The following is a 70,334-nucleotide window of genomic DNA, read 5'->3' as shown; positions in this document are numbered from 1 at the left end:
GTATGGGGTGAAGGTCCTGGGCTGGGGATTAGGGTGCAGGAGGGGTGCAGGCTTTGGAATGGAGTTTGGGTGCAGGCTCTGGGCTGGGGCTGGGGGTGTAGGAAGGGGTGAGGGGTGCAGGCTCTGGGAGGGAGTTTGGGTGCTGGGTGCAGGCTCCGGGCTGGGGCAGGACGTGGGTGTGTAGGAGGGGATGAGGGGTGCAGGCTTTGGGATGGAGTTTGGGTGCAGGCGCTGGGCTGGGGGTGGGGGCGTAGGAAGGGGGAGGTGGTGCACGCTCTGGGAGGGAGTTTGGGGATAGGAGGGAGTGCAGGGTGAGGGCTGTGGGGCGGAGGATGAGGGGTTCATGCTGTGGGGGGGCTCAGGGCTAGGGCAGAGGGGTGGGGTGAGGGCTGTGGGGCTGAGGATGAGGGGTTCATGCTGTGGGGGGGCTCAGGGCTGGGGCAGAGGATTAGGGTGCGGGGGGATGAGGTTTCTGGCTGGGGCTGGGGGATGAAGGGTTCATGATGCAGGAGGGGGCTCAGGGCTGGGGCAGAGGTTTGGGGTGTGGGGTGACGGCTGTGGGGCTCATGATGTGGGGGTCTCAGGGCTGGGGCTGAGGATTAGGGTGTGGGGGGATGAGGGCTCTGGCTGGGGATAAGGATTAGGGTGCGGGGGGGTGAGGGCTGTGGCTGGGGATGAGGGTTTGGGGCGTTGCAGAGGCTCAGCGCTAGGGCGGAAGGGCAGGGTAAGGGCAGCCTGCCTTGCCATTAATGAATGGCAGGCGCTAGGACCCTGCGGCAGCAGACAGCAGTTCTGCCAGGAGCCAATCTCCAGCAGCAGGAGCAGGCAGGGGAGAGGCGCGCGCTGCGTTTTGTCAGGCAGGAACAGGGCCGCCCAGAGGGGGGGGCAAAGGGGGCAATTTGCCCCGGGCCCCGGGCTCCGCAGGGGCCCCCAAGAGAACAGCGGAGGCTCCCGCCTCTGCCCCTCTCCTGGAGCCTCAGCGCATCAAGCACCGAGTCTCCGCTGGGGCCCCTGAGCCCCGCCCCGCGCAGAGCCGCGTGGTGAGGGGGCGGGGCTGCAAGCTCCAGGCTGAGCTCAGCTGTCTCCGCTCGGCGTGGAGCTCCCAGCCCCGCCCCCTCACCACGCGGCTCGGAGCGCGGCGGGGCTCAGGGGCCGCCAGAGACACGCTGCAACTGTTCCGGCGAGGCGCTGAGACTCCGGGTGAGGAGGGAGCTGGGGGTAAGAGGCTGGGGCTGGGGGGAAGCGGGACCCGCCGCCAAAGCACAGCCCGGTCTTCGGCGGCGGGGGGCCCTTCCGTTCCGGGACCCGCCACCGAAGTGCCCCGAAGACCCATGGCGGGGACCCCCCTGCCACCGCCGAATTACCGCCGAAGACCAGGCTGCACTTCAGCGGCGGGTCCCACTTCGGCGGTAATTCGGCGGTGGGGGGGCTCCCGCCGCGGGTCTTCGGGGCACTTCGGCGGCGGGTCCCGGAACGGAAGGGCCCCCCGCTGCCGAAGACCCCGGGCCCCCGGAATCCTCTGGGCGGCCCTGGGCAGGAACGCGGTGCGGTGGAGGGGAACACACGCAGGGGGAGGGGTGGCAGGCGGGGGCTGGGACCTGCTCCAGGCAGGGCCGGGGAAGAGACCCAGCTCCAAATATTGCTGGAGCAGGGCACCCGGCCCTGAATATTCCTGGAGCCCGAGCACCGCAAATGTATATAACCTGCCGCCCATGGGTGTGGGAGCTCTGGTAGGGGGGAAGGGGAGAGTCGAGAGCTGGGGCAGCACAGGGTGTGTGTGGGGGAGAGCCCACGGCTGGGGTGGCAGGGAGGTGAGGGTCAGGGTGTAGAGCCCAGGGCTGGGGCAGCAGGGGGGTGCGAGTGGTGGGAGGCCCAGAGCTGGGGAGGCAGGGGGTGCAGGTGTGGGGAGGGGAGAGCCCAGGGCTCAGGCAGCAAGGAGATGCGGGGGGCAGACAAAATTTTTTTCGCTTGGGGAGGCAAAAAACCTAGAGCCGGCGCTGCCTCCACCTACCGTGAGGTAGGTAGGAGCCAGGGGTGGCTCTAGGAATTTCGCCACCCCAAGCATGGCAGCACTCCGCGGGGGGCGCTCTGGCGGTCGCCGGTCCCACGGCTCTGGTGGACCTCCTGCAGACGTGCCTGCGGAGGGTCCGCTGGTCCCATGGCTCCGGTGGAGCATCCGCAGGCACGCCTGCGGGAGGTCCACCGGAGCCGCCTGCCGCCCTCCCACCAACCAGTGGAGCGCCCCCTGCGGCATGCCGCCTCAAGCATGTGCTTGGCGTGTTGGGGCCTGGAGCCGGCCCTGGTAGGAGCGGATCATTATTATCCCTACTTGAAAGAGGGAGAAGCTAAGGCTGAGAAAGGAGAATTGACATGTCTTAGGTCACACAGCCAGTCAGTGGAAGAGTTGGGAGTAGGACACAAGAGCCCTGATTTTCAAACTAACCATCAGATCTTGAATTTCAGACACTGAATGACCTGAATAAAGTGCTCTCAGATGAGCTCCAGACCAACAACAGTGCACAGTAATTATTCAGCAAGTATTTGAGGAGAACTGCAATGTTAGAGAGAATCATGAACTGCTCAGAGACCATTAATGCAGTGAAGCAGCAAAATTCATCAAACATAGAACTGGTTATGATTTATTTCCTTGGTCTTAAAAGAGAACAACAAGGACCCGAGTCTCCTCCCTGTCAATAACCCCCTGCTCAGCCAATCAGGGTAGAGACTGAGGACGGAAGGTTGAGGGTTCTCACCAGAGAGCCCAAAGGATGGCCCAGGTCACCGGTGGAGATCACTGCCCGAGCACTATTTCAGCCCCACATTTTTGGGTGGACCTCCCAGAGTGGGAGCTGCAGAGCACTCCCCCACAACACACACACACACACACCCCGCTCCTGGTGTTGGGAGGGGAGCAGGAGAAAGGACAAAAGAAGCAAGAGATGAAGAGAAAGGAGGGAGGGATGGATGGAGGAAAAGGTGAAACAAAAAGGACAAACCCTAATGTCCCCACTGATTCTATGGGACAAAATCCCAAGTGTGAAATAAAATTCTGCCTCCTTAAGCTCGTGTTTTCCATGCCTAGAATTCAACTGTCACCTGATGGATCAGACTGAACAGGTTTCAAACCTCGAGGAGGCTCTTACCTTCTAAACAGGGACGGCTGTTTTCTAGTAAAATCACTAAAAGGGAAGGAGAAAACTCGAAAGAGGTTCCTCCTGGAGCTCACATCTGTGAACCCGAATACTCTCTCAGTCCTCAAAGAGAGACCTGGAGAAGGAGACTTGCTGAAGCAAAGCCACAGGGGTCTCTGAGGTTTCCCTGGCCCCTCGCCCCTCTCCTGCCTGGCTGATGTCAGCATCTCTCTGTGAGGTCACCACCTCCCCACCACCTTTGACCAATAGTCTGAGGTCCTGCAAAAGGCCTTTGTGATGTCACTGCCACACCCCTCCCTTGCTGTGCTAATGTCCTGCCCCTGCCCAGGCACTTTGGAGGTTTGAGCTACTCCTTGTGGATCACCCCACTCAAGGAGCGTTCGTTCTAGGCAGCAAGCCGGCTAGACAGGAAAACATCAGACGCTGCTCCCAATGCTACACTCAGTTTTTCAGTAATTAGTCAACTTTATGGCCAGAAGAGACCATTAGAGCATCTAATCTGACCACTTGAGGATCATTTGAGCTGCAGTCAAGCACTCTACCACTGAGCTATACCCCCACAATGACCTGAGTAGGGAATCGTGATCTCCAGGACTTTGAAGGACAAACCCTGCTTCATCGAGCTCCTTTGCCATTCCCAGACCACAGGTGGTTTTAAAAATGGGGTTTGATTAAACTTCTTAAATGTGGTAAACACCACAGCTTGCACACCCACCAATATAGCTTCTCCCACTGACATAGCTGCCACCTCTTGGGAAGTGGATTAACTGCACCCACAGGAAAACTCTCTCCCATCAGCATAGAGCAGTGGTTCTCAAACTGTGTCAGGACCCCAAAGTGGGACGTGACCCTGTTTTAATGGGGTCGCCAGGGCTGGCATTAGACTTGTTGGGGCCTGGGGCTGAAGCCAAATGTCTGAGCCCCACCACCCAGGGCTGAATCCCTCAAGCTCTGGTTTTGCCCTCCCCTAACTGGGGCAGGGCTCAGGCTTTGTCTCCCCTGCCTCTGCTCAGTGTGGAGGGGCTTGGTCCCTCTTTCCAGGGCCATGTAGTAAGGTTTTTTTTGGCAGAAGGGGGTTGTAGTGAAAGGAAGTTTGAGAAACCCTGGCATAGAGCCTCTGAATATGTCTAGACTTGGCTCCCCGTGGCAGATCAGACACTGAAAGTGCAGCCATGGAGACACCACACACCAGCCTTGCCTAGCAGGCAAGAATCAAACCTCCACAGAAAGACGCCTGTTGCTTTTTAACCCATCTCCCTAAGCCACCACCATTTAAAGGGGCTTTTCTACACTATGGTTCTGTTCTCACTGAAGGGTCCTTTCCAGTTGTTTGCTCAGACCAGCATTAGGGGAAATGGTGCCCTGGGCAAAGCTTGTACTTTGGCACTTCCCCATTGCCCCTGGACGATCCCCACTCCCCCTTTACCGCTAGCTCCTGCACTCCCAACCCTTGCACCTCCTTCACCCCTAACTCCTGCCCCCTCCTGTGCCCCCTTTGCCCTCAACTCCCTGTGCCACCAGCCATTGCCCCTCTCCTGCAGCCCCTTCACATGGCTCCAGTGCTGGGGGCCCCGCACTTGTTCTCCCTTTCCCTGGGCTTTGGCATCACTAGCCCCTGCTTAGCGAGTAGGGTTCAGTGGTTCCCAAAATGTGGGGCATGACTCCTAGCGGGACACAGAGGAACATTCATGGGGGCACCTCAGGGCCTGAGCCAGCCCCCATGGAGGGAGCAGCACTCAGCCCCACTCTTTCCCAGCTCTTCCCCAACCCCACCCTCAGACTGGGGCTCTGGCTCCCAGCTCGGCCTCGACCCCCTAACCCCTGTCTGCACCCCTCTCCCCAGCAAGCAACAGACCCACTCACAGCCTCGGTTCTTGACCGCGGCTTCCGAGGGGCCACAGCCATGGCTAAGAGGGCACAGTGTGAAATGTTTGGGGACCACTGGTTTAGGGTGATGTTCTCAATCACTTCTATGAAGTCCAATAAAAGCTATTCCTCACCCACCTACTCCTCCATCAGGACCGACTAGGTATGTTCTGCTGCCCTTCACTCATGCAGGAAGGATAATAACATTTCATTCCATTCAATCGTAAAGTGATTTGTAACCCACCACCAGCCAAAACTGCTCATTTTGGGAAAGTGGCCCCATCATGCTGCATAGCTAGGCAGAGTAGGTCTGTCTGTGCAAACACCGTCTGTTCCTGAAGTCTTTCCCCCAGCTCCTCACTAGATGTGAGGGGGGAGCTCATTCAGCCCCTGCTTCTGCTTAGCATTTAAAAACTCCTTATTGTCCCTAGCTCTGCTGGCCTTAGATTTCTCCTTCTGTCTGTTTCTTGAGAGTTTAGAGGAGGTGGCCGAGTGGTTAAGGTGATGGACTGCTAATCCATTGTGCTCTGCACGCATGGGTTCAAATCCCATTCTCATTGGATGCATTTAATTGTCATTCCTCCTTTGTTGATAACCATCTCTCCCTTTGGTACAATGACAGATCAATGTTGCTTCTTGCAAACAAAAACCTTTTCAGAAACTCAGAACTCTCTTGCTTTAAATAAAATGTCTAAATCCCAGATTTCTTAAAAAAAGAAATTCTCTAGTGCTGTATTTCTTAGTTTTTATCTCAAAAGGGAACATCCTCATCTTCTCCCCCAAACACCCTGGGACCTGCCCAAATTATTAAAATACCCTCAACCCGAGCAAGGCCAGAGCAGTGAACCAGAGCTAGTGTCTAGGCCAAGCTGCTCTGAAGGAGGCAACTCCAACATTTTCTCCCTGCTTCCCTTGGCAAGGTCTGACCGAGAAAACAAAATTCCCCAAACTGAAAATTTTCTGCTGAAAAACCAATACTAGTCTGGTTGGGGACTTTGGTTTGCAAGTATTATTGTTATTATTCTCTTCTGATTTCTGAATCAGTTCAGTTCAGTCTTTGTCCTCCAGGTGTGTTTCCACCTGCTGAGTTGTGGGGGAGAGAATCCAAGTCATGATGTCTCTTCCCCTCTTTCATAGTTTCTTCCAACTTGCTAGGAAGCTTCTTTGTTACCATGTGAGTCAAGCAGTGTCCATTGTCGCTGTGCTATCTCGGAGAAGTCTGCATTGTACACGGTTCCTGGGATATTCCTTGGGAGTGTGGATCCCTTCAATGGGCAAGCAGTGAGTCTGGCTGCTCCACTATTACACCTGAAAGGCTGGTGGGGGGCATTTCCCAACCTCATAACATATCTCACTAACACACACAGAGCAAAACTTCATAACTTCCCAACCAATGCGAGCACACACAATCCAACACGATATTAATGTTCAACAGATCAAGACTTTTGAAATGATACCACACAAGGCAGACTTTGTACAAACCATGTCATCATTATATGAGAGTGGTGAATATGGGGCTTCCAGGTGCTGCTTTGAGCACAGCCTGCTACACCTGCTCTTCCATTGCAGTGGAGACGTACCCTTAGAGTCCATCTCTCCTGGGATAAAGATGGCAGCATGGCTGGCCTGGGTCATCTGACTTGGGCTCCTGAAGCTAAAGCTGAAGGGCTAAAAACTGTGGTGCAGATATTTGTGTTCACACTGAAGCCTGGGTTCAGAAACCCTCACCCCTCGTGGGGCCTCAGAGGTTGGGCTCTGTTATATCCTTGGGGAGCCGGTGTAGGAAACAATCACTTGAGGCCAGAGAGCAGGCAGCTAACCAAAACCTCCATTTTATTTACATATCTACAGAGAGCTTCTCAGCCGGTTGAAACCGGTTGAGCTAACCCATAATAATCTAACTCAGTTGCCATAGCAACAAAACCATGACAACCAAATACACAACATATTCCTCCCCCCCTAATAAGAACATCCCCTAAATAAAACACACACTAGACTAGAGAAGGAGGGTAGACTGCCTCCATTCCCGGCTAAACCCTGGGGATTATTTTGCCCCATAACCGTGGGTTCGCCCTAGCTAAAGATCCAGCCGATGAGGAGGCCTTCTGTCTCTAGGTGGATTACGGCGAACGACTGGTGTTATTGCACCCGAAAGCACTAGGGGCTCAGGGTCCGCAGCACGAACAGGTGAGGAGGTGGTATCAGCTCGTGCTGGGCAAAGGGGTATCTCAGCCGCCGGCAGTAATGGAGGAGAACAGTCAGAAACAGGTGACTCGTGATTCGATCCCTCACCAGAAGAGGTGAAGTCAGACCCCTCAACTGCAGATGGGTCCTGAGGACTGGCATGACCTGGCAACAGCTGATCTACATGTCGCCGCCAGGTAAGATTCTCTGCAGTCCGGACTGTGTAGGAAACAGGTCCTGTTTGAATGATGACTGTGGCCGGAACCCATTTAGCTCTGGAAGTATAATTCCGAGCCAAAACTGGCTGTCCCGGGCTAAAGGTTCGGTCTTTTGCTCTGGGTGCCCGTCTGATGACTTGATATTGTTGCTGATGTTGCACAATTTGTCGGGGTTCAGAAGGTTTCAGCAGATCAAAGCAAGTGCGCAGCTGTCGTCCCATCATTAGAAAGGCCGGAGATGTGTGGGTCGTAGCATGAGGTGTGTTTCTGTAGGAAAGTAAAAAGGTATCCAGACGCTTTTGAATGGAGTGTTGTCCCCTTGCTGATTTCAAAGCGTTTTTCATTGTCTGCACAAATCTTTCAGCTAATCCGTTGGTGGACGGATGATATGGTGCTGACGTGATGTGGTGTATCCCATTTGCTTTCATATGTGTGTGCTGAAAGTAACAATGCCCAACGTTGCATACGACTAGCAGCTAATGGGGGAATGCCTGTGTAAGGTCCAAAAATTGATGTCAGAGGTCGATGGTCTGTGAGAAGAGTAAATTTTCGCCCAAACAGGTACTGATGAAACTTCCGAATTCCAAAAACAATTCCTAATGCCTCACGTTCGATTTGGGCGTAGTTAGTTTCTGCTTTGCTTAGAGTGCGTGAAGCAAAAGCAATAGGTCTCTCTTCTCCTGAAGGCATAATATGTGACACGACTGCTCCCACTCCATAAGGGGAGGCATCGCAGGCCAATTGCAGTGGTAAGGATGGATCAAAGTGCGTTAGAACTTCAGAATTTAGCAATGCATCCTTAGCTTTGTTAAACGCAACATCACAGGCTTCAGTCCACTTCCAGGCCTTGTTCTGCCCAAGAAGCTCATGAAGTGGTTTTAGCAGTGTGGCTAACTGTGAGATGAACTTTCCATAATAGTTCAGGAGTCCTAGAAACGAGCGCAGCTGGCTTACATTTCGAGGTGGGGGAGCCTCCACAATAGCTTTAACTTTTGCAGGGGCCTTATGAAGACCTGCAGAATCAATGATGTGACCCAAATATTCAACAGAGGGCTTGAAGAATTCACACTTGTCTTTGCGAACTCGTAGGCCATACTCTTCCAGTCTTTGTAGGGTAGCCTCTAAATTCTTTAAGTGATCCTCTTCATTTCTTCCAGTGACCAGGATATCATCCAGATAGCACTGAACTCCTGACAAGCCACACAAGATCTGGTCCATAGCCCTCTGGAACAGGGCGGGAGCAGATGTTATTCCGAAGGGTAGACGACAGTATCGATAAAGCCCCTTATGGGTCACAATAGTCAACAGCTCTTGGGACTTTTCATCGACGTGCATCTGTAAATATGCTTGACTCAGATCAATCTTACTGAACGTTTGTCCCCCAGCCAGGCCCGCGAAGAGGTCATCGATGCGGGGAAGCGGGTATTGCTCTGCACACAACACTGGGTTGACAGTGACTTTAAAATCACCGCAAATCCGGAGAGAGCCATCTTTCTTCACGATTGGAACGATAGGAGTGGCCCATGAGCTATGGGTAACTGGTATTAGGACTCCATTGGTGACCAGGCGCTCCAGGTCTGCTTCAACTTTTGGCCTGATGGCATATGGCACAGTTCGGGCTTTCAGATATTTTGGTGGACTGCCAGGTTTAATGTTCAATGTCACAGTGATTCCCTTCATACTTCCCAAATCATCTCCAAAAACAGCAGCATGTTTCCTTAGTATAGGGGTTAGACTGGTTTCTTCCTTAGTCAACCGGTGCACTTCTGCCCAGTTCAGTTGAATCTTCCCAAGCCAAGACCTACCCATTAAAGCTGGGTAGTTACCTCTCACCACAAACAGTGGCAATTTAGCCACCTGTCCATTGAGCTCCACCTTAACATCAATAGTGCCCAGCATAGGCACAGCTTCTCCCGTATACGTCTTCAGAACAGTTTTTGTTGCCTTAAGCGGAAGATGCTGTAGCTTTTCTTTATACACAGTCTCAGAGATCAGTGAGATGGCTGCACCGGTGTCCAGTTCCATGCGTATACGTTTGCCATCCAATAACGGGGTTACCCAGTATTCATGTGAGCCCATTGCCAAAGACAAAACATGCAGTGGCACTTCCTCTTGCGATGAGGTGTCACCTTGATCATCCTGGGTCTGCTCTAGGGTATGCAGGGTTCCTCTTTTTGTTGGCCAGACCACAGGCCTCTTTTTCTTTTGTTTACAGGCACACTCAATGTGTCCCTTTTTGCCACAGTGTCGACACACCAGGTCCTTACACCAGCATTCTGATGCCTGGTGACCCGGCTTACCACAGCGGTAACATTCTTGAATCTGCACAGTTTTGTGGGTCGGTTCTTGTGACACTTTTTGCACCCTAGGGGGTGCACCGATGTATTGTGCCTCCCTTGTAGCCAGTTCCATGGAGACAGCAATATCAACAGCCTTCTGTAAGGTAAGCTGAGCCTCTGTCAGTAGGCGCTTCCGTATAGCTTCACTGTACAGGCCACACACTAACCTGTCACGCAGGGCATCATGTAACATTTCTTTAAATTCACAGTGTTCTGCTAGCTTTTTTAAAATGGCTACAAATTGTACAACTGTTTCATCTTCTTTTTGGTCTCTTTTGTGGAACCTATATCTTTCAGCAATTACCAGTGGTTTTGGGGAGAAATGAGACCCCAGGATTTCCACAATGTCACTGTAAGATTTAGTTGCTGGCTTAACAGGGTGTAGTAAGCTGTGTAGCAGGGAGTAGGTTTTAGCCCCTACAACACTTAAGAATATTGGCACCTTCTTCGCTTCTGTAATGTCATTTGCAATAAAAAAAAGCTCAAAACGCTCAGTATACACATGCCACTGCTCTGTATTCTCATCAAAAGGCTCTAGGGGCCTGGTCAGAGTAGCCATGATTTTTAGTTTCACTTTCACAGTCAGTGCAAAGAAACAGCTTTTTTTCTTTGTTTGGTCTTTACCTTGACTTCTACTTCCTTCTGTTACTGGAGCAGCACCGGAGTCTCACCCTCGTCGCCAGTGTTATATCCTTGGGGCAGCCGGTGTAGGAAACAATCACTTGAGGCCAGAGAGCAGGCAGCTAACCAAAACCTCCATTTTATTTACATATCTACAGAGAGCTTCTCAGCCGGTTGAAACCGGTTGAGCTAACCCATAATAATCTAACTCAGTTGCCATAGCAACAAAACCATGACAACCAAATACACAACAGGCTCAAGCCCATTTGTCTGCATTGTAATTTTATAGAGGTTGGGAGGGAGTTTAGCAAGTGGAAATGGTAAAACCGCATTGAGGGGACTGGAACACTGACCTGTCAGCTCTTAACACCCAAACTTTCAGTAACTCTATTATCAGTGCCTGCGAGTGTAATTTAAACCGTAGATCCATCTAGCTCTGAATCTTGTCTTCTGACAGTAGCCAATACCAGGTGCCCCAAAAGCCACTCCGTAAGGCACCACTGGGAGTTGAACCCAGAATCTCCTATTTACAAAACAGGGGCTTTAACCAGCTAAACCACGGTACCTGCTGTTACTTAAAGCAGCGTGTTTGCTCACACCTGACTCTCTGCCAATCCCCACTGGGCCCTGACAAGCTTTGCTCGTGTTTGGATTCTGTAAAGCAGAGGAGCAGGTGACGTTTTGCTCCCAAGGTGTGTGTGCGATTCTTTGGACAGGTCTACACAACAAAATTAGGTTGGTGTAATTACATTTCTTAGGCTGGCAATGCAGTTCTATCAACCTAATCCCAATATAGATAGCACCTCAGCTGTCAGAACTTTCTGGAGCTATGAAAGGGGAGGGGCTCAGCCTCTGTAGCAGAAATGCAGGGCAGGTGAGTTCATGGCAGGCATGGTGGGATACTGGTGGAGGCCAGTTATGGTGATATAATGAACAGCAGCATTTAAACTGACAATTTGTCACTTTAAGTTTGCTGCACAAAGCTCTAAGCCTGTCGTCTAGGTGGTTTTATTTTGTCACCAAAACAGAGCAGTTTTGTCGCCAGACGTGGTATTGCAGTGTGTGCACCAGCCACAAGCTGCTGACTGAGGGAGTGTTGTGTGTTTTTCACACACCTGAGCAATATAATGATGCTGAAATAACTTTGTAGTGCAGACCTGGCCAAAGATTCACACACACACACACACACACACACAGCTTGCAAGGAAAACCTCACCTGCTCCTCTGCTTTGCAGAATCCAAACACAAGCAAAGCTTTTCAGGCCTCAGTGGGGATGGCAGGGAATCAGGTGTGGGCAGAGACTATGTTTTATCCACAGGCAGGCACCATGGTTTAGCTGGCTTAAAGCACCTGTCTTGTAAACAGGAGATCCTGGATTCAACTCCCAGTGGTGCCTTGTTGAGTAACTTTTAGGGCACCTGGTATTGGCTACTGTAAGAGGACAAAACACAGAGGTAGGTAGACCTGTGGTCTAGCCCAGTGTGGCTTTTCTTAGGGTTTAAATTACACTCACAGGCACTGATAATAGAGTTACTGAAAGTTTGGGAGTGAAGAGCTGATAGATCAGTGTTCCAAGCCCATCACAGATGACCCCCTCCCTCTGGGACAGGGGCAGGTCTGGGCTCTCACGTCAAAGGGCTCATTGTGGCTGCCAGAACCTGTGAGCAGCTCATTTAGTTTGCACCGAGGGTTGAGTCCTGCTTTGTGCACCGTGTGTGAGAATGAAAATCCTAAACCGCCCTTTGAAATAACAAAAGCAGCAGGACGTGTAATTGTCCCTGCCCCAAAGCAGACAGACCAATGGAGAAATGCCGTTGAGTCCAGGGTAATACTCCACTGCCATTTTACCTTGTTTGCTTGCTAAACTCCCTCCCAACCTTGAGGGCTCCCAGAGCCCGGTATTGAGCTTGAGCCGAGATGTCTACGGTGCAAATTTACCACCCCACGGCCCTAGCCTGGGAGCCTGCACTGGCACGGGACAGCCATGGGTGTTTCATTGCAGTGTGGACATAGCCTAGCATTATGTCTACACTGCCATTAACACACCCAAGTCACTATTCTCAAACCCTGGGTCAGTTGATTCAGGCTTGTGGGGCTGGTGCTGCAGGGTTATAAAATTACAGTGTAGACACTTGGGCTTGAGACCAACCTCCGATACCCCACGAGGGGTGAGGGTCTCCGAGCCTGGGCTCCAGTCTGAGCCCCAGGAGCCCAAATCAGATCATGCAGGCCAGCCGGGCCACAGGGATTTTCTCACAGTATAGATGCCCTCTCAGGGTATGTCTACACTGCAATGTAAGCCCAGGGTTAGCAGAAGTCATGTCAGCAGCCCCAACACATAAACGTAAACCACGAGGGAAAGTCCCACCCCCAAATAAGCTGGGCAGTGTCCTTCTCCCTACAGTTCGTAAGTCCGGCAACCAAAAGTCCTTTAACATGAGCCATCCTCTCTCTGCACCCCACTCACAGCTATTGTCCTTAGTCAGTGTAAGCCCAGAGGTGTCTCTGTCCAGTTCACCTGCCAGCCTGGGTGGAAAAGGGGGAAATAAGAAGGCACCGTACTCACTATGCTGTTTAGGGACTCACTCATCCCACCATAGCCACCCTGTCCTAACATTGGCCTAACACCTAAATTTTAGTATTGACAGCCAGACCCTGGCCCACTTGGCTTTGGAACTGGTGTCCCCTGCCTAGCAAGTGCTATTGAATTGAGGGTGAGTCCTTCAGTCGGGGTCTGCCAAGCACAGTTGTGCTGCCCTCGATTAACACAACAAGGATAACAACCCTTTATTTCTCCTGCCCCTATAACATGGAGACTGGGAATCCAGCACCAGCCAAAAGTGATCATTTCAGCAAGCAACCCAACCTATTTCCAACACACTGTAAAATCCACATGAAGACTCATACACGAAACCTTACAAGAAAATCTTCCTGAGGGGGTCTGAAGCACCTGCTGCTGGAGGGAAGGAGGGAGCTGTGGGTTGGGATTGAGGAGCAGCGTGAGGAGGAGGGGGCTGTGGGTTGGGATTGAGGGGTACTGGGAATAGGAGGGGGCTGTGGGTTGGGACAGAGGAGAAGGGTGAAGAGGAGCAGGCTCTGGTTGGGAGTGAGGAGCAGTGAGCACAGGAGGGACTGAGGGTTGGGTCTGAGGGGCACTGGGAAAAGAGGGGACATGGGTTTAGGCTGAAGAGCATCTTCATTTGGGGATCCAGCAGGACGGGGAAGGCAGCAGGTGATTCTAATTCCTTAGGGATATTCTGTGTGTGTGTGTGTGTGCGTGCGCGCGTGCGTGCGTGCAGGGGAGGAACATGCTCTATGCCCAGAGGCCTTTATTCCTCCAGTCTGCAAGGACAGAGGGGCTGTCAGGAAGTTGCCCCTTCAAACCCACACACAAAAAGGCCCTTCTGAGGAAAGGGAAAATCCTGCAGAGAAAAAGTAACATCAAAGAGGACATGAGAAAGATAGTTTAAGATCTTCATGAGTAGTTTATCACCTGACCACAGATTTGAACTGTGGATCCTCAGATTAAAAGTCTGATGCTTTACCCACTAAGCTAGTCAGGCTCATGAAACACAGGAGTAAGTTGGTGCAGAGGAGAAACTAGTCAAGAAAACAAGAGCAAGAAACACTAGGGGAAACCTGCTGCTCTCTCTGGCCCAGTCAACACTATAAGTTTATATGAAAACATCTGTTAGTCTATAAGGTGCCACAAGACTCTTTGCTGCTTCTACCAACTGAGCTAGCCAGGCTCACATAGGAAAAGTGCAAGTTGGTGCAGAGGTGAAGCTAGTCAAGAAAATTCTTGGGTGAGTTCCCAAAGCCTGAAGGGTCAAAAATATTGTCACGGGTGGTTCAGGGTATATGTTCACCCCCCCAAAAGCAAACGGAAAAAAATTGTTTCTCGCCTTTCTTCAATATCACCGTATGTCTACTGGATGCTGCTGGCAGACGCGGTGCAGCAGTGCTACACAGCAGCATCCCCTTTCTTTCCCTTCCTGAGGGCAGATGGTATGGGAGGACTGATATCTGTCATCGTCGTCCTGTGAGTGCTCCTGGTTGGCCTTAGTGAGGTCGGCCAGGGGTGCCTGGGCAAAAATGGGAATGACTCCCAGGTCATTCTCTTCTTTAAGCTTTGTCTAATGGAGATTCAGTCCTGCCTGGAATATCATAGCAGCTGGAGGCTGCCTGCCCCTCCCACTTTGAGCTCTACTTGCAGAGGCAATAAAGTCAGTGTTGTTTCAAATTCATGTACTATTTATTACTTCATCACACAAATGGGGGGATAACTGCCACAGTAGCCCAGGAGAGATGGGGGAGGAGGGAAGCAATGGGTGGTGTTGTTGCAGGGGCACCCCCTAGAATGACATGCAGCTCAGCATTTCTGCCAGATGTCTGGGGCTCTGACCTGGAGCAGCCATTTGCTTCTCTAGTTCTTTAGTAGGCTTGCCTGATAGTTTAGCCAGGACTGCCTCTCCATTAGACAAAACTTAAAGAAGAGAATGATCTAGGAAAGCATTCCTATTTTTGTCCATACGCCCCCAGTCAATCTCACTACAGGTAGCCGAGAGCACGCATGACAGCAGCAAATGGTACAGTATAATTTGCAACTATCATTGTCAATTAGCAAAGCAGCAGACATTACAGTATGGCTAACAACCATCTTTGCTAACTTGCAAAAGGCAAGGGGATGCTGCTGTGTAGCACTGCAGTACCGCGTCTGTCAGCACCATCCAGTAGACATACAGTGACGGTGAAAAAAAGGCTGAACTGGCTCCATGGTTGCCATGCTATGGCGTCTGCCCGGGCAATCCAGGGAAAAGGGCGTGAAATTATTATCTCCCGTTGATTTCATGGAGGGAGGATTGACTGACGACATTTACTCAGAATCGCCCACGACACTGGTTTTGCCCCATCATGCACTGGTATCTCAACCCAGAATTCCAATGGGTGGGGGAGACTGCAGGAACTATGGGATAGCTATGGGATAGCTACCCACAGTGCAACGCTCTGAAAATCGATACTAGTCTCAGTACATGGGCGCACACCGCCAAATTAATGTGCTTAGTGTGGCTGCGTTCACTTGACTTTATATAATCTGTTTCCAAAAACCGGTTTCTGTAAAATCGGAATAATCCCGTAGTGTAGACATACCCTGAGACAGCTTTAGAACCCTCTACCCACTATACAGCCAAGAGACAGCAACTCTCAGATCCTGTGTGGATTGTCTGATGGGCTTGGGGCCAAGAGCAAACTGCGTACCCCCTGCCAGAGCAGAAGTAAAAATAGGGGCTTCCCAAAAAATGGGAAGGGAAGAAGAGAGAAGCGGAGAAGCAAGTGGAAAAGGAAGAGAACATGCAGACACAGAACCCTACCTAAATTCTGAAATAGATTACAAGAAAAAAAAAGACAGAGAGCAGCATAAAGAAAATTTAAAAAACTTTCAGTAAGAACTGATTTAGAAACCTTTAAAACACCAGTTTTTACACTACCTTTACTTTTCTTCCAAATTCTACCAAAAGAAATTAAGACTTGCCACTAAACAAAAGCTTTAAACAAGCTCAGATAACACAAAAGAAAACCAAAACATTTATTTTTAAATTTGTTTTATAAGAACTAATCACTCAGTCTGTATTCTCTTTTTCTCAGCTTCCCAAAAGGAAAGCAAGAACAATCATCAATAGCAGACAGCAGGTGCATTAAAGCAACACTGTCTACTCACTTCATGCTCAGAAAAGAACACTTTAACTCTTCAGCGTGGTTAGCAAGGTCAGACACTTTCAACCACAATTCTCTAGTTACAAACTATAGAAATGATCCCTGAAAGTATAGTCTTATAAAGCTGTGCTCGGCTACACACCCAGGCTAATGTGCGCAAGCTTTCTTCCCATGGTGAATGTTTTCATACAAGGGGTTTCACCCCCAGCGAATTAAAGAACAAAAATCTAAAACCAGGTTCCCATTTCATTAAAGCACAATTGAGACAGCTTTAGAAGACAGGGGCGGCTCTAGGCACCAGCTAAACAAGCAGGTGCCTAGGACGGCAAAATTTAGGGGGCGGCGAAATGATGGGCGTGTATGTGCCCGCTTACCGGAAGAGCGGCGGGAGCTCTTCCCCGGCTGCAGAGGACAGGCCGCTCCTCGGCTTGTCCCCGCGGGTGCACACCAAGAAGCGGCCCCTCCTCTGCAGCCAGGGAAGGGCCGCGCTACCAGCTCCGCCTGGGGTGGGGTGGGGTGGGGTGGGGAGGGGAGGGGAGGGGAGGGGGTTGCTTACCGCGAAAAGGCGGGAGCCGGTAGTGCAGCCCTGCCCGGGCTGCAGAGGAGGGGCCGCTTCTCCTCCGCTTGTCCCCGCCGGTGCACTCGGAGAAGCGGCCCCTCCTCTGCAGCCCGGGCAGGGCTGCGCTACCGGCTCTTGCCTTTCCAAGGTAAGCAACCCCCCTCCCCCCGGTGGAGCTGGTAGCGCGGCCCTGCCCCGGCTGCAGAGGAGGGGCCGCTTCTCGGAGTGCACCGGCGGGGACAAGCGGAGGAGAAGCGGCCCCTCCTCTGCAGCCCCCGGGCAGGGCTGCGCTACCGGCTCCCGCCTTTCCAAGGTAAGCAACCCCCCCCTCCCCCCAGGCGGAGCTGGTAGCGCGGCCCTGCCCCAGCTGCAGAGGAGGGGCCGCTCCGGGCAGCGGCCACCCCCCACCCTCCAGACGAACCGGTAGCCAGCGGCGGGCCGCCTCCCTGGGGGGGGCTAGGGCGGCGCTGCGCTGCTCGGGGGGCGGGGGCTCGGGCTGCTGTCGGCGATGCTTGGGGGGGGCGGTGCTCTTCTTTTCTGCCTGGGGCGGCAGAAAAGCTAGAGCCGGCCCTGTTAGAAGACTGGCCATTAGAAGATGTTTATGTCGCTATTTACAGAAACACACCTCCTGATTAGCATGTGGAGCTCCTAGCAACTAATCAAACCCTCTTGCTTTGCCCTACCTCTCACAGGATCTTCCGTACCACATGACAGCTTGTCAGGCACAGACAATCGGGACAGGTCAGCCCTTTCTAGCATGCTCCGCAGCTGTTTCTCTCCAGCTTGCTCTCAAATTCATCTGCACTAAAAGTTTTTGCAGGGTTCTATGTTACCGGTGGTACCTGCACTAAATCAGTGGGTCTCAACCTTTAGAGACACCTGTACCCCTTTCAGGAGTCTGATTTCTCTTGCATACCCCCAAGTTTTGCCTCACTTAAAAACTACTTGCTTACAAAATCAGATGCAATATTTATAAAAATAAATCACTTGAATATAAGTATTGTACTTACATTTCAGTGTATAGTACAGAGAACAGTATAAACAAATCAATGTATGAATTTTAATTTGTTACAAATTTGCTAGTGCTTTTTATGTAGCCTGTTGTAAAACTAGGCAAATATCTAGATGAGTTGATGTACCTCCTGGAAGACCATTGGATACCCCTGTTTGAGAACCACAGCACTAAATCACCCTTACTTTTATAACTGGTGCCACTTGACCCAAGGCATTCTGAACCATTTCAGTGCTAGTAGACAGTGGCAACACAGCTGCACTAGGTCTGTTGTTCGTCCCTGCACAATTCCCACTTGGAAAGAAGATATCTTCTGATCTGACCCTATTTACTATTGTGAGCTGCATAGGCAACTTTCTCTGTGTTACGTGAGCAGAATCCACACACTATATACTACCTGTATGGCCCTGAGGATGCCACATCGGCTGCAGCTATTGATTGGGCCACAGGTTGAGAATCACTAGTCTATAATTTTGCAAAGTCCATTGCCATAGGCTTTTCCCCCCTGTCTGCTGTGAGACAAGAGCACATGAAATTCATAGCAATATAAATATGAGTGAAACCACCCAAATATATTTACATAAAAACTAGACAGTCTCATTTTAAAACAAAGAAAAACACAGGCCACACAGGGAGTGGCACAAGAGTCTCCAATGATTTATACCCTCTCCTACCTGCCATTCAGCATAAGAATTAACCTAAATGGATCATGACTATTTACATAGAGCATCTTTCTGCTACAAAGCAGAATAAGACAAAAGGTTGAGGCTGTTCCCCTTCACATTTGGGGAGGAAGGGGGAGGAGTAGAAGGATTTAGAGGCTCAATCCACTTCAGATTATGAAAGAAACCAAGCAGACTCATGATTTACTCAAAACCCATCCCAGCAAAAAGAAAACCAGACTATCTGCACCTAAGCGTTATGCAAGTTTCTAAATAAAGCTATTATATCTAACCTTCCTCATAACTAGATTTCTGGTACACTGAAAAACTCCTTCTTTTATTCAGTATACAAAACCTAACCACTCAGTCTGTGCTCTCCCCTCTCGCTTTTACAACTAGCAGTCTATACAGTAACTCCTCACTTAACGTTGTAGTTATGTTCCTGAAAAATGCCACTTTAAGCAAAACGATGTTAAACGAATCCAATTTCTGCATAAGAATTAATGTAAATGAGGGGGTTAGGTTCCAGGGAAATTTTTTTCACCAGACAAAAGACTGTGTGTGTGTGTATATATATATACAAAAAACCAAAAATGGGCTGCTTAGGCTTAGTGCACTGCAAAGCAGACTCTAAGGAAAGCAGGGTTTTTTTCTGTACCTTTGGGAGTGCTTTTTTCCACAAGCCCCGTACTTTTGGGTCATTCCTCCTTGTTCCCCACTACCACAAATTATGCAGTCGAGTTTCCCGCATTTGGGAAAAGCGCAGGGGTCAGCACACCCGCAGTGCAATGGATAAGCCTCACCCTGGGAAAACCACCTTCATGATCATGGTATCTCCCCTGCCCGGTAAGTATGAGTTCCTGCTGCCCGGCCGCCGCCCGCCCTCACTCGCCCCGCACTTATCACACACGTGGCGGACCGACCGCCGGCCTCGCCCACACTGGCCCCCACTGCCGACAGCTGCCCCGACGCGTCCCCCGGAGCCCCTCCCTTCTCCACGCCGAGCTCCCAGTGCCAAAGTCGGGCCCTGCCTGGCAGCCTGCGTCCGCTCCCACGATGCTCTGCTCGCACACAGATCTGCATACCCGCTCCCGCGGCTCCGCCCCTCCGCTCGGGCCCCTCCCACTGCCCGCCCGGGCCGCCGCTCTTGCCTGCCCTGTAGTGGTATCCGGGTCCCGTCCCGGGCAGCCAGGCCAGCAGAGAGACCACGTGGCCCACCTGCTGCTGGGGAAAGAGCGCAGCTTGCGTGTCGCTTCTCTCTCGCTCTCTCCCCACCGGAAGTTGGTCCAATACAAGAATGAAATCCCCTGCCTTGTCTCACATCAGTTTCTCCTCAGGGCAGAAGGTCGGGCGTTGTCAGCCACTCTCCAGAAACTGGACGGCCACTCGATCCCTTTTGTGACCTGCCAAGTGAGGCTGAGTGCACTGGCAGGCAGCACCCTTTGAAGAAGTGGAAGATTGGACAAATGACCAGGGAGGAGTATAAAAATATTGCTCAGGCATGCAGGCGTGAAATCAGGAAGGGCAACTCACGCTTGGAGTTGCAGCTAGCAAGAGATGTGAAGAGTAACAACAAGAAGGGTTTCTTCAGGGATGTTAGCAACAAGAAGAAAGTCAAGGAAAGTGTGGGCCCCTTACAGAATGAGGGAGGCGACCTAGTGACAGAGGATGTGGAAAAAGTTAATGTACTCAATGCTTCCCCCCCTCCCCGTCTTCACGAACAAAATCAGCTCCCAGACTGCTGCACTGGGCAGCACAGCATGGAGAGGAGGTGACCAGCCCTCTGTGGAGAAAGAAGTGCTTCGGGACTATTTAGAAAAGCTGGATGAGCACAAATCCATGGGACTGGATGCGCTGCATCCGAGGGTGCTAAAGGAGTTAGCGGGGGTGATTGCAGAGCCACTGGCCATTATCTTTGAAAATTCATGGCCATTGGGGAGGTCCCAAATGACTGGGAAAAGGCTAATGTAGTGCCCATCTTTAAAAGAGAGAAGAAAGAAGGAGGATCCGGGGAACTACAGGCCAGTCAGCCTCACCTCAGTCCCTGGAAAAATCATGGAGCAGGTCCTCAAGGAATCAATTCTGAAGCACTTAGAGTTACATAGATTTACATAGAGTTACATAGACTTCTCCCCACCCGGCCTATGTTCTATGTATCTTGGTTCGTAAGATAACTGTCATTGTCAACAGGCAGCTGCTGCACAGGGAACTTAGGGGAGTGGGGAGCTGATAGGGGGCTGCCGGTCCATCTTGGTTCCAAGCCCCCACCAGCTAACTGCAACGGGCTGCTCTTCCTGCAAGCAGGAAACAAAGCAGGCGGCTGCCAAACAACATTAGAAGGGAGCATTACACAACTTTAAATAAGCATTTTCCCTAATTGATCAGCAACATAACGAAACGTTAACCAGGACGACTTTAAGTGAGGAGTTACTGTAGGAGGGTTTAGGTCAGCTCAGCTACGTCTCTCAGGGGTGTGGATTTTTAATTTACCTCAAACAGAAAAAAAGAATAACAGAAAAGAGAAGAAATAAGATGGGAAGGAAAACACCCAGTGGGGCATGGGAGATATTGACAGATGCAAATCCCTCATGTAAACCTCTCCCCCCCATGCCCTTCATTGTCTCCTCCACCCATTGCAGGGTTCCCCAGTCTTTCTCCATGGCAGGGGTTCTGTGTGTTTGATTCCACCCATAGCAAGGTCCTCCATTCTCCCCAATGGCAGGGGCTCTGTGTGAGCCGCTTTTCTCCCCACTCCACCCTCTACTCACTATACGGCCAGGAGACAGCAACTCTCAGATCCTGTGTGGATTGTCTCATGGGCTTGGGGCCAAGAGAAAACTGTACCCCCTGCCAGAGCAATACGAGTAAAAATAGGGGCTTCCAGAAAAATAGGAAGGGAAGAAAAGAGAAGCAGAGAAGAAAATGGAAAAGGAAGAGAACGTGCAGACACAGGACCCTACCTAAATTCTGACATAGATTAAAAGAGAAAAAGATATAGCAGCATAAAGGAACTTTAAAACTTTTTCAGTAAGTACTGAACTAAAAACCTTTAAAACACCATTTTCACACTAGATTTACTTCTCTTCCAAATCTTATCAAAACAGATTAAGTTTTGCCATTAAACAGACTAACAATAATTGGAGATATACCAATTGCCTAGAACTGGAAGGGACCTTGCAAGGTCATTGAGTCCAGCCCCCTGCCTTCACTAGCAGGGCCAATTTTTGCCCCAGATCCCTAGGTGGCCCCCTCAAGGACTGAACTCACAACCCCTGGGTTTAATAGGCCAATGCTGAAGCCACTGAGCTATTCCTCCCCCTGAACTAGAATGTCAGCAAATACTATAAACAGATTAAGGTAACAGAAAAATCTAAAACCACATTCTTAAATTTGCTTTGCAAGGCCTAACCACTCAGTCCCTCTCCTTGTTCCCCAAACAGGGAGACAGGAACAGTCATCAATAGCAGACAGCAACTGAATTAAAACAACACTGTTCCCTTACTGCACGCTCAGAAAAAACACTGTAACTTTTCATGGATACCAACACAGATACTTTCAATCGCACTTGTTTTATTACAAATTTTAGAAATGATTCCAGAAAAAACAATTTCAATAATAAGCCCCTCGGCTACACACCCAGGCTAATGCGCAGACGTTTAAGCCCCACGGTGAGTGTTTTCATACAGCGGGTTTCACCCCCCGCGAACTAAAGGACACAAATCTAAAGCCAGGTCCCCATGTCATGAAGCACACTCGAGGCAGCTTTAGCCCCCTGGCCATTAGAAGAGGTTTATGTCGCTATTTACAGAAACACGCCTCCTGATTAGCATGCGGAGCTCCTACCGACCAATCAAACCCTCTTGCTGTTACTCCCTGAACCTGCCCCGCCTCTCACAGGCTCTGCTCTGCCACGTGCCGGTGCCGCGCCCGTTTCCCCGCAGGCGGAGCCCGGCCCGGCAGAGCTCTGCCCGCCCGGGGCTGCAGCTGGTTCTCTCCGGTTCCCGGCACTAGAGACTTCGCGTGTCACGTGACCAGGGGCAGGCGCCGCCTCTGGCTGCTTCGAGACTGGAGCATCCCGGGGAAAACCAGATGGGTCATTAGTGCCCAGCAGCAGCCCCCGCTCCCGTCACCTCCTCGCCCTCCCCCAGCGCCTCCTGCCCGCTGACGGGGAGGGAGGGAGAGGAGTTGAATGCGGGAGTGGGGCCTTGGGGAAAGGGGGGGGGCGGGGCCTGGGAGGTGCCGGGAGGGGGGGCAGCCCCCCAGCATAGTGGAAACTCGGCGCCCCTACATCCTACTAGTGCAACCTCAACCGTTTAAATGCTGCAAAGCGGAGGCCGAGCAGCGGGATTTGGTTCAATTGCTGCTCTCAGCACAATTCCTCAGCGCCGGGCACGGTGTATCCAGGAGACAGCAAGTCTCGAGTTTTGCAAGTATATCGCCACGATTCCCCCCTTGAAACAGCAGTACCCATAATTCATAGCGATCTAAATATCAATAACTGTTAGTGAGCCTAGCCAAATAGTCCTGAATGAAAGCTAGAGAGATCTGGCATCGGAGTCAGGTACTGTACACGTTTGCCTCCCTGGAGAGTGTTCGGTTGTTGTGTATTTGGTTGTCATGGTTTTTGTTGCTATGGCAACTGAGTTAGATTATTAGGGGATAGCTCAGCCTGTTTGGTGAGCTCTCTGTCTGTAAATAAAATATCAGAGGGGTAGCCGTGTTAGTCTGGATCTGTAAAAGCAACAAAGAATCCTGTGGCAACAAAGACATCTGTTAGTCTATAAGGTGCCACAGGATTCTTTGTTGCTTTTGTAAATAAAATGGTAGTTTTGTTAGCTGTCTGCTCTCTGGCCTCAAGTGATTTCTTCCTAAACCGGCTGCCCCCAAGGATATAACACGGTAACAATCCGTAGAGGTGTAACAGGTATTTAACTACAGTCTCTTTCTCCTGAAAAGCGGAAAAGGCAAAGACTTAAAGCTGCTTTTAGGAGAATTTTCAGAGCCATACAAGTGATCTGGACACTCAATTCCCACTGATTTCTAAACTGGTTTTCAAAATCCCACACCACAAACAAATAAAAGAAAGGCTGGGTGAACAAACCCCTCACAACAACGCATTGAAAAACGAAGTATTCTATAGATTTAGAAACAAAACCAGCTGTTATAAACTTCCCAAAGCATAATTTAAATAGTAATATTTTAAAGCTTTTTCATTCATTCATTAAATACAACCCCCCCAGTCTATGCTGTCTCCCTCCTGCTTCTCCAGCGGGAAGAAGCAACGGGCATCAGCGCCAGACAGCAGCTGCATTAAAGCAATCCCGCCTATTCGGTGCCTGATTGGAAGAAAACATAGTAAAAATCAGCAAGGAGTCCTGTGGCACCTTATAGACTAACAGATGTTTTGGAGCACTTCACCCACGAAAGCTCATGCTCCAAAACATCTGTTAGTCTATAAGGTGCCACAGGACTCTTTGTTGCTTTTACAGATCCAAACTAACATGGCTACCCCTCTGATATTGTAAAAATCATTTTCCGACAATCCCTTTCGAAAGCACTAGCTAAGCCCTGGCCATTTCTCCTGCAAAGACACCCTCCCTACTGCCAGTCCCCAGCTACCCTGATTAACGTCGTAATGACTCATTTTTTAAAACAAGTGGTCACGAAAGAAAATGGATCGTACCTTTTGCAAACAGCCTTTTTGTCAGCAGATGGCCACATTCTTCACAGCAGTGGGGGGAGCACACTTTGTAGTTTGTACAGGTCGCTTTTATTGCCCGCCCCAGAGGCTCCCAGCACCCCTCAGTTCCCTCCCACAAGCTCCCTATGTGCCCTCTCCCATCCCACTCTTTTTAGGGACTCCCTGAAATTCCCCCAATCTCAGACCTTACCAGAGAATCTCTGCACCCTTATTCTCCCCATACCAAGTTCCCCACACTTCTTCCCACACGAAAGGCTCTGTTCACCCCCGCATTCCCACTTCCCCATGGCAGGGACTCTGTGTTCTCTCTATTCCCCCATGCCGGGGTCTTTGTGTACGCTCCCTTCCCCCCATGCCAGGGTCTTCCAATCTCCATAGGACTAGGGGTCCTGTGTACCTCCACTTATCCCCTCGCTTCATTTCAGGGCCCCCATTCTCTCCACCACTGTAGAGACTGTGTGCACCCCTATTTGCCTCTTCTCCCCCATTCCTCCCGCCTTCCCAAGTCAAGCTCTCCCAGTCCCCTTACCTGCCAGGGGTTCTGTGGGTCCCATTTTCTCCTCCCCAACTTCCACCTTATGCACTGTACTAAGGGCTCAGAGAGGCTCCGAGAAAGTTGCATACCAACGAACTGGCAGAGCATTAGGGGTAGAAATAGGGGCTACTCGAAACGGGGGAGAGGGTGGAGAAAAGAAGAAAAAGTGGAAAGTGGAGAGAACTTGCAGAATTAATATCCCTGAGCCTATAACTTTTTTGCTAGTTTAAACAAAGCAAAAGGAAGTATTTCTTCACACAATGTGAACCTGTGGAACTCTTTGTCAGAGGATGTTGTAAAGGCCAAGGCTATAACAGGGTTCAAAAAAGAACTAAATAAGTTCATGTAGGATAAGTCCATCAACGGCTATTAACCAGGATGAGCAGAGATGCAAAACCATGTTCTGGGTGTCCCTAGCCTCTGATTGCCAGAATCTGGGAATGGGCAACAGGGGATGGATCACTTGATGATTACCTGTTTACCTGAAACATGGTAAAGGAAAGGAAGTGATAGGCATTGATGCAGGCACAAATATGGGGAGACAGAACAAAATGACAAAAGAGGAACAGGATTAAAAGTGGCATGGTGTCTAGAAATACCGAGGAATGTAAAAGTTCATCATAGGCAGTAATCCATCTGCTAAGCAACACAGGGTACTTTCTGCACAGGCCTCCTATTGAATACAGAGTCCAAAGCCGTCCATAAGGTTAGCCCTAGTTAGTTGAGAGATCTGTTCAGAGTTACTAACATTTGTTCAGAGTTAGCACTTGGAGGTTCATCAGCTGTTGCAAGAAGTGTGCATAGTAAGAGTAGCGATGGGGCTGTAGCTTTCCACAGCATCTCAATTTGGGCAGCTTTCCATTCCGCCAGTCAGAGTGCCGTGCCTGCGTCTTCCCAGGGCCAGCTCCCGTGAGGCGCGCATAACTTGGGAGGAAAGGGGTAGAAGAGAAAGCAAGTGAAGCTGACTTCGAGTGGTGGTGCCCCTGGGCGGAGTGGTCCTCCTGCTCCTTCCTGTCTGAGGTGTGGGCTCGAGTGTGGGCTTGGGGGGTCTGGCTGTGGGCGGTAGGAGGATGGTGTCCAGGGAAGTCCCAAAGGTCACCCTGCGCCGGCGGAGTGTGAAGCCTCTCCCCTAGGTTGGGGTGCCGAGTATTAAGCCTTCCTCTGTGGCTTGGGCTGGGGAGCGTGATCCAGTGTCGGGTACATTTGGGTGGAGCTGGCGGCCGGCAAGAATTCGGGCCATCAGGTCAACCCTCTGTGGACAATGGGGGCGAACCGGCAGGCCTGCGATTTTGGCTTCGCAGGTGGGCAGCTCAAGCCTGGCCTCCTATGAGCCTGGAAGGCAGCCGGCCGGGCTCACCTGTCTCCTCCCCAGGCCCAAGTTCCTTTCAGGCAACAGGTGAAGCGAGGAGCCCAGGGAGGGGAGACCCAGGAGGTGTCGGGAGCCTCGTCCTGCCCGGCGCCTGCACCCAGCAGGGCTCTTGCCGCTCCCGGCCCACCTGGTTTTGGCCTCTGCCACCCCTACCAGTCAACCAAAAGAGCAAAAACCACCCTCTCCCTCTAGGAGGGACCAGCATGAGGCTTGAACCCATGAGCTTGGCGTTAGTAACACCACGCTCTAACCAGCTGAGCTAGCCGGCCTATGGGGGGAAGTGGAGCCTGGAGCTCAGCTGATGCGCTGAGGGTTATTTGCACTGTGCACTTCACATGGAGCTGAAAACACGGGGCACAGATCTTTGAGCACAACCCTCGTCCTGAGGAATGGGTGAGTGGGGGCGGGGGGCTGCATAAAGAGAGACCGGCTCTCCCCGGCGGGGCTGCAGCGGCTCTTCACAGGGGCAGTCCCACTGTCCATTGGCACCAGAGTTTTGAAAGCCTCCTTTTCTGGACTGGCTCCCCTCTCTTTAGGGAGACTGGAGACCACAAACTTCCCAGAAACCGTCATAGTGAGGCCAACCTGAGCACAGACACCTGCTCAGCACCCCAGGGTGCAGCCCTGAACTCCAGCAATCAGCTACACTCAGCTGCCCACCTAACAAGCGTTACACGCAGGAGCCTTGGTGTCCTGCATATTCAGGTCCCTCCCAGTGCCAGATTTAAACTCCGCTGCTCAGTTCTAAGCTTTGGCCACACGGGGGCAGCCTGGAGCTCAGCCAACGCCTCCCGTTGCTGGTTGCGTTTCCCGCTCCTCGTGGCAGGTTCACACCCCGCAGGCAGATCTCTGAATCGGAGCCGAACCATTCCCCAAATCCAGCGCTTTAGCAGCAGCTTTGCTAGGAAAGCGCTGACGTCCCCAAGTAAAGTAAGAGCCAGAGCGCTGTGTCCAGGATCTTCTCTTGAGCCCCTCACCGTGGTGTCTGATGGGCGCAAGGAGAAACCAGGGAAATGTTTTCATGGCGTTTAAGGGCAGAAGGGGTCATTAGCTCAGCTAGTCTGACCCCCGAATAACACAGAATTACACCATGACACGTATTGATCCCACAGACCTTAGACAGATCAAAGCGTTTCAGCCCTCAGGAAGGAGGCTAAACTGGGTACCAGAGGCAGCGAACAAGGGGCCCCCAAGGCAATGGCAGGGAGCTGACGCGGTGAAATATGCCCAGATGATCCCAGCAGGCGACCCACCCCCATGCTGCAGAGGTGGGAGTCCCTGTTCCTCCTGCCCTTAAGAATCTCTGGTGGTCAGTGGGTCCCCCCAGTTCCCCAGATAAGAATCCTCCATGTGGTTTCCCTGGCTTCACCTCCAAATAAGAACATTGTGTGGAGGGAGTGGGAGGAAGGTTGTCTGGCAGATCTGTAAAGGGGGACTGTGTCTCCCTGTCTGGCCCAGGCTCCTTGGAGGAAGTGATCTCAGTGTGTCTGGCTGTCTCCATTCCTCCCACCCATAAGAATCCCTGGTGTGTGGGTGCACCCTAGACCATTAAGGATCTCTGGGGGGTGGGTGTCTCTCTCCCCTAGTCAGGATCTCTGGGACGTGCCTGTATAAAAAGAGACTTTGACTCACCCAGGCTGGGCTGCCATCATGGAACAGACCAGGTCCTTCTGTGGAGGGTTTGCGTTCCTCCAAGGACGTGATCTCAGTGTGTGTGGGTGTCCCTGTCCTTCCAACCCTTAACAATCCCCGGTGCGTGGGTGCGCTGGGCCCCATTAAATCCCCTCTGTCTTACCCATGAGGGATCCGGTGGCTGTGGGTGTTCTCCATGCTACTGAGGGTGTCTGGTGCCCCTGTCCCTCCTGGTTAATAGTGGAGTGTGTGGGTGTCCCCCCGCCCGTTAAGGATCCGTGTTGTGTGGATGGCCCCGTTCTTTTCATTAAGAATGGTGCAATGGAGCATATGGGTGTGTCCCCCATCCCATGAACTAGCTCCCGTGCGTGGTTCCCCTGCCCCCATCCAGGCTCTGTGGTGTGTGGGTGTCGCTGTTCCTCTTTTCAAGATCTGTGTTGCACGGGGGGCATCCCTCCCCGCAAGTCAGAATCCCCAGCGTGTGGGTGCTCCCATCCCCCCATCCAGGCTCTGCGGGGGAGGGGTGTCTAAAAAGAGACCGTGTCTCACTATCTTGCCCAGGCTACGCTGCAGGGGCTATTCACAGGTGCGATCCCACTACTGGTCAGCACGGGAGTTTTGACCTGCTCTGTTTCCAACCTGGGCCGGTTCACCCCTTCTTAGGCAACCTGGGGACCCCAAGCTTCCCCAGGATCACCATATTGATGCTGAACTTAGTGCGGACACCTGATCGGCACAGCCCCCTGCAGCCCAGAACTCCTGAGCTCAAGCGATCCGCCAGCCTCAGCCTCCCCAGGCGCTGGGATCACAGGCGCCAGCCACAGCACCCGGCTGCTTTTATTGCTTGGCAGCTGGAGCTTTAAACTCTGCTTGTGAGCTCTGCGCCTTGGCCAGACGGGGACAGCCTGGAACTGGGAAATGCTCCTGCTCCCCCCGCCCCCATCTCATGTCGAGCTGCAGGCGCCGCTGTCCTCCCAGGTAAGATCCCCGATGTTTTGGTGCCCCCCCATTCCCCGCCCAGGTGTCCGGGTGTCCGGGTACCTCTGCCTCCTCCCATACAGAATCCTGGGTGTGTGGGTGCCACTCTCCCCCCCAGTAGATCTCTGGTGGGTGGGTCCCCAGGGTGTGAGTGCTCCCATCCCCCGATACAGGCTGGGGGGGGGTATAACTGGCTCTCCCTGTCCTGCCCAGGCGGTGCTACAGCAGCTGTTCACAGGGGCAGCAACCCCACTGTCACCCTGCAGCTTTAACCTGCTCCAGGGGTGACCTGCTTCACCCTCCTGTGGGAGCCCGGGGACCCCGAACTGCCCAGAATCACCTGATTGATGCCGAGCTTAGCACAGACACCGGCTCAGCCTGGCAGGGAGCTGCCCTGAGCCCTGACAATCAGCTTCCCTCCGCCTCCTGCTGCACAGCGTGGATCCCACGCGAGAGGCCTTGTGCCCAGTTTGTGCAGGAGCGTCCCAGGCTCCAGCTGTAAACTCTGCTGGTCAGTTCTAGTCTTTGGCCACACGGGGGCGGCACTAACGTTCCCATCTAAACGCTGTTTGCGATCGACCCTTCGGATCGCAGATTGTAACCCGCGGGCAGATCTCTGAGTGCAGCCAAATCCCTCCCCAAACTGAACATTGAAGCAGCAGCTCCCATTGGAAAGATCAGGATTTTTGTCTTTAAAAACAAGGGAAATATCTGCAGCGAGAGACTGAAGAAGCTCAATTGATTTCATTGACTCCATGAATGTTCCTCTGTGTCCCCCTAGGAGTCACGCCCCACTTTTTGGGGACCACTGAACCCTACTCGCTAATCAGGGGCTAGTGATGCCAAAGCCCAGGGAAAGGGAGAACAAGTGCGGGGCCCCCAGCACTGGAGCCATGTGAAGGGGCTGCAGGAGAAGTGCAATGGCTGGTGGCCCAGGGAGTTAAGGGCAAAGGGGGCACAGGAGGGGCAGGAGTTAGGGGTGAAGGAGGTGCAAGTGTTGGGAGTGCAGGAGCTAGCGGTAAAGGGGGAGGGGGGATCGTCCAGGGGCAGTGGGGAAGTGCCAAAGTACAAGCTTTGCCCAGGGCACCATTTCCCCTAATGCTGGTCTGAGCAAACAATTGGAAATGACCCTTCAGTGAGACCAGAACCATCGTGTAGAAAAGCCCCTTTGTTAAGTGGTGGTGGCTGAGGGCTTAGGGAGATGGGTTAGAAAGCAACAGGCATTTGTCTGTGGAGGTTTGATTCTTGCCTGCTGGGCAAGGCTGGGGTGTGGTGTCTTCATGGCTGTACTTTCAGTGTCTGATCTGCCACAGGGAGCCAAGTCTAGACATACTCAGAGGCTCTATGCCAGGGTTTCTCAAACTACCTTTCACTACAACCCCTTTCTACCAAAAAACCCAACAACTTACTACATGACCCTAGAAAGATGCACCAAGCCCCTCCACACTGAGCAGAGGCAGAGGAGACAAAGCCTGAGCCCTGCCCCAGTTAGGGGAGGGCAAAACCAGAGCTTGAGGGATTCAGTGCTGGGTGGTGGGGCTCAGACTTTTGGTTTCAGCCCCAGGCACCAACAAGTCTAATGCCAGCCCTGGCGACCCCATTAAAACAGAGTTATGACCCACTTTGGGGTCCTGACTCACAGTTTGAGAACCACTGCTCTATGCTGATGGGAGAGAGTTTTCCTGTGCGTGCAGTTAATCCACTTCCCAAGAGGTGGCAGCTATGTCACTGGGAGAAGCTATATCGGTGGGTGTGCAAGCTGTGGTGTTTGCCACATTTAAGAAGTTTAATCAAACCCCATTTTTAAAACCACCTGTGGTCTGGGAATGGCAAAGGAGCTCGATGAATCAGGGTTTGTCCTTCAAAGTCCTGGAGATCACGATTCCGTACCCTTAGTGTCATGGGGCTATTGCTCAGTGGTAGAGTGCTTGACTGCAGTTTAAGTAGTCCTCAGTTCAAACATCAGTGTTCTCTTATAACCCTCTTTCTTTTTTTTAAAAAAAGGAAAACATTTTCATTTCCATTCTCCATTATGTTCAGGGGATCCTCTATACAGGAGTGCTTGATATCAATGTAAACACTCAACATTTCGCTCTCCAAATGCATAAAAACCTAGCAAAGCTGTCCATCAGCTGAAATCAGTTCCAATCCTCTAAGTGTCTAGTTTATGTTTTCATCAGTTAAACAAAGGTATCATACAAATGTACATTCTCAGATCCCTCTTCTCCAGGAGCTATGTTGTGCAGAAGAACAAGAACCACATCCAGCTGCAGTTCAGGAGTCTGATGACCAAAAAGCCACGAAGTGTTCTGAGGGCTGGAGAAAAATACCTTCTAGGGAGCTATTGAACGAGCTCAACCTCTTTAGCTTATCAAAAGAAGATTGAAAGGTCATAGGCGGCAGGTTTGTATAATTTTTGGTGGGGCCCAAAATGGTGGTCCCCCTTCCCCCGCTCTCACCCTGTAAGCTGATATAAAATGAAGCTACAATGCGTCAGCACCACAAGATTTCAAGGGTCAATTAAAAGTGGAAAGTCAGAAGCAGCACTTGCCTGCTTCAATGTACGGTATTAAATTTTGTTGCACCTGTTGTGACAAAGTGGGAAAGTTCTTAATGTTTTCTCTGAATACTGTGTGGGTGCCTCAGTTTCCCCTGCAAAGTGCCAACTGACGGTGTTGGGGACAAAGAGATCAGGTGGCCTTCTTGTCCGGAAGAGACACAAAGGCCAGATGAGGGAGTGTCAGTTTGGAGCTGGCTGGGGAAATCGGGAGAGGCCCAGAACTTGGGTCTGGGCTTCCCACCCCCCAAGATGGACCTGACTGAGCGGTCCTGTTTTCTGTACCTACAAGCTCTGTTTTAGACTGTGATCCTGTTGTCTAATAAACCTTCTGTTTTACTGTCTGGCTGAGAGTCACATCTGACTGCGAAGTTGGGGTGCAGGGACCTCTGGTTGCCCCCAAGACCTGCCTGGGCACACTCGCTGCAGAAAGTGCATGGTGTGGAAGGGCTGAATGCTCCGAGGTCAGACCCAGGAAGGTGTAAGCTTCTTGCCCTGGAGACAGTATGCTCAGAGAGGAGGCTCCCCCAGAGTCCTGACTGGCTTTGTATGGAGTTGTTCCAAAGCATCCCAGCATCCCCTTCCACACCATGCGCTTCCCGGAAGTCTGCACAGGCACTGACACTCCCTCCTCTGCCTTTGTCTCTTTTCCAGGCATTAGGAGGCCACCTGATCTCTTTGTTCTCCAACACCTTCAGTTGGCACCTTGCAGGAGAGTGGCCCAGGCCATCAGTTGCCTGGAGACAGGGTGTCGGCCATTCTCTGTGCAGACGGCATCACACTGGCCCTCTAGGGCTCTACAACAATCACACCCCCTTATCCCACCATCTAGAGCCTTAAGAAATGCATTGGGGAAACTGAGGCACACAGACAGTATTCAGAGAAAACACCTGTATACGACCAGTTACATACTTTGAAGGGTGTAAAATAATCAAATATTGTGCTAAATACAATGATACTCCAAACTGACCACCAAATTTAAGTTGCATGTTTTTCCCCTCAGGTGAGGGTTCTGGAGTGGGGCTGGGGATGAGGGGTTCACAGTGCAGGAGCGTGCTCGGTGCTGGGGGTGCAGGCTTTGGGATGAGGCAGGGCTGAGGATGAGGAACTTGGGGTGCAGACAGGCTGCCCCAGGGCTAGGGCCAGAGAGGACTCCCCATCACCACCACTGGCAGCAGCAAGCTCCAGGGGAGGAACCCCCTCCTCTGCCCCCCTACCCCCCACAGCACACACTCTGCTCCACAATCACTGCACATGCTCCTAGGGCCCCTCAGGTCCAGAAAGCTCACTCCCCTCCCCTATGATGGGTACGGGGGCGGTTTGCCATCACAGGTGGCCTTCCATGCTGCCCCTCACTATAACTTCACTGTGGATGGGTGATGGGGCTGCCCCTTGCCCAGCATGGGGCAGAAGTGGGGTAGGCAGGGTGGTGGCTGGCTATGGGGTGGGGGAGCAGGGTGTCATAAAATTCATCCAAGCCCCAGCTGCTCAGGACTAGGAAGCCTCCCTCTCCCATCCCTCCTGTGGCGGGTGGGCTGGTGGGTGCTGGGGAAGGGGGCATTGCCTTCACATGTGGCTTCCTGCCTCCCCTGTGCAGCCTGCTGTGCCTCACTGGGGGTAGGAGTGGGGGCTGGGGCTGGGGTTGGGACAGGGGGGGAATCATAGGGTCAAACACTCAAACATAATAAAAAATCATAGGGTCAAACACTCACGGAAGCCCCAGCAGCTGCTAAGGCGAGTGATGTCTGTCCTCCACTCCCCTCCCCCTCTACAGCAGCAGTTAGTTAGCATTGTTCTTATGCTAATGCTGCATCTGTAGCCTTAGACTACGGCAGCAAAAGCAAGGGAGAGAGACACTCGCTGTGCGCTCTCTTTACATTCAGGCAGGGAAGCTTTGTGGGGGAAAAACCTAGCTCCAAATATTGGTGGAGCAGAGCCCCTGATTATGAATATTCCTGGGGCTTTAGCCCCAAGAGCCCATATAAGTTAGCGCCCATGTGAAAGGTGACTTCATTGAAGCGTTGAAGGGCCTTAATGGAGACAAAAGATTGTGTATTAAAGGGCTTTTTAATTGAGCAGAGAAAGGCATAACAAGACCCAGTGGCTGGAAGGTGAAAAGAGACAAATTCATATTAGAAATAAGACACAAATATTCAACAGCCAGGATGATTCACCACAGGAACAAGCTACCAAGGAAAGTGGTGGATTTGCCATCTCCTGATGTCATCTAATGGGGACTAGCTGCCTTTCTGGAATGTGTTTGCCCCAAAAGTAGCTCTGGTGTCATACAGGAGGCTTGTGATATGCAGGGGGTCAGATTAGATGCTCTAATGGTCTCTTCTGGCCATAAAGTCGACTAATTTCTGAAAAACTGAGTGTAGCATTGGGAGCAGCGTCTGATGTTTTCCTGTCTAGCCGGCTTGCTTCCTAGAACGAACGCTCCTTGAGTGGGGTGATCCACAGGGAGTAGCTCAAACCTCCAAAGTGCCTGGGCAGGGGCAGGACATTAGCACAGCAAGGGAGGGGTGTGGCAGTGACATCACAAAGGCCTTTTGCAGGACCTCAGACTATTGGTCAAAGGTGGTGGGGAGGTGGTGACCTCACAGAGAGATGCTGACATCAGCCAGGCAGGACAGGGGCGAGGGGCCAGGGAAACCTCAGAGACCCCTGTGGCTTTGCTTCAGCAAGTCTCCTTCTCCAGGTCTCTCTTTGAGGACTGAGAGTATTCGGGTTCACATACGTGAGCGCCAGGAGGAACCTCTTTCGAGTTTTCTCCTTCCCTTTTCCTGATTTTACTAGAAAACAGACATCCCTGTTTAGAAGGTAAGAGCCTCCTCGAGGTTTGAAACCTGTTCAGTCTGATCCATCTGGTGACTGTTGAATTCTAGGCATGGAAAACACGAGCTTAAGGTGGCAGAATTTTATTGCGCACCTGGGATTTTGTCCCTTAGAATCACTGGGGATATTAGGGTTTGTCCTTTTTGTTTCACCTTTTCCTCCATCCATCCCTTCCTCCTTTCTCTTTGTCTCTTGCTTCTTTTGTCTTTTCACCTGTTCCCCTCCCAACACCAGGAGCGAGGGGTTTGTGTGCGTGTGTGTGTGTGTGTGTTGCGACTGAGTGGTCTGCAGCTCCCACTGTGGGAGGTCCACCCAAAAATGTGGGGCTGAAATAGTGCTCGGGCAGTGATCCCCACTGGTGACCTGGGCCATCCTTTGGGCTCTCTGGTGAGAACCCTCAGCTTCTCGTCCTCAGTCTCTACCCTGATTGGCTGAGCAGGGGGTTATTGACAGGGAGGAGACTCAGGTCCTTGTTGTTCTCTTTTAACATCGAGTAAATAAGTCAGAACCAGTCATATGTTTGATGAATTTTGCTGCTTCTCTGCATTAACGGTCTCTGAGCAGTTCATGATTCTCTCTAACATTGCAGTTCTCCTCAAATACTGGCTGAATAATTACTGTGCACTGTTGTTGGTCTGGAGCTCATCTGAGAGCACTTTATTCAGGTCATTCAATGTCTGAAATTCAAGATCCGATGGTTAGTTTGAAAATCAGGGCTCTTGGGTCCTATTCCCAACCCTGCCACTGACTGGCTGTGTGACCTAAGACAAGTCAATTCTCCTTTTGCAGCCTTAGCTTCTCCCTCTTTCAAGTAGGGATAATAATGATCCGCTCCTACCTACCTCAACACACTCACTGTCTCTCCCCACACACAAATAGTCTCCACACTGCAGTTGAAAAGCAGCTGGCAATCTAGTAGGATGCCCGTGGAACATTACACCATGGGACCAGCCCATGCTGCTGTCTCTGTGCATCGGTGACCCTCACGGGGCCGGCTCAAGTAAGGGACTGTTAACCCCTTACTAAAACTTCGTGGGGGTTTTGGTTGGCTAGTTCCCAGCACCAATAGAAGGGGGGAAGGGCCAATGGGAAATCAGGCCCCTGAGACTGACAGTCCCCAGGGCAATGGGGAGAGGCCAAAGCTCCAAGTTAGCTGCACTGACAGGCCAGGCAGTGTAATGAGGGAGTCACCAGGCCAGGGGGTCCCATCCTCCGTGGGAGCTGGAACTGCCTGGGCCAGAGTGGGGCAGAGCTAAGGAGAGAGCAGGAGCCCGAGAAGAGCCGGGGAGCAGAGCTGTGCAGGTGTAGTGCCAGAAACTGCTCCCTGTAGGACTTTGCTACCTGCAGCAGTTACTGAGACCTGAGGTTGTTCTTATTTGCTGACTTGTCCTAATTGGCTAAAACTTGACAGTGGTTTCTCTAGCAAAGGCCAGTGCCTGGCCCCTTGGTCCAGACATCCTCACTCACATCAGGCTTCAAGCTGAGAATCATTTCCCCTTCCCGCTCTGTGGGAGGGGAGACTTTTAAACGCGCTCTCTGTGCGACTGCACATGGCTAAGCAAAGAGAACAAACCCCAAATCCCCCCTGTGCTTTGGGAGCCAGGTTTGCGGTGGGAATTCTATTAGGACTGGGAACTAGACACCCAATCCCGCCCCCCCCACCACACACCAAGTTTTAGTAAAGGGCCAAGAGCCCCTTACACAAGCCAGCTCCATGAGGGTCACCGATGCACAAACACAGCAACATGAGCTGGTCCCATGGTGTAACGGGCAGCACTCAGGACTTTGAATCCTGCAATCTGAGTTCAAATCTCAGTGGGACTTTGTAGTAAAGCCCTGGAGCTCCCAGTGCTCAATTTCTCTATCTCCAGTTGTGCAAGAGCCAGTCTCCCCCCATCCTGCTGGGTGACTCACCCCTCCTAGAGTCAGGTCTCTGGCTGGGGTGGCCACAATGGGTTGGGGCTCTAGAACTTGCTATCCTGATGGTTGGCATTCTTGCTGCTTCACCTGATGCCCACAAGTTTGCCTCTGGTTCTTCCAGCCACACTTTTCCTGGGGCCTACATGGCGCTTGAAGAAAGGAGGGCCAGGGCCAGGATTGATAGTCAGGACTTGGCAGGAGGGAAGAAGATTCCCAGGCTGGAGCCCCACACACCTTCCCTCCTCCTCTAGGCACCTAGAGCAGAGGCGGCACAGCTCTGTCTGCTGGACACCTCGGCAGAGTAGGTGAGTTCATGTAAATACAGTCTGGTCCCAAAGCCTCCCCCAAACCTGGCTCATCACTAGCTGTCAGGGGAGAGTCATTCACACCTTGCTTCCAAATCATCGTTTGAAATTCTGAGGTTGGCCAACATTGCCGAAGCCAATGCACCGACATTGTCAGCAAACACAACAGCTGGGTGAGGAAACCCGGCTTTGTCCAGACTTTTCAAACCTATTTTACTTTCTCAGGTACAAGTATTTGTCATACGTTGGATCTGCTTTTAAAGTGTGTGTTAACGTTGCAATTTCCATTCAGATTTGCAGCCAGTGACAACATTGGCAGCGCTGCATGTAACTAGCTGACCACTGGGGGGTGTTGGGGAAATTCGGGGGAGGGGGTGCACAGCCCCCTGGCTGGGGGGCGTATAGGGAATGCCCGGTTTCACTGAATTGAGTCTCCTACTGCAGCACCTCAGTAGGTTACATCAGAGAGGAGCTGCAGGGTCTAGGCAGTGGGATGCCTGTGCCTTTAAGAGCCCGGCCTTGGGAAGCCCATGCTGAGAGGTGCTGCCTGTGGGAGGGGAAATAGAAAAGCCCCTCTGCTCCCCACCGCATCTTTGCAAACACTGGAGTCTCAGCCCCCCGGGGTAACTGTTACCCCTCTGCCCCTGCCTGTGCCGGGGTTTAACCCTCTGGCAGCACCTCCCCCTGGGCTGAACTCCGGCTCCTTCCCCCCTCCCTGACTTTGCCCTTCAGCCCCTCTCCTAACTCTGCCTCCAGCTGCTTGACCCCCCGACCAGTCAATTTCCACCCCCTGCTCAGACCCTGGCCACCCCCCTCCTCTGAATTGCCCCCCTTTGCCCCTCTTTAATCCCTGTAAAAAGTAGGGGGGGCTGGGTCCCATTCTCTGGGGGGGGGAACGGGGTGCCTGGCCCCTGCCTGCCCAATGCTCAAAGCGCCCCCCACGATCTTGCGGATGTTTGCCGAGTGCTGCAGGGTCACCTGCAGGGGGAGAGATGCGGTTAGGAGGTGATGCAGCCAAGGGTGCATCACCCAACACTGAGATGCAGCCACCTCTGGGGTGGGTTGCACAAGTCAGCAAATGAATTTGGAACAGGAAACGCACTGAAAGGACCAAGGCAGCTGCAGGAGGTTGAGAAAACCAGAAAAAGCAGGAGCCCTGGATCCCAGCCCTGCCCCTCCCCCACTCTACCCCCTAACCCCGACTCCCCTCCCACATTTGATGGGAGAACCCAGGAGTCCTGGTCCCCAGCCTTGCCCACCCCCATATTTCAATATGGCTCCATCCAACAGCTGCCCCCACAATTGCAGGGCAGCATCACGGGGCACACCAGGGCCTGCCTGTTTGCACAGGACGGGCGATGCCAGTGCCCCAGGGTGGGGAGAGACAATGCTAAGGGAGAAGCAGGCAGCAGACACCCCCACAACAGAGAAAGAAGTGCTAGGGGGCACCGTGCTGCAAGGAGTGAGGGGGGTTGGCAGGGAATGGGAGGATCTCCCCTCACAGCGGGTGTATCTGTCCCCCCGCAATTCCTCCCCAGCCCTACCCCGGCCCAGGCTTATCCCGGCCCAGCTACCAGGGTTACATTTGGCCTGGATTCCCCAGCTGCTGGGGGAGGGGTGTGGGGCTGGGGGGCATGAGCCTCTACTCCCCCTTCCCCCGACACAGTTGCATGGACACTAACCAAAGGAGCCTGCAGCACTGCTGCCTAGAGGAAACTGGGGCACCAGCCAGTGACAGACACATCATGGCTCTTCTCAGCCTCATCCTCTTTTCCATATACAACCCGGGGTGCGTGGGGGGAAACTCAGGGCAGTTGCATAGTTAACCTGTGGAACTCCTTGCCAGAGGATGTTGTGAAGGCCAAGACTATAACAGGGTTCAAAAAAGAACTAGATAAATTAACAGAGGACAGGTCCATCAAGGGCTATTAGCCAGGGTGGGCAGGGATGGTGCCTGTAGCCTCTGTTTGCCAGAAGCTGGGAATGGGTGGCAGGGGATGGATCACTTGATGATTCCCTGCTCTGTTCATTCCCTCTGGGGCACCCGGCACTGGCTGCGGTCAGAAGACAGGAGGATACTGGGCTAGATGGACTTTGCGTCTGAACCAGTCTGGCCGTTCTTATGTCTCCCTTGGCGCAGCAGTGACACCCAGTGGCCAATCAGGGTAATGCACAGAAGGTGTCTCTGATGGCGCAGCAGTGACACCTCGTGGTTATTGTGGGTAATGCACAGAAGGTGTTTCCCTTGATATAGCAGTGACACCCAGTGGCCAGGTGGCGTAATGCACAGCGTGTGTCTGCCTTCTAGGAGCAGTGACACCCAGGGACCGGTCATGGTAATGCACAGAGTGTGTTTCCCACCAATCTGGGTAATGCACAGAGCATGTTTCCCATGGAGCAGCAGTGACACCCAGTGACCAGCAGGGTTTACTTTAATAATCTAAATCTGTCCAAATTTTAATACTATGAGCTCAGATCAAGTGTGAGTAGTCTCTTGGTCTATCCAAGGACATGATCAAGTGTCTTGATGTTTTTGATCTTTTGGCCTCGAGATGAAAACCTTGTCTGAGTCTTTGGAACCTTGAGATAAAAATATTATTTAAATCCAAAGTTCTTAAAGATCCCATCAACAACAAAAACCTAAATGAAAAATTGAAACCAAAAACAATGCTTAATTTAAAACCCAAACATTAAGAAAAACTTTGTTTTTAAAAATAAAAACTAACAAATGGCATAAATTAATAATTTCAACATTTTATCAAAAAGGTGTGCTACAGCAGGATGATAAAATAACATAAAATAAATAAGCCTGACCACTAAAACCTCCCATAAAGGAATCACATCCTTGAATACTGGCCAAATCTGTATAAAATATGCAGAACTATGTCAAAACTGGTGTTGCAGGTCAGCCATTCGAATCCAGCAAATGTCAATTAAAAGCTCCATTTCAATTAAAAAAAACAAAACAACCCAATAAACCAAAACAGTCACAGCCTGAAACAAACCTACACAGAAGCAAAATTAAACCTGTGCCAACACTGGAACAAACTATGTAAATTTCTAATTCTAACTTCTTGTTTCTCCCAGGAGGAAAGTGATTTGCATCTCAGTAACCAGGCTGTCACTGCAGCTTTCCTTTCACTAAATAAGAAGTGGCAGTATCATAGCCAATGAGGTTAATCCGAGGCGTGATTATTGCTAGCTGAAAACTTTTCCCAATGCCCTCAGTTTTCTCTATGAGAAATTGAAATTGTATCTTTGCACTAATATCCCAAATGTGCAAGTCCATCTCCTCAGAGCAGCCCCACACCCTGAGCCCAGGGGAGAATCTCAACTGGTTTGTGCATTTGTAACCCTGGGGCCTGAAGCTGATGAGAGAAAGGGAAGTGAGCGATCTTGGAGCTTTCCGATACCACCTGCTGGGAGCAGAGGGAATTGACTGAGCAACGTCCTGGTTAATTTTCACCTTGTTCTCTGCCAGCAGGCTCCACTGGAGAGCTCGGGAGTGACTTGACAATGGCAGCACCCTATGTACATTTTGGAGCCATTGGGGTGAAATGTGAGTACTTTTGGGGTTGGGACCCACATGAGAAGGGATGTGCACAAACTGGAGAGAGTCCAGCAGAGGGCAATAAAAATGATTAGGGGGCTGGGGCACATGACTTAAGAGGACCTACAGGCCATATCCTGTATGTTAAGCTAAGGCAAAGTTAGCACCTCTGTAGTGTGACCTTTTACACTATAGAGATGCTATAGAGAAAGGAAAATTGACCTTTATCTTGTTAATTAAAGAGAGAAGTACCCACGCTTGTCTAAGACCTTTACCTAGACCAATCGACAATGGAGAATGGCATAAGGGGTTTTTCAGTGTTGTACCCACAGAATTAACACGTATACCACAAGGGAACTTATGTGCATATGTACATGTCATCAACACGCACAAACATACTAGCCTATGAAGTAAGCGTACCCTAACGTTTTGTGGGTAAGGAATGAAATTTGGGCATAGGAGGAAGGATTTCCAGCGCTTGTGCCCTATAAAAGAGGTAACCCACCTCGCTAGAGCACTTCCCTCTATCATTCTGACTTACTTCCTCCACTCTCTCTCTATCTACTATCAGTAGGCTGTACTTGTTCTTAAACTTTAAGTTTCAAAGTAACTCGGCTAAGCTCGGTTTCCCTAAGTTTTTATTCTTTGTTTATTAGGATTTGATTTTAAGTTTAACTTATTCAAGTAAACCCAAAGTAACATTAGCTTTTTCTAAGCACTGCATCTTTCACTCAAGAATTGAGAAACCTGAACTGCAAGGCTGGTTCTGTGTCTCTTACCACCAGGTTATCAAGGAAGGGTGTGAGTATATTAACCAAAACTTTGTTGCATATAATGCCATATGTATCTTTTGAATAGCAGTAATGCAACTGTAACTTTATAACTCAATTAAATTAAATAAAATGTAAGCTAATAAATTAAATTTTCATCATATTTTCCAAATTAATATTATTAGTACACCCTAAATCAGACTGCATGGGACAGAGAGTTGGAGTGCAGGGGGATGAGAGCACTCGCTAGGGGGTGCAGGCTTTGGGGTGGGGTTGGAATGAGAAGTTCAGGGTGCAGTAGAGGGCTCAACGTTAGGGCAGAGAATTGGGCTGTGAGGGCTCTGGAACAAGGCCAGGAAAAAGAGAATTGAGGCATGCAGGGCCGTCCTTAGGATTTATAGTGCCTTAGGCGAGATTATGAAACTGGTGCCCCTGTGCCTGATCTGCTCTTAGCAACACAAATATAAGCATACAGTATTGGAAAACTTGCCACATTCACGTTATTAAAACCAGTTTAACTTAATTAAGCACACTGTAATGCTGATGCACTGGCACTAAAGAAGTAGCACTATAGAAAAAATTCTGATTTGACAGAATGATGCAAATAATATAATTTTTTTAATTTGTCTAATTTTTATTGGAAATTTATATGAAGAGGTATTGAAACAAAGATTTGTTTTTAATTAAAAGCAATCTTCCTGGCTTTTTTGGCTGCAAAATCAGTTTAATAAGCTGGGTTTCCAAACAGTGGGAAAATATAACCCTAGTTTTACTGCTAGGTAAAGCACAAAGTGACCAAAATGAAGTCAGCAGAGCATCATCTCATCTAGATTAAGGTAGCACAGAAATGTTACAGAAGTCCTATTGTGCCTTATTTTGTTTAGAAAGACATTAGCAATAGCAGCACATTCACATGATAAAATACATGATAAATCACTGCCTCTAAAGTTCCATCAAAAACTGACATTTTCACAGCTCTAGCATGATCTGCTGTACAGATTCTTCACAAGGAAGTGTCCCTGGCCTTTTTAACTCATATTAACTATGTAATTACTTTATGAAAGTTGGAGAAAACATTGTGAAAACGTAAAACATTGGCTGCCCAACTTCTGGGCTGGCAAAAGCTATACTGACTCACAGGAAAAAAAAAAAAAAAGCAGGAGAATCTTAGTACAACATATGGTCAGTGTATACCAGGGGTCGGCAACTTTTCAGAAGTGGTGTGCCAAGTTCACTGTAATTTAAGGTTTCTCGAGCCAGTAATACATTTTAACATTTGTAGAAGGTCTCTCTCTATCTCTATATTATATAAATAAACTATTGTTATTATCTGAGGTCCTGGCCACCGGTCCTGCTCAGGCCACTGCCAGCTGAGTAAATGAAACCCCAGACCAGCAGCGGGCTGAGTGGGACTGGTGGCTGGAACCCTAGACAAGGATCCCAGGCCCTGCTCAGCCCACTGCTGGTCTGGGGTTCTGACCACCAACTCCTGCCAGCCAGGATCCCGGCCGCCAACCCCCCTCAACCTGCTACCAGCCTGGGATTCTGCTCACCCAGGCTGGCAGCAGGCAGAGTGGGGCCGGCAGCTGGGCTCCTGACTGGCAAGGGGCTGGCAGCCGGAACCCCGGAGTAGCAGCAGGCTGAGTGCTGCCGGCACCCCAGACTGGCAGCAGACTGAGCCACTCAACCCCCCACCGACCCTGCTCAGCCCGCCACCAGCCCACTCAGCCCGCTGCAGGCTGAGTGAATGGAACCCCAGGCTGACAGCAGGTTGAGTGGTTCAGCCGGCCTGCTCAGCCCGCTGCCAGCCTGGGGTTCCTTGGGGGTCCCCAGGCCAGCAGCGGGTGCTGAGTGGGGCTGGTGGCCGGTATCCCAGCTGGCAATAGGGTAGCAGCCGAAACCCCAGAGCAGTGATGGGCTGAGCCGCTCAGCCTGCCGCTGCGTACCATCAAAAATCAGCTCACCTGCCACCTTTGGCATGTGTGCCGTAGGTTGCCGACCCCTGCTTTATACGCTAGTAAGGAGATGAGCATATTACAGTTGCTGGAGGGCTCTTATCAGGAGTAACAGGCTATGGGGAAGTCAGTCAACATTTTTGGTTTCGCTGATGAAAACTGGCCCACTCCCTGCCTCAAACCAAACCTGTCACTAATAATTGTCAACAACTTAATTTTCTGTTTTTGGCTAAGATATTGATTTTAAAAAAAAATATATTGAAATTGGATTCAGGATTGTTAGCAAGAATTTTTGGCAAACAAAGTTGTTAAATGACAACCTAAATGACAACACAGTACTGCTTTCATGCTTGGCTCACCCCCAGCCTGCTGGTCCAACAGCTGCAGTAGACCCCAAAATCCACCTCTTGGGGTGCAGAGTGGCAACAGCAGCAGCAAACCCTCAGGTCCAATCACACGCCAATGGGCACCACCACCAGCCTTACGGACCATGGTGAAGTTAGCACAGCATCTGATCTCAGGGACAGGTCACCCATGAAGCCAGAGCAGCTCATCCTGCCCTGTGCAGCTCCCCCAGGATGAGATGGATCGCTGGCAGCTGCCAGCCCGGGGGAGAGGCGCTCCCCAGCTAGGGTGACCAGATCCAGATGTTCTGATTTTAAAGGGCCAGTCCTGATATTTGAGGCTTTGTCTTAGATAGGCACCAATTACCCCCACCTAGAGTGACCAGACAACAAGTGTGAAAAATCAGGACTGGGGGTGGGGGGTAAAAGGAGCCTATATAAGAAAAAGACCCCAAAATTGGGCCTGGCCCTATAAAATAGGGATATCTGCTCACCCTACCCCAACTCCCTGTCTTGATTTTTCACACATCTGGCTAACCCCAGCCCAGCCCCGTGTGACATTCCAATCCTGGCTCACTGCCAGGAAGTGAGTTACTTTCACTTTCATTCCTCAGCAGGCAGCCAGCATCCTCCCCCCACCTACCCTCCAGCACCTCACCCAACCCAGCCCTGACGGAGGGGAGGGAGGAGAGAGAGGGATGCTCCTGGGGAGGAGGGAGAAAGGAGGGGGTGCTCCATGGGGCAGGGGGGGAGAAGAATGGATGTTATGGGGGACAACAAAGGATACTGGTTCCAGAGCCGCAGAGCCTGCCTCACCTCACCTCAGCCGGGGGGAGAGTCACACTCACAGGTGAGCTCCCTCCCCAACCCCCACCCCCTCCCCTTCCCAGAGACCCCAGCAGCCCATCCCCTCCCTCAGACTGTGCTGCATTTGGCTCTCTCTAGGACCCAGCAGCCCTGCTCTTACATGCTCCACTGCTTCCCATCTGTCCGGGCTCCCAGCAGAGCAGTGCCCCGAGACCTAGTGGTGCCCTAGGTGGCTGCCTATGGCAAAGGACGGCCCTGGAGACATGAGAGAGAGATCAGGCTAGAGTAGAAAGTGGTTGGGGGGGGGGTGAAAAGTTTGAAATGGAAGGAGAAGAAAAATCTTCCTCCTGCTCCCTCTCATCAGAGCATCTAAAAACCAGGTGAGAGATACCTCTCCCCTACTGCAACATCAACTCTGGTGGGCTTGGGCTGAGGAAAGAACTTCTCTCCCCAGCAGCTCCAGCTCTCCTGGGCTGGGCCATGGACATCTCCCCCCAAAGATCTGGTGTGCCTGGCCTGGGACAGGGGAGGGGCTCCTCTCCTCTCCATTGGGGACATGGCGGGATGAGAGATGTGACAGGGCTTTATGGGAAATCATTATTTGCCTGATTCATGTGCCAGTCCTAGTCCCTGCTGACCCAAACAGACTGTTTATCCTGCATGCTGATGCCAGTTTGGAGGGTCTAGGAGCACTCTCCTACCAGGAAGTGGAAGGCAAATGTAAATCTGTGGCCTTTGCCAGCTGAGGACTGTCCGATAGCGAAACTCGCTATCCCATCCACCAGCTGCAGTTCTTGGCCTTGAAATGGGCCATCACTGAGAAATTTCGAGACTACTTGTACGGAGCTCAGTTTCAGGTATGGACAGAGAACAATCAACTGACATGTGTGTTAACAAGGGCTAAGCTGGATGCTACAGGGCAGAGATGGGTGGCTACTTTTGCTAGCCATAACTTCAGCATTCAATACCAGTGAGCTGGTATAAGGAGTGTGATTTATCAGGATCACCAATTCTTGGCTGGAGAAGGATGTAAGCAGGGTCAGAATGAACTCTACCCTGCCATCTGTTGGTGATGTGTTGTAAAGGCCTTTTGTTGCTGATGTGCATGGTCACACCCACCCCACATTGCATGATGGGGGTGATTGTCCAAATGGTGATTTTGGCTGCTGTGGGATCCCCAAACTCTTTCTTAATAGGGCAGGAGTAATAAAGTGTAGTAATCCTGGTCATCTGAATCAAAAACAGTAGAACGGTACTTAGCAGTTCATGATTTCAGGACTCACCCGAACCTACATAAAAATCGTTAGACAAGGGACATGGGTTCCAAAGAATAGCAATTTAAGAGAAGTTGAAAATAAATATTTGTGTTTAACATTCTGAGATTCTTCTGAACTCTCTAAATGCACATTTTAAGGTTTTCTTCTCTCTTTAGTTGAAAAATAGAATTAATTATTATTCTTTTACAAATAATGTGATATAACATACACCTAAAATCTTAAAAAGATAAGTAAAAATTTTAGTTATACTGAAGCAGGTGGTATCTGATGCTATTTAAAAGCTTAAGTTTGCAGGAATATACTGCGGAATGAGAACCTGGCGGAACAGTTTTGCTGGAAGAGTTAGCAGAGCGAGATTGTTAGTCACAGGTCAGTGGGTGGGTTTATGCAAATACTGGACTCTTGGATGGGAGCGGGGAAGGGGCACACAACTTCTGTGGCACATGCACCACCTCTGCAACTAACGTTTGCTACCTCCCTCCCTAACAACACACCTTTTACCTCTCAGGACCAAAATACACCGTGAAAGAGATCTAACAACATAAACTTAGGGTGAGCAACTGCAGCACTAATAACAATTTTAAAAGATTCAAAACCGCCTCTGTCTTTCCACACCAGGGACAGCAGAAAGAACATCAGCAGCAACTGCAAAAGACCAACAAACATCCATTTCTTCCTCCCTCCACAGGCTGCCGTTAGGAACCCACACCCCTTAATGGTGAGTACTTTGCAGACGAGGGTGACGCTCTCAGGCCTCAAATGCCAGGTACAGTTACTCTGTCCTTGATGCAAAATCACCAGGAAAATACACTGGATTACTCCTGCCCCAATAACAAAGAGACTGGGGATCCCGCAGCAGCTGAAATGACCGTTTGGACAAGCACTCCCATCATACAATCCGGGGTGGGTGTAACCATGCAAATGACATCAGCCCCAAAAGGCCTTGACGACAGATCACCAACAGATGGCAGGGCAGACTTCATACTGACCCTGCTTCAACTAGATTGTGGCAAAGATTCCAAAACACTGAACCTTAAACCTCACCTAACGCGGGTCAATCCATCCTCATCGTCGTAACCGCTCATTATACTCCACACCCGAACGTAGCCCTCATATGGACAACATACCCTCCTAACTCAGTGTCTGTACGTTAACCTTTTACCCCCAGTCCGGGCTATTGCAGATTATGTATTTCTTACACCACCCCATTTTAAACCGAATTTCGCACCTCTTGGGTAAACTGTATGTTGTTCCCCGAGCACCAGAAACTTCTACGCCGAAACTCTGTACCGTACACTTTTTTTTTCTTTGAACCTCATCTTAATAAAATGTTGACTTTTGTTTGAGATCCTGGCTCCTGTTCCATTGCAAGGTGTGTGAGTTCGCTCCGTGTTTTAGTCTGCTAATACGGCAGGGGGCGATTGAGCCAGAGGTGCTTGCCTGCTGCAGACACGGATCCAAGGCTGAACCTCGTCCCCCACAAGCTTGAAAGCATAACTGAAAACAGTTTAAGAAGTGCTCCTGTCTCCGGCACTCAGCTACCCAGCTCCCAATGGGGTCCAAACCCCAAATAAATCCTTTTTACCCTGTAGAAGCTAGCTGTAAAATCCTGTGACCAGGGCAGCTGCCTAGCAGCCTGCGCATCTGCCTGCCAGAGCGAGAGCGTGTAAGGCACTAATCCGGATAGGGGCGGCTAGGTGGCAGGGGGAGGGGGTGAAGAAGCAGCAGAGTGGCGCAGCGGGAGCGTGCTGGGCCCATAACCCAGAAGTCGATGGATCGAAACCATCCTCTGCTACACGTGTGCTTGTTTCTTTTCCCTCTGGGCCTTCAAGCGAGCCGGTGACCAGCAGAGCACCGAGAGCCTAGGCCATGAGGCAAGAGGTGGCTGAGGTGAAGCGGCGGCCTGCCAGGGAGCTCCCTGGCACCTCTGGCTGCCTGGGCTGAAGGCAAGAGGCAGGCCTGGGCGTGGCGAGGGCCTCCTGTCCTGGAATGAGGCTGCAGTGCTTCCTGGTCCCCTTTTCACACCGGCAGGCGGCGGCTGCTGCGGGAGAACACGAGGGAGGCTCTCGGGGCGCTAGGCAGCGCTGTGTGTGTGGCTGTCAGGGGAAAGAGCCGAGGCTCCCGACTCGACCTGCCATTGACTCACGTGGCTCTGCGCGCCGTCAGCCGGGGCGGGGCGGGGCGGGGCGAGCCAGGCCGCGGACGTGACTCAGGCTTGGGCCGCATGGCCGCGCTTTCCTGACGAGGCATGAGGCAGGCCCAGAGCTTTGCACAGCATACAGGGAAGTGGGAGGGAGGCGTCTTTGAACCGGCCTGTCTCCTCCGCTTCTCCCTTGCCGCTTGGGCGGAGGCGGGAAGGGAACGAAATGTTCCCGGCTGAAAGTTTTTGTGCTCCGCTTTGAAGATTAAGCCTGAGCCTCCGGCACGGCTGCTGGCAGATGGGTTTCTGAATGGCATCCAGCCTGCTCTTTGGACCACCAGCTGAAAGCACTGAGGCAGCAAAATGGGACCTTTGAGGCTCCCCCCACAGGCCTCAGGAAAGCAGCACGGGCTTAGCGTCGTCCCTGGGTGGGCTCGAACCACCAACCTTTCGGTTAACAGCCGAACGCGCTGACCCATTGCGCCACAGAGACATGGAAGGGCAAGGCTGTATTGAACCCAAAAGCCGGGAATCAGCTCAGGGCATACGGTATAGCACATGCATGCAGTGGTTAGCCAAGCAACAGCAAGGAACTGGACTGCTATGGAGGGAAAGTTCTGTGGGAAGGAACCGAAAAGAGCACCGGGGCTGTGGTACAGCGCTCGCATACACTTTCTTTGGCCTGTTTTGCTGGAAGAGTTAGCAGAGCGAGATTGTTAGTCACAGGTCAGTGGGTGGGTTTATGCAAATACTGGACTCTTGGATGGGAGCGGGGAAGGGGCACACGACTTCTGTGGCACATGCACCACCTCTGCAACTAACGTTTGCTACCTCACTCCCTAACAACACACCTTTTACCTCTCAGGACCAAAAGACACCGTGAAAGAGATCTAACGACATAAGCTTAGGGTGAGCAACTGCAGCGTCTGCCTTTCCACACCAGTGACAGCAAAAAGGACATACAAACATCCATTTCTACCTCCCTCCAAGGGCTGCCGTTAGGAACCCATACCCCTTAATGGTGAGTATTTTTCAGACGAGGGTGACGCTCTCAGGCCTCAAATGCCAGGTACTACACATGATCTGAGCTCAAAGTTGATCCAAAATCAACAGGAAAATACACTGGATTACTCCTGCCCCAATAACAAAGAGACTGGGGATCCCGCAGCAGCTGAAATGACCGTTTGGACAAGCACTCCCATCACACAATCCGGGGTGGGTGTAACCATGCAAATGACATCAGCCCCAAAAGGCCTTGACGACAGATCACCAACAGATGGCAGGGCAGACTTCATACTGACCCTGCTTCAACTAGATTGTGGCAAAGATTCCAAAACACCGAACCTTAAACCTCACCTAACGCGGGTCAATCCATCCTCATCGTCGTAACCGCTCGTTATATTCCACACCCGAACGTAGCCCTCATATGGACAACATACCCTCCTAACTCAGTGTCTGTACGTTAACCTTTTACCCCCAGTCCGGGCTATTGCAGATTATGTATTTCTTACACCACCCCATTTTAAACCGAATTTCGCACCCCTTGGGTAAGCTGTATGTTGTTCCCCGAGCACCAGAAACTTCTACGCCGAAACTCTGTACCGTACACTTTTTTTTTTCTTTGAACCTCATCTTAATAAAATGTTGACTTTTGTTTGAGATCCTGGCTCCTGTTCCATTGCAAGGTGTGTGAGTTCGCTCCGCGTTTTAGTCTGCTAATACGGCGGGGGGCGATTGAGCCAGAGGTGCTTGCCTGCTGCAGACACGGATCCAAGGCTGAACCTCGTCCCTCACAAGCTTGAAAGCATAACTGAAAACAGTTTAAGAAGTGCTCCTGTCTCCGGAGCTACCCAGCTCCCAATGGGGTCCAAACCCCAAATAGATCCTTTTTACCCTGTAGAAGCTAGCTGTAAAATCCTGTGACCAGGGCAGCTGCCTAGCAGCCTGCGCATCTGCCTGCCAGAGCGAGAGCGTGTAAGGCACTAATCCGGATAGGGGCGGCTAGGTGGCAGGGGGAGGGTGTGAAGAAACAGCAGAGTGGCGCAGCGGGAGCGTGCTGGGCCCATAACCCAGAGGTCGATGGATCAAAACCATCCTCTGCTACACGTGTGCTTGTTTCTTTTCCCTCTGGGCCTTCAAGCGAGCCGGTGACCAGCAGAGCACCGAGAGCCTAGGCCATGAGGCAAGAGGTGGCTGAGGCGAAGCGGCGGCCTGCCAGGGAGCTCCCTGGCACCTCTGGCTGCCTGGGCTGAAGGCAAGAGGCAGGCCTGGGCGTGGCAAGGGCCTCCTGTCCTGGAATGAGGCTGCAGTGCTTCCTGGTCCCCTAATGCTTAGAGCTGGCTATCAGTGATTTCAGATCTGTTGGTCTGCAGCAAGACTCTCCTTTGAGTCTTAATCAGCTCTGTTATTACACAGAGAAGAACAAAAGGGTCAAATGGTGCCTGGAACCCTTAAGAAGAATCCTCCCCTCCGAGTACAACACTTATCGCTACCTGCTCTCAGCTCCACTGAGAATGTTTTGGGGTCACTCCTTGCCTGTATCAACCTAGGGATTTTGGAGAATCACAGTTAACCAGTGCTCCAGTGGTGCAATTGGCTAGCGTGCTGTACTTATAGGGCAGTGCTGAGAGGAGCTATGCTCAGGTTGTGAGTTCAAGCCTCACCTGGAGCACTGGTTTTCATTAGCCAAATGGCTTCACCCAGTTATTTGGCCCTGTGGAAGGTAGAATTCTAGCCCTGGGGACCCTGAGGCAGGGGAAGAGTCAAAAACACCCCCTTCACCTATTACCTCTTCTCTAGAGCACAAGTCAGAACCTGCAATCCTTTCTGCCCCCCACCCTCCTGCAGCCCCTGTGCCAGGATCTGTCAAGCAGAGCCTGGAGTCCTGCCCATCCTTGACCCCTGAGCCTGGAGGGAGAGGAGCAAGGAGCCATTGTTAGAGGGCTTTCCCTTCCCCCACCCACTTCCCTGGCTCTTGTCACGCAGACAGCAAGCAGCAAAAGACCAGAAGTTGGAAGCGCAGACAAAGGGATGGTTACTGGCTTTAGTTTCCAAGCAAGCAGATTTCAAAGCCCTTCACACCAGTCGGGCTTATCTCTATACACCCACAGAGTCTGTTCCCCAGTGTCCCCCTTCCCAGCTCTGACACCGCAGAGCGTTTACCCCACATCCCTACAGACAATTCTTCCCTGGGTGCTGGCGGGTGAGTCCTGCCCACATGCTCAGGGTTTAGCTGATCCCCATATTTGGGGTTGGGAAGGAATTTTCCTCCAGGGCAGGTTGGCAGAGACCCTGGGGCGGGGGCGGGTTCACCTTCCTCTGCAGCGTGGGGCACGGGTCACTTGCTGGAGGATTCTCTGCACCTTGAAGTCTTTAAACAACGAGTTGAGGACTTCAATAGCTCAGACATAGGCCAGGGGTTTGTTACAGGAGTGGGTGGGTGAGAGTCTGTGGCCTGCGTTGTGCAGGAGGTCGGACTGGACGATCATAATGGTCCCTTCTGACCTTAAAGTCGATGAGTCTATGAGCTCTGACACTGCAGCGTGTTTACCCCACGTCCCCCTTCCCAGCTCTGACACCGCAGAGCCTGGTCTGTGTCCCTGTTCCCCGTTCCCTATTCCCATCCCCCCGTTAGCATGATTCCAATTTCCTCTTCCACTTCCTGTCTGACCCCAGTTTACACAGTAATATTCTCAGCTAGACCTTAACCAATCATTGTAACTAACCAATTCTAACCTATTGTAACAGAATTCTCTAACCAATTATATCCCACTCCCCTGATTAACTTACACCCAGCAAAATTAATTTGGCAACAGACAGAAACAATTAGAGGACCAGACAGATTGACAATAGAAAAGTGGGGGCCAGAAAGATAAACCCTACAGAAATGAGGGTTTCACAACCACAACCATTGAGAAGGGATTTCGTGCCAGACCGGATGCTCCCTTAAGATCTGTTTCGTTATCTGCTGGTGATGGGCACTATTGGGACAGGATCGTCTTCCTAACAGCCCAGCCCCACCTTAGTTCAGTGTGACGGGTTTGGGAGGTGAGGATGGGACCGTTCGCTTCCCAGCTTATGGCTGCCCCTGCTGCTTAGCCAAAGGCCTTAGCCTACGAACAAGGGCTCAGACTCTCCGAGGGAGAGAAGGCCCAGACACAGGCAGACTGGGATTTTGGGTCTTTGTGTTATACCCCTGTCACTAGCTAAGTGATAAAAATATACCTAAGTTCTTAAAGTCTCGGCCTGTACAGGCAGCCTGAATATCTCTATTCTAACAGCCATCGGTCCCTGTGGAAAAATGATCTATTCAGGGTTGTCCCTAGACATTCTGGTGCCCTACACGGCACCCCCGTCCCCCAGCCTGAGCTGGCAGAGCGGAGCGGGCTGGGGCCAGGTCACTCCACTTCCTGCCGCCCGGTAATTGCAGGGCAGGCCCAACCCCACACTCACGGGGCATCGGGAAGTGGAGTGATCTGGCCCCAGCCTGCTGCACTCTGCTCCCAGCCTTGGAAGTTGGAGGGTGGGGGGAAAACACCCCCTAGCACTCACCAGTGGTGCGGCTGGGAGCTGGTGGAGCAGAGCAGGCTGGGGACAGGTCGTTCCACTTCCCACCGCCCGGTGAGTGCCGGGTGCGCCTGATCCCTCCTGCCGTCCACTGGGGTGTAGCTCAGGGGAAGGGGAGGAGTGAGGGGGATGGGGTGGAGCAGGGGCGGGAAGAGGGGGTGGGGGCAGACCAGGGGTGGGGGCTGTGGGGAAGAGGCGGAGCAGGGGCAGCTTTCCTGGCCGGCTCAGCCAGCCGGGGGATTGAGTTTGCCGCTGGAGAAGTATGCAGCTGCGTAGGGCACCAGGAAATTTGGTGCAATTTGGTGCCTCCACATCCCTTAACCAGGCAGTGTCCCTGTAGTGTGGGCTTTCTTCATAGGTCCTTTCTCAATCTTTCTCACCCTCTTGTCTTGAGTCTCCTGTGTCTCTGCTTTCTAAGCACAGATTAACTCTGGCTGTTCAGAGGAGGGGAGGACCATACCTATGTGTGGCCAGCAGACAGCGACAAAGACCCCTAGCCAGCCTGCTCCCTGCCATGCCAAACACCCACTGAAGGCCACCCACAGACCAGCATGTGGGGTAGCTGCTGATGCTTTGTGGCCAACATCAGAAGACGGTAGGAAAGCAGGGCCAGCCCCCCTGGTGGGGCCTCTTACTGTTCCCACTCCAGGTGCTCACTTTGGCAGTGGGGCAGGAGATTTTACCCTAAGAGGCTTTTCCCCAGCTGGCGAGAAGCAGAGAAACACCCAGGCTCCCAAGGCGCTATGTAGCAACCCCCCTCAAGCACAGGGACAGGCGCACACTTGGAAGAGGGAAACTGCTCCACACGCTAGCCCGGGCAGCCGCCCATTTTCTTTGGCAAGTCAGGAAGGGCAAAGGCGAGACTGGAAGCACCTGGGGCTCATGCCCCAGCCTTTGTGACACCCAAACCCTAACTCCTTCCCGGGGCTCTAGCTGAAGCCAGAGCATTGGCCTGAGCAGCCAAGAAGAGGTTTCAGCCCTGAAGGGAGCAGGACTTTCAGCACAACGGTAAAACTGCGCAAGCACAACCATGAAGGGACTCAAACCCTCAATTGCCTGATCCGAAGTCAGATGCCTTATCCATTAGGCCATGTGATCACACAGAAAAAGGCCCTCCAGGCACTTCTTTGGAAAAGGCAGACAATGACGCATCCGACAAAGTGGGAATTCACCCACGAAAGCTCATGCTCCAATACGTCTGTCAATCTATAAGGTGCCACACGACTCTCTGCTGCTTTTGCAGACACTGTGTTTCTCAGGTCAGCTACTGAGGGGGCTGAGACTCTCTGGGCACAAGAAGTCGAGTTCCCAGCGACACGTGAGACTTAATTATCTGGAGCCAGGTGCAGGGCTTTGGCAGGGAGGCTCAGGCATGGGGAATTGGGGTGCAGCGGACGGACCGGCTGTCTAGATGCGGAGATTTATTCTCACTGAGGAGGAGGAGGAATCCTGCTGACAGGCAGTGTCCAGGGCCGGTGCAACCACTAGGCGAACTAGTCGGCCGCCCAGGGTGCCAAGTGGTTGGGGGCACCAAAAAGCACACTCAGGGGGGGCAGTGGAGGTGAGCTGGGGCAGGGGGCTGGGCGAAGTGCGGGGGGAGGGCTGCCTGCAGCAATAACAGGGGGCGGGTGTGTGTGTGCAGGTGAACCGCTCCCTGTCCCAGCTCACCTCTGCTCCGTCTTCTCCGCTGAGCATGCCGCCCCCGCTCTAATTCTCCTCCCCTCCCAGGCTTGCAGCACTAAACAGCTGATTGGCACCACAAGCCTGGGAGGCGGGAGAAGTGGAGCGGCGCCGGCGAGCTCAGGGGAGAAGGCGGAGCAGAGGTGAGCTTGGGTGGGGAGCTGCTGCAAGGGGGGCTGCCCGGCTCTTCCCCATGGCCCCCACCCCTGCACTCACTGCATGGTAAGTGGAGTGACCCAGCCCCAGCCTGGTCCACTGCCCTGGCTCCCAGCCACGCCGCCAGCAAGTGCTGTGGGGCAGTTCCCCCCCCCCCCAAGTTTGTGAGCCAGGGGAGCAAAGCAGGCTGGGGCCCCAGGCCTCCATCGGGGGAAGCAGAGGGGGGCTGGCCCCAGGCCACCGTGGGACCAGGGGGGATGGCTACTTCCTGCGGGAAGTGGAGTGACCCGGCCCCAGCCTGCTCTGCTCCCCTGGCTCCCATGCTTGTGTTGGTATTGGCTGGATTTGTGCGGGTGTTTGTGTATATTAGCAATTGTATGTGGCTGGATTCATGCATGTGTTTGTGTATGTTTGCAATTGTGTGTGCATGTGCATGCTCTGCTGCCCTCTGCCGGCACGACAACCATTTCTCCGTATGTCACAGCCCCCGTACCGTCAACCCCAATGGTGATTTCCCCATCTTACAAGGGCTGGCTGGCCTGACCTGTCTCCCCTCTGGGGAGTGTGGTGGGGCTGCAGCTCACCCCCTGTGGGGCATGAGTGCTAAGGTGCAGGGTGCTGGGCTCCAATGCACCTGGAGAGCAGCTCAGGTGAGGCAGAGCAGGGCATGTGGTGTCCATTCTGCGTTGCCTGGTGCGAGGCCAATGCACAATCCCCAGCCACGCTGCACAGCGCACCCTGAGAGGGAGTGGGGCTAGGGTCTACGGGGCTGGTTCTCTCCCTCCCCCAATATCTCCCTGCCCCAGGCTGTGACGGGCTAGCTAGTCTGTAAGTACCAGGGGTCTCTTTGTTCCCATTTTAAAGATAGGACCTGTCTTGTTCATGGATGGGAGGATTTTTTTTTCCAGGGATCTCAGACGAGAACTGGGGCACAACACCTGGTTTGTTAAGGCCACAAAAATGGAGGCAGGAACCTCTTCTCTCCTGCTGGCAAAGAACCCCAGGTACCTAAAAGACAGGGACTCACATACCTGAATGGGCTTTAAAAAGGCAGTGTTTAAAAAGTTTGGCCCCGACCATTTCTTGTTTCCGCAGACTAGACATTTTAGCAAACTTTAGAATTCCTTGGTGCTAAACTCTGTGAAACTCCCCTTTCTCCTTCACAGCGGGTTTTAATGCCCCTTATCTCACTCAGGCTCAAAACTGCCCAGAGTTCAAGAATTATCCCTGTTCCCATTGGGCAGATGGGGAGGAGCTTGAGGTACAGAGAAGGGAAGTGACCTACCCAGCAAGATGGTGGCAGAGCCAGAAAGAGAAGCCACCGGCCCTGACTCCTGTTCTAACAGACAAACACGCCCCCACCCCCCCAAGGCAGGGATAGAGCCCAGGAATCGAGATGGTGGGGAAATTTCATTGAAACCGTTTCTGTCAGAAAAGCCCATTCAGACTAAACCAGTTTGTTTCTCAAAATCATAACAAGTGGGATGAAAGTTCTTTGCAAAAATATGTTGTTGCAAAACAAAAGCATCTCCTGTTTGTCACAGTGTGTTAAATTGTCTCCTCGCACACAAAGAAGAGACACTTAGATCTTGAAAATTAGATAAGATGCTTCACTCTGAGCTATGTAGTTGCTGCTCTTAACAATTTCAAAATAAAAGAATACAAATCAAATAGACTATTTCAGCTATTCTATTATGTGTTAATCTGCTCTGAGTAAACGTGATAGGACACCTCATATTATGCACTACTCCTAGTGACGCTCTCCAGTGGAGCCCCATCCTCCACCCACCGTGAGGTAGGCAGGGGCGGATCATTATTATCCCTACTTGAAAGAGGGAGAAGCAAAGGCTGAGAAAGGAGAATTGACTTGTCTTAGGTCACACGGCCAGCCAATGGCAGAGTTGGGAATAGGACCCAAGAGCCCTGATTTTCAAACTAACCATCGGATCTTGAATTTCACACACTGAATGACCTGAATAAAGTGCTCTCAGATGAGTTCCACACCAACAACAGTGCACAGTAATTATTCAGCAAGTATTTGAGGGGAACTGCAATTTTAGAGAGAATCATGAACTGCTCAGAGACCATTAATGCAGAAAGCAGCAAAATTTGTCAAACATATGACTGGTTCTGACTTATTTACTTGGTTTTAAAAGAGAAGAACAAGGACCTGAGTCTCCTCCCTGTCAATAACCCCCTGCTCAGCCAATCAGGGTAGAGACAGAGGACGGGAGGCTGAGGGTTCTCAGCAGAGAGCCCAAAGGATGGCCCAGGTCACTGGTGGGGATCACTGCCCCAGCACTATTTCAGCCCCACATTTTTGGGTGGACCACCCACAGTGGGAGCTGCCGAGCACTCCCCCGCAAAACACACACACACACACCTCCTGGTGTTGGGAGGGGAACAGGAGAAAGGACAAAAGAAGCAAGAGACAAAGAGAAAGGAGGAAGGGATGGATGGAGGAAAAGGTGAAACAAAAAGGACAAACCCTAATGTCCCCAGTGATTCTAAGGGACAAAATCCCAGGTGCAGAATAAAATTCGGCCCCCTTAAGCTCGTGTTTTCCATGCGTAGAATTCAACTATCACCAGATGGATCAGACTGAACAGGTTTCAAACCTCGAGGTGGCTCTTACCTTCTAAACAGGGACATCTGTTTTCTAATAAAATCAGGAAAAGGGAAGGAGAAAACTCAAAAGAGGTTCCTCCTGCCACTCACGTACCTGAACCCAAATACTCTCTCAGTCCTCAAAGAGAGACCTCGAGGAAGAGACTTGCTGAAGCAAAGCCACAGGGGTCTCTGAGGTTTCCCTGGCCCCTCGCCCCTCTCCTGCCTGCCTGATGTCAGCATCTCTCTGTGAGGTCACCACCTCCCCACCACCTTTGACCAATAGTCTGAGGTCCTGCAAAAAGTCTTTGTGATGTCACTGCCACACCCCTCCCTTGCTGTGCCAATGTCCTGCCCCTGCCCAGGCACTTTGGAGGTTTGAGCTAGTCCCTGTGGATCACCCCACTCAAGGAACGTTCGTTCTAGGCAGCAAGCCGACTAGACAGTAAAACATCAGATGCTGCTCCCATTGCTACACTCAGTTTTTCAGGAATTAGTCGACTTTATGGCCAGAAGAGACCATTAGAGCATCTAATCTGACCCCCTGCATATCACAGGCCTCCTGTATGACACAAGAGCTACTTTTGGGGCAAACACATTCCAGAAAGGCATCTAGCCTTCATTAAATGACATCAGGAGATGGAGAATCCACTATTTTCCTTGGTAGCTTGTTCCTGTGGTGAATCATCCTCGCTGGTTAATTTTTGTGCCTTAATTGTAATATGAATTTGTCTCTTTTCACCTTCCAGCCATTGGGTCTTGTTATGCCTTTCTCTGCTCGATTAAAGAGCCCTTTAATACCCAATATTTTCTCTCCATTAAGGCCCTTCAACACTTCAATGAAGTCACCTTTCAATCTTCTTTTGATCAGCTAAACAGGTTGAGCTCCTTCAATAGCTCCCTAGAAGGCATTTTTCTCCAGCCCTCACAACATTTGGTGGCTCTTTGCTGCCCCAGCTCCAATTTCACAACATCTTTTTCAAATGAGGACACCAAAACTGGAGGCTATTCCAGTATCAGTCTCACTGATGCCGTGTCACCTCCTGTGACGTTATTGACATAATCTGTAACTGTATAGATCACCATTGCGACCACTGTTCTATATTTGCAGCCAATATTGTAGAAAGGTTGTCGTGTAAGGGGTCTATGGAGTGGTTCTGATTGGCTGATTAGAATGATGCTATCTCTAGCTGTGTATCATTTCTGTAGTTGACGTTATGGATCTTGGCTCTGTGCTGCCCGTATTTCAAACTTGTGCTCTGCTTCCAGGAAACACCCCAGACAAGTTGGTGTCAGTTCTGTCTAGCCTGTTTGATGGCTCATTGTTAAATGTTGATGGCCCATTGTTAAATGCTGCTATATTATGATCACTATTTCCAAGCGGTCCTGTTATAGTTACCTCTTGGACAAGATCCTGCGCTCCACTCAGGACTAAATGGAGAGTTGCTTCTTCCCTTGCGGGTTCTTGTATCAGCTGCTCTAAGAAACAGTCATTTAAAGTATCGAGAAATTTTGTCTCTGCATTTTGTTCTGAAGTGACATGTACCCAGTCAATATGGGGATAATTGAAATCTCCCACTATTATGGAGTTCTTTATTTTGATAGCCTCTCTAATCTCCCTTCGCATATCATCCTCACTATCACTGTCTTTGACAGGTGGTCGATAATAGATCTCTATTGTTATATTCTTATTAGAGAATGGAATTACTATCCATAGAGATTCTATGAACATGCGGTTTCATTTAAGATTTTTACTTCATTTGAGTCTACATTTTCTTTAACATACAGTGCCACTCCCCTCCCCACCCCCCGAGTATGACCTGCTCTGACCTTCAGATATATTTTGTACCCTGGAATGATTGTGTCCCATTGATTATCCTCACTCCACCAGGTTTCTGTGATGCCTATTATGTCAATATCCTCTTTTAACACGAGGCACTCTAATTCACCCATCTTATTATTTACACTTCTAGCATTTGTGTACACGCACTTTAAAAACTTGTCACTGTTTATTTGTCTGCCCTATTCTGATGTGTTAGATTCTTTTGTGTGTGAATGCTTCTCGTCTGATCTGGCCCCTACTTTATCCTCTTCCAGCCTCTCTTCCTGACTAAAACTAGAAAAATCTCTATCACTAGACTCTCCTCTAAGAGAAGTCTCTGTCCGATCCACGTGCTCCTCTGCAGCCATTGGCTTTCCCCCCATCTCTTAGCTTAAAAACTGCTCTGCAACCTTTTTAATGTTAATTGCCAGCAGTCTGGATCCACTTTGGTTTAGGTGGAGCCCATCCTTCCTGTATAGGCTGCCCCATCCCCAAAGTTTCCCCAGTTCCTAATAAATCTAAACCCCATCTCTCTACACCATCATCTCATCCATGCATTGAGACTCCGAAGCTCTGCCTGCTTACCTGGCCCTGCGCATGGAACTGGGAGCATTTCTGAGAATGCCACCATAGAGGTCCTGGATTTCAGTCTCTTTCCTAGCAGATTAAATTTGGCCTCCAGGACGTCTCACCTACCCTTCCCTATGTCATTGGTATCTACATGTACCATGACCACTGGCTCCTCCCCAGCACTACACATAAATCTATCTAGATGCCTTGAGAAATCCGCAACCTACGCACCAGGCAGGCAAGTCACCATACGGTTCTCCCGGTCATCACAAACCCAGATATCCTTGTTTCTAATGATCAAATCTCCCATTACTAACAGCTGCCTTTTCTTAATGAGTGGAGTTCCCTCCCGCGGTGAGGTAACCTCAGTGCAAGAGGTTCTTCCAGATAGTGCTGGGGTGAGGGTCCCAACTATGAGAAGCTTTCCCTCTGCTCCCGTTGACTGCTCTCATTCCCTGGGCCTTCCATCCTCCTCAACAGTGCGGGGGGGCTGTCTGACCGGAGTTGGGACAATTCTATAGTGTCCTGGAAAGCCTCATCAACATACTTCTCTGCCTCCCTTAGCTCCTCCAGTTCCAACACCCTGGCCTCCAAAGCCTTCACACGGTCTCTGAGGGCCAGGAGCGCCTTGCACCAAATGCACACATACATATATGACATAAGAACGGCCGTACCGGGTCAGATCCAAAGGTCCATCTAGCCCAGTATCCTGTCTACCGACAGTGGCCAATGCCAGATGCCCCAGAGGGAGTGAACCTAACAGGCAATGATCAAGTGATCTCTCTCCTGCCATCCATCTCCATCGTCTGACAAACAGAGGCTAGGGACACCATTCCATACCCATCCTGGCTAATAGCCATTGATGGACTTAACCACCATGAATTTATCCAGTTCTCTTTTAAACGCTGTTATAGTCCTAGACTTCACAACCTCCTCAGGCAAGGAGTTCCACAAGTTGACTGTGCGCTGCGTGAAGAAGAACTTCCTTTTATTTTCTTTAAATCTGCTGCCTATTAATTTCATCTGGTGATCCCTAGGAATCTTCTGTTGATTATGCTGCACTTAACCCTCAGTTTTATTTGAGCAAACAGGAGATATTTGACACTGTGAGATACGGCTCCTGTGCTCTGTTCCCAAAGTGTTCTGCAGCAGGGGAGGGTCTCTGGTAGTGTGTGTGTCACTGGCATATTGGGGTAATGCTGAAACAGGGCAGAGTAGAGGTGGCATTGTGGGGCTGGCGTAAATCTTCTCTCTCCATTTCCCCTTCCAAGAACCGAGGGGACAGTAACCCTTACCCAGTGAGATCACATTCTCATAAGAACATAAGAAAGGCCGTACCGGGTCAGACCAAAGGTCCATCTAGCCCAGTATCTGTCTACCGACAGTGGCCAATGCCAGGTGCCCCAGAGGGTGTGAACCTAACAGGCAATGATCAAGTGATCTTCCTCCTGCCATCCATCTCCATCCTCTGACGAACAGAGGCTAGGGACACCATTCTTACCCATCCTGGCTAATAGCCATTTATGGACTTAACCTCCATGAATTTATCCAGTTATCTTTTAAACATTGTTATAGTCCTAGCCTTCACAACCTCCTCAGGTAAGGAGTTCCACAAGTTGACTGTGCGCTGCGTGAAGAAGAACTTCCTTTTATTTGTTTTAAACCTGTTGCCTATTAATTTCATTTGGTGACCCCTAGTTCTTGTATTATGGGAATCAGTAAATAACTTCTCCTTATCCACTTTCTCAACATCACTCATGATTTTATATCTCTATCATATCCCCCCTTAGTCTCCTCTTTTCCAAGCTAAAGAGTCCTAGCCTCTTTAATCTTTCCTCGTATGTGACCCTCTCCAAACCCCTAATCATTTTAGTTGCCCTTTTCTGAACCTTTTCTAGTGCTAGAATAGTTCTTCTGCATGACATCCCAGTAGAGGGCTCTCTGAGTGGGGTCCAGCAGAGCCCACTCTTCACTGGTGAAATACAAAGCCACCTCCTCGAAGGTCACCAGCCCCTGAAAGAGCAAAAGGCCAACACTCAATACCTGCTGCCCCATTCACAGCCCCACTACTTGTGAGGAGAAGAGCCCATCAAAGGGAAGCCCTGGGTGGCTTGCAGTCAACAAAGTCCCACCCCCACCCTGGTCAGAGCATCCAGGAAACATCAGAGTGAGGGGACAAAGAGAGAGCCCCTTATCTCTCCCAGCAGATCCATCACACACCTACTAGCCACAGACTGATAGAGGAGAGGGAGCCCCTAGCAGGGACCAGGGAGAGCTCCCTGGTAGGAAGCCCAACACCCTCCTCATTGTGAGGAGCTGGATATGAAGGGAGGGGAATCTCCCCTAACCCTCACTGGTGGGTGCCCCCTTCATATCTCACAGCAGCCACTGGTTAGTCGGGTCAGGCTCCAGCACTATGAGTCTGGTCAGTTTTCCCAGCCCCATTCACGTGGGTTATTTTCTGCTCCACAGACTAGAGCATTTACACCTCCGAACCTCATGGGTCTGTTCCTAGAATCTAGGCCACTTATTAAACAACTCCCAGCAGGTTTGTCACACGCTGCCCTCCTCCCTTTCTCCACCCTGTGCATTTCCTGTCCTGCTCCAGCCTCCAAACCAGACTATACAAACCTTCCCATCTCCGCTGTATTTGCTGTCCCTCTTCCTCCTGTAGGAACCCACCAACCCCCCCTCAAAAAAATAATCCCTACCTGAGCTGGCTCCACTGCAGACATTTCTCTTCCCTGTGTCATGGGAGGATGGGATGAGCTGGAGAAAAACATGGACGTCATTCTGCAGCCTGGCAGGGCAAGAAGGGCAGTTGTGGAGGTTTCAGAACAGGCTTTAGTTAATTTCACATCACGAGTCCCCCAGGCCCTTTCCCTGCACACAGACATCGTAGACTCCGCCATGCTGGGAACATGCTTGATCTCTTTAATTACAGTGTAGACCTGGCCCCTCCTGCCAGGCTAAGCCCACAGAGACATTTTTAACCTCCCTTCTCCCTCCCCTCACCCCGTAACAAAGTCTCTGAACACAAGGCTAGAAAAGAGCAGAACCAAAGGAGTCACCGTGGGGGATTCCCTCAGACAGTGACCCCAGGGCAGCCACACCCCAGCAGGGGGAATATGGAGTCAAGAACTGGTTTATCCTCTGTCTGAACCTTTTCTTGTTCACTGGAAAGTGATCACTGGAAAGTGGTTCTGTCCAGGGATGCTGCAATACATGTGTCTGGGTGGACTAGAGAGCTAGAAATCTCTCCCCCCACTCATTTCTCCAACTGCCCCTTTCAGTGTCTCCTTCCCCAGTCCTCTCTGCCTGCCCCTCTGGCTGGGACAGTCCCATTCCTGGAGGCTTTGATCTCCCAGGGCTGGATTTTCTCCTGGCAACTACTAATGGGAGGAGAAATGGGGGGGGGAGGGGGCTGTTTGTGCAGAGTCACTTTCTTGCCAGTCCCCAGCACTTTTCCTGAGGTCTGTTACCTGGAGTCTGTGGTAGAATTTGTATTAACAGGGCCCAGGGCTGCCCTAGGGGGCTAGGATGAGAGGAGAAAGTCATCACTTTGGCAGGGCAGAAAAGAAGCTTTAATTAAGGTCACTTACCAGCAGAGAGGCCCCACTGGGGGAACAGCAGCTGCTAAGCCTGGTCTCCCAGATCACAATGGAGGCTGCAAGCATCTGACCCAGGAAGCTGAACCCCAATATCCTGAGCAGAGAGGGACAGAGCCTTTGAGCAGCTTCCCTCCTTTAGCTCTCTGGGGAGAGCAGCTCTGCTGATCTCAGTTGCCCCACTGTCCATCTGGAGTCACTCCTTGTCTTTCCATGCAGTGACTCTGGATTAACGATGGTCTCAATGAAACCAGATTTCAGGAAGAATGAGTCCAGAACGCTGTGGAAGAGACCATTGTGTGGCATTTGTAGCCCCCTTCCCACCTGCCGCACCCCCCAGATCTAGGATAAGGACTTGGGTGGGGGGGGGCATGAATATTCCCTGCGGGACCAGAAGTTCCTGCAGTTTTCAAGAGGGGAGAAAAGCAAAATCTGTGATTTCCCCTGACAGTGTTTGATAAGTGGGTAGAAAGTTATCAGGGTGAGTGGGCCTGGCTGGGGGCTGCCTGGCCGCGCTTGGAGCCAGGATTGTGGCACAAACTGATCCGGGAGCAGGATCAGGGTTAGCAGCAGCCCCCAGCCACCCCCCAGTACCCAGAGCCCAGACCCCACAGCCGGGGCCCCAGACACCCCCACAGCCCCAGCCAGGGTCCTGCCAGATCTTCCCTGGCCCCCAGTCCCCAGAGTCCCTGGCCAGGGGCCCCAGACACCCCCAGAGCCCCCCCAGCCCCAGGGAGAGCTGGACACTGGCGAAGGGGAGAGAAAATGGGGCACAATCGGGGGGGGGGACAGGGAACTTCTCAGGGGTTTGGGGGAGGGGGGGGTCACCCTGGGGGCTGCTCGTGGCTCTCTAGGGAGAAAGGGGGCAGGGCGGGGGGGGGCGGGGGGTCCCCACGGGGGGGGCAGCGGTAAATCCGAGGGGATCTCAGCCCCCCCCTTTCTCTCCCCGCTCCTCGGGGGTCACCGGATCCCCCCCCCCGGCCATGTCCGGGCTGCACCGACACTTTCCCCCCCCCGCGCCGGCACCTGGAGGCTGCAGCTCCGCAGCGGGGGCGGGGCCCAGGCCGGGCGCGAGGGGGTTAATGAAGGTCTCTCCCGCCGCGATCAGCGCATGCCCAGAACCCCAGCGGCACAAACCCTTCTCCGGCCCGGGAGAGGCTCCAACGGCCCCGCACGAGCCAGGCAGAACCGCAGCGTCCCGCCGACGTCACTTCCGCTCCAGGGAGAGTCCGGAACTACATCTCCCAGCCTGCCCCGGGGCCGCGTCCGCCCTCTCCAGCCCGGGTGAGGGAGGGGTCAGCAGCTGGAACTGCGCATGCTCCGTACGAGCCCCCGTGGGGGCGGGAGAACAAAGCCGTGGGGGCTGCCCGGACCCCGGTTTCCCAGTCCCAGTTACTGCCCCCAACTACCAACACATCCCCCAGTCACCTGCCCATCCCCCCCTGCTGCCCCCTTCCCTCCTCCAGGGACCTGCCAGCTCCCCCACCCCCCCTTTGCCCTCTTAAAGCAGCTCCTCACAGGGCTCCCTGCTGCCCGTGGGGGTGGGAGGAGCCATCACTTTCTGTTTCTGTATTGGACACTAATATAAAATCCAGTCCCCCTTTTCTCTCTAGTTATTTAACAGTAACATAAAATCCCCTCAGATCTTGCTGGTGGTCATAGAATCACAGGGAAGGGACCTCAGGCAGTATCTAGTCCAACCCTCTGCTCAAAGCAGGACCAATCCCCAACTAAATCCTCCAACAGATTTTTACCACAGATTCCTAAATGGCCCCCTCAAGGATTGAGCTCACAACCCCAGGTTTAGCAGGCTAATGCTCAAACCACTGAGCTATCCCTCTTCCCTCTCTCAGGTTATCAACTGTGTAGTTTCTGACACATATTCTCTGCAAATCTCAAAGATTGATAAAAATTATCCTAAAATCCTGAGATTTTTCCCTGTCTCTCTAATTATAAAATACTAAGAAAATCTCAGATTTACACCTTTTCTCAGATTCCTGAACATAGATATAAAATGTTGGCAAATGTTGCCCATTTTCTCTCTATTCAGTTATCAGATATTGATGTGAAACACTCAGATTTTACCTCGTATCAACAACTGATATAAAATCCCTCTGATTTTCCACTTTCCTCTCTAAACGGATTTAATACCCATCAAATCCAGAGGCCTCCCCCTGTTTGGGGGATCAGTGGTTCCCAGCTGGTAACAGGAGAGTTGGCTGGACCCTTGTCTTTTCTCCAGCTGGCACTGGGTGAGGAGGTCACTCTGAGTGCAGCCTGGGTCCAGAAGTATCTCAAAGCCCATGACAAATGGTCTCTGGGAGGGGTTGCTTCCCGCAGTGTGAAGATGTAGCTAGTGACAGGGCATGGACCTTTCTTGCCCGCCAGGCCTTCCATTCTCCTGTTAAAGCAGCACCCCCCAGGGATCCCTCTGCCTGTGTGACTGGCCAGCAGGGGGCAGTGATAACTTTCTATCCACTTAGCAGACACAGTGAGGTAACTGTTGCTGGGGTAGGGGATGGGGTGTCTGTGTGGGGAGATTGCAGCTGGAGCTGAAGGGGCATTGTGGGAGGGGGAGGCCTCTGGGTGACTGGGCAGGGGGTTCTGGAGGTTTGGGGGGGGGGGTTCTGACGTGCCCAGCCCTGAGGCTGTGGGTCCTGGAGGTGGGTATCACTGGGGACTTGTTGGTGCAGAACAGTGAGGGTGGGCATCTCTTGGGGAGGCGGGGCAGGGGGTTAGAGGGAGCCTGGTGCTGTGCCAGGGGCTCAGTCGTGCCCAATGCACAGAACTGGGTGGGGGAGTGCCAGGCGCTAGGTCGGGATGCCAGGCAAGCAGAGGGAGGGGTCCCATTGTAAAGCATCAGGGGGTCCCAGGCAAACGGCCTGGCAGGTCCTGCTGCAGGACAGGTGGGTGTCCTAGGCAGGCAGTAGGGAAATCCTGGGCAGGCAGTGAGGGACTGAATTCCCAGTGAGGGGTCCCGTGGGGGGGTGGTCCCTGGCTGTTGGGGGCTCTTGGTGGGGGGAACCCTTTAGGATTCCCAGGCTGCCAGTGATGGTCTGGTTGGGGTTCTCTGGACCCCCCTATCCTCTCCCATCCTGCCCCCTTTCTCTCTAGAGAGCAAGGGGTCTGTGTTTGCCTTGCATTGGCTTCCAAGGGAGGCTGTGGCATTTCCTTCACTGGAGGTTTCTAAGATCAGGTTAGAGATACACCAGTCTGGGAATGTCTAGGGATACTTGGTTCTGCCTCAGCACAGGAGGCTGGAGTAGACGCCCTCTCAAGATCCCTTCCAGGCCTACACTGAAATATTTCTGTTTTGTGCTGTGCCTGTTTTATGCTGAGCTGTTTTGCATGGTGCCATTTGTGACTGCACCATGTTGTGTTGCATAGTTTTATGGTGCATTGTGTTGCCTCAGTGTATTTGGTGCCTGTGTCGTGCTGGTTTGAGTTGAGCTCTTTTTCATTGAGTAATTTGGTCCTAGGGTGTATTAGTGAGCATTGTGTGGTTTTCTTTTCCTTTGTATTGTCATTGTATGCTGTGGTTTTTTTTTTTTTCTGAATTGCCTGACATGTTGTGGGTTTTACTCTGAACGTTGTGTTTTATATGTATCTATTTCATAGCATCAGAGACATGTAGTGCTGGGCAGGAGCTCAAGATGTCATCAAGTCCAGCTCTCTCTGCGGGGGCAGGACCAAGTCTATGTAGAGTCCCTCTGACAGAGCTTTGTCCTACCTGCTTGTCACGGAGTCCCCGGGCGATGCTCTGGAACTGCTCCCCACGAAGCCAGGCAGGACTTTGGGGAACCCCCTCTCCCTCGGAGCAGACTGTCTTCAGGGTAAGAAGCTCCCACAGCTTCACCTCCTGGGTCTCTTCTTGGAGCATTCAGCATCCTCTGCCCCTCCGTGTGCTTCCCACAGCGAGTCCGCCCAGGCGGGGTCCTGGGGAAGCCACAGGGTCCTGCCCCCCCACTTCGCAGTCAGACGTGACTCTCAGCCAGCCAGTAACACAGAGGTTTATTCGATGACAGGAACACGGGCTAAAACAGAGCTTGTAGGTACAGAGAACCGGACCCCTCGTCCGGGTCCATTCTGGAGCCCAGTGAGGCAGACCCTGTGGCCTCCCCTCACGTCTGCCCTCATGTCTGCCCTCACGCCTCGTCCCCAGCCAGCTCCCAAACTGAAACCCCCTCCAGCCCCTCCCCCTCTGGGCTTTGTCTCTTTCCCGGGCCAGGAGGTCACCTGATCTCTCTGTTCACCTTCAGCCAGCCCCTTGCGGGGGGAAGGGCCCCAGCCATTTGTTGCTAGGATACAAAGTGTCGGCCATTTATGCACAGTGGGGACTTAAGAAATGCCTAGGGGAAACTGAGGCACGCACACAGTATTCAGAGGAAACATTAAGAACAGCCCCACTTCGTCACACTGCTCTTCGAAACTTCCAGGGACAGAGACTCCACAGCCCCCCTTGTAAGACTATTCCCGAGCTGAGCTGCCTTAGCTCTGGGGACCCCCCCACAGATTTGAGTGGTGAGCAGCTCTGGAGAGAGAGGAGACCCCAGTGAGTGGGCAGCTGGGTCAATAGCCTAAAGTTGGGAGGTGAAACATTGACGTGTCCAAGGTCACCCAGGCTGCCCTGACAGAGCTAGAAATAGATCCCAGTTCTAGTGCCCCCGTACTGCTGGTCTGGGCACTGAAGGGCTCTGCCACACTGGGGTTTTAGGCAGTGGTGCAAACTCTTAGTATAGACAGAATTTACACCGGTGCACTCGGATTGGCACTGGTGCACCATGACCCAGTTTGAAGGTTTGGGATGTGGGGGGACAGTGATGTCTCTGAGGCCTGGGGCTGGCTGAACAGTGCACCTGGTAATGGAGGGGCAGCAGTGAGGTGTATGAGCCAGGACCACAGCCCCACAGGGCTGGACACTGACTTCTCCTGACCCAGGACACCCCCCACCCCCAGCTGTGTGCAGGGACTGCCTGTGCATCCATGGATAAACCACCTCTTCCTGCAGCCTAATACAATGGGGTCTGGGACCTTTCCAAGCTGCGGGTGATGTGGCTAAGGCATTAACGGGGTCTGTTCCTGGCTCTGTCCCTGACCTGCTTGGTGGCCTTGGGGAAGTCACAGCCTCTCTGTTTTCCTTGTACCCATTGTCTACTTGGACTGTGATCTCTTTGGGGCAAGGAATGTCCCTCTCTGTCTGCAGTGCCCAGCACCATGCGGGTGCTGATCTCAGTCAGGGTCTCTGCCATACTCAGCACGATGGGGCCCTGAGCTCCACCAGTGTCTGTGCAATGCAAGCCACAGTTTATAGACTCACAGACTTTAAGGCCAGAAGTACTAACCCTTCCCTGTGTCTACTGGAAATACCTCACCTGATGCATCCTAGGACTGCATTAGCCTGTTTCACGGCCACACCACATTGGCAGCTCATAATTACCCTGTGATCAACCAATACACCCAGGTCTTTCTCCTCCTCTGTCACTTCCAACTGATAAGTCTCCAGGTCATTGCAAAAATTCTTGTCAGTAGTCCCTAAGTGCATAATTTTGCAATATTAATTTTCATCCCATTTCTATTACTCCAGCTTTCAAGGTCATGCAGTTCTTCTGGTATGATTTTCTTGTCCTCCATAGTGGCAATCCCTCCCAGTTTTGTGTCACACTCCCACTTTTTGTGCCAAGGTCGCTAATAAAAATGTTGAATAAGATTGGTCCCAAGACTGATCTGAGGAACTCCACTAGTAACCTCCCTCCAGCCTGACAACTCGCCGTTCAGTATGACCCCCTTGTAGACTCCCCTATAACCAATTCCTTATTGACTTTTCAGTTCTCATATTAATCCCCATCTTCTCCAATTTAACAACTAGTTTCCCATGTGGAACTGTATCAAATGCCTTACTGACATCCAGATCAGGTTTCTCTGGCACCATCTACCTTTCGTAACACCACGTTTTATTTATTTATAGTGCTGAAGGCTGGAAGGAACTGTTAGCAATGGGCTGAGAATGGCCATGTGGCGGTGGGGGAGGAGATGGCAGACAGTGGGGAGGCGGCATTGGAGGTGTATCTGGGATTTTGTTTTGTAGGAGTCCATGTCTCTGCTCCCTGTGGCCGTGGTGCCTTCCGTACCAAAGCAGCACGTCAGCAGAGCAGACGCACACACCATAGCTCCGTCTGGAACACGCAGCATTCACTGCCAGAGGGGCTGGGCGATTTTTCAGGGGCCCAGCTTGATATGCCTGGCTGGGGTGGGTTCAGTTGGGCGGGGGTCTGGGGCTCTGATAGTTTGCGATGTTCGTTTTCCCATAGTCAGTTCTTTCCCTTTATTGTTTTACACCCACCTGTGCCCGATGTCACTCCCTTCTTAACTTGCTTTGGTTATTTCAGTTCCAGTTTTTAAATGGGATCTAAGAATTGCAAAGCAGAATGATAGATAAACAAACAGAACCATTTGAATGTTGGCCCATAGCTAGTAGAACGGTACCTAGTGACAGTCGGCTGTAATTACCTGGTTCCCTACAGCATTTTCTGGTGGGGCGGATAAAGCAATGTCAGAGCCAAATCCGCGTTTTAGGGCGAAAGGGCTCGTCAGGTGTTTGCTCTCTAAGGGGCATGTCACCGGCCAGGGCTTGCAGTCTGTCAGGAGAGGTGCGCTGGGTTATATTTAGGAATCTCAAAAGAAAAGGTGAAGACGGCTGGGTCACAATATCCAATGAAATCTTCCAAACAATTATACAAATGGACCCTACTGCTGTTAAAACAACATGGTATTAATACTGATTCAAAACTGACACTAAAATTATGAGAGAAACGCATGAGAAAGGAACTGACACCTACTTACCATTTCTTAATGCCTAAAATTTTGACAGCCGTTCACACCATCTTTTTTTCAAAGCGATGCACAGCACACAGACAAGTCAGTTCATGAAAGCACACCCATTATTGACTGCTTTGTGTTGCATAAGCATCTGATTAAACACCTGATTAAAACTGTACCACTGTAAGTGGAAATGCATCAACCCAGCTTAGCTCCAGGGTGTTTAGATGTGAATGAAAAGTTTCTGAAATTAAATACATGGCAGAATGGTTAATGGGGAAAATACACTGAAATGCCTCTACCCCGTCCTGTTGACTTCTTCTCCTCCCCCCTCCCGCCCCTGGGTTCTGGCCTCTTGGTCAACTCAGCTCCCAGTCCCACATCAGCTGTGCCCTCTCCCAGCCTTAACCCATTTCTACTGCAATTCTTCACCCTCCTCGTCCAGGCAGGGGGTTGGCGCTGCAGCCCCTAAGGTACCTGCGTTAATCACTGTCTCTCATACTGGGGCTATTTAGATTTCAGGGAACGATTTCTCAGAATTACTGACTCTGGGAGGTGGGAGAGAGGAGAGGCTGAGAGGGCGTTTGCTCTTACGGCCACGTTCAACTCTGGAAGCCTCCATGTTACCTCATCCTCCACCCTCCCCCATGTGTCTCTTCTCATGTGTCAGAGTGTCATCATCTGATCATAATGTCACTCGCCTCAGCAGAGCTCCCAGACAGGAGCTATATCACGAGGGGGTTACAGTACTGAGAGTGAAATACATCACAGGGAGGGTGTAATTATCCTGAAATGAAGCATTCCAGTCTAGGAAGTGAAAGAATTCAAGTACGTCATTACTTAAAATTATGCTTGAAAGGATTGGATTTTTATGAATAAATTGCAGTAAATGTTGATTTCACTGTACGCACACACAGATGAAAAAATATTTATATAGGTAATATACAGAAATGCTTCTGGAGAAAGTCCAGTTTGATTTAAGGATATTTACACTGTATATTTTGCATGTGACATTGACAATTTCTCTTTGAACAGCTCTATGATTTGGCTTTTGGAATCTCAACAGTTACTGTAATTAAATAATTGTTGTCTGACAACCCCCATAACTTCCCACAGCTCTGAACATTGAAATTGTAAACATTGAAAAAAGGGCTTAAAAATAAATATCGCTATCAATTGAAATTAAAAGTAAGAAATAGACAAAATGAATTTTGTCAAACCCACTTAACAGCAATTGCAATATGCTAGGGGATGGAAATTCACAACTAAGGCACCAGCCTTAATTCTGCTCTGCCCACAGAGGTGCTAATTGGGGGGGACCTCGAAGCCTGGCCAGGCAATGCCCGGGGTACCCTGATCGTGACCCGTAGTCAGAGTCGGCGCAGGGCACTGCACCCTGACAACGGGGAAGGTACTCTGTCCGAGGCGCAAGACCCTAACCTGGTGGGGAGGGAACGCCCAGAGACACGACCCAGAGAGGCTGCGGCCTCAGACCCAGCCGG

At 51.5% G+C, this 70,334-nt stretch overlaps 8 non-coding genes and 2 pseudogenes across 8 annotated transcripts; 4 read left to right on the top strand and 6 right to left on the bottom strand.

The window, feature by feature from the left end:
• The first annotated feature begins 5,496 nt into the window (after positions 1-5,496).
• On the top strand, positions 5,497-5,578 carry TRNAS-GCU. The gene has a single exon. It is a non-coding gene; the product is annotated as a tRNA-Ser (tRNA).
• A 10,419-nt stretch (positions 5,579-15,997) lies between these two features.
• On the bottom strand, positions 15,998-16,214 carry LOC123360620. The gene has a single exon (XR_006576048.1). It is a non-coding gene; the product is annotated as a small nucleolar RNA U3 (small nucleolar RNA).
• Positions 16,215-19,021: 2,807 nt separating this feature from the next.
• Positions 19,022-19,183, bottom strand: LOC123360608. Its single transcript, XR_006576041.1, has one exon. It is a non-coding gene; the product is annotated as a U1 spliceosomal RNA (small nuclear RNA).
• A 2,553-nt stretch (positions 19,184-21,736) lies between these two features.
• Positions 21,737-21,940, bottom strand: LOC123360609 (annotated as a pseudogene).
• Positions 21,941-23,560: 1,620 nt separating this feature from the next.
• Positions 23,561-23,765, bottom strand: LOC123360612 (annotated as a pseudogene).
• Positions 23,766-26,129: 2,364 nt separating this feature from the next.
• TRNAS-ACU lies at positions 26,130-26,203 on the bottom strand. The gene has a single exon. It is a non-coding gene; the product is annotated as a tRNA-Ser (tRNA).
• Positions 26,204-35,691: 9,488 nt separating this feature from the next.
• On the top strand, positions 35,692-35,763 carry TRNAQ-UUG. Its single transcript has one exon. It is a non-coding gene; the product is annotated as a tRNA-Gln (tRNA).
• A 3,542-nt stretch (positions 35,764-39,305) lies between these two features.
• Positions 39,306-39,445, top strand: LOC123360615. Its single transcript, XR_006576043.1, has one exon. It is a non-coding gene; the product is annotated as a U4 spliceosomal RNA (small nuclear RNA).
• Positions 39,446-47,426: 7,981 nt separating this feature from the next.
• Positions 47,427-47,500, bottom strand: TRNAN-GUU. The gene has a single exon. It is a non-coding gene; the product is annotated as a tRNA-Asn (tRNA).
• Positions 47,501-49,038: 1,538 nt separating this feature from the next.
• TRNAM-CAU lies at positions 49,039-49,110 on the top strand. Its single transcript has one exon. It is a non-coding gene; the product is annotated as a tRNA-Met (tRNA).
• The last annotated feature ends 21,224 nt before the right edge of the window (positions 49,111-70,334 follow it).

This window comes from Mauremys mutica, unplaced genomic scaffold (genome assembly GCF_020497125.1).
Source record: "Mauremys mutica isolate MM-2020 ecotype Southern unplaced genomic scaffold, ASM2049712v1 Super-Scaffold_100290, whole genome shotgun sequence".
Classification (NCBI taxonomy): domain Eukaryota; kingdom Metazoa; phylum Chordata; order Testudines; family Geoemydidae; genus Mauremys; species Mauremys mutica.
This window is presented reverse-complemented; position numbering and strand designations above follow the sequence as displayed.